The sequence below is a fragment of the Schistocerca serialis genome, chromosome 5, assembly GCF_023864345.2.
Source record: "Schistocerca serialis cubense isolate TAMUIC-IGC-003099 chromosome 5, iqSchSeri2.2, whole genome shotgun sequence".
Classification (NCBI taxonomy): Eukaryota; Metazoa; Arthropoda; class Insecta; order Orthoptera; family Acrididae; genus Schistocerca; species Schistocerca serialis.
Genome location: NC_064642.1, coordinates 90,635,839 through 90,707,927, shown reverse-complemented (window position 1 = coordinate 90,707,927; position 72,089 = coordinate 90,635,839).

Below are 72,089 nucleotides of genomic sequence, written 5' to 3'. Positions count from 1 at the left end.
ATAAGTGTATGGGCGCTTCCTCTTTACATAAACAACGATCAATGGACAATATTGCAGTTTCAAAAGGACAGCGATAATTTCGTTTTTACAAGTCTTGCACAACATTATTCGTGAATTGGATACTGAGTTACCATGACGAAGGATGGGTCGTGCATCAGCTGGCATAGCTCCCACGTTCACCAGGCCTGACAACATTTGAGTTTTATCTGCAGAGTTGTATCAAGGCCACTGCTTTCACATCTCCACTTCTCCACAACGTCTCTGACTTACAAAGACGTATCAGGGCAGTTGTGACTGACAACTGACATAATGCATACACTTTTGAGGTGAGTATGGGCCGAATTGTACTATAGACTGGACGTGTGCTGTGTGACTAACGATTCACACACTGTGAAAGACACAAAAGACGTCTTGAGTTGCTGTTTGTATGCATATAATTCATGTAATAACTTGGCTCAATACAAATATATTGTACAATCACTTGCGATGTGTATAGATTGTTTCGAATACCACGTATTGTGCTAAAAGGAAGTGCATGTTTATAGGACGCCTGTACCGAGATCAGATCTTCAAGGCAGCACTGCAGTACTCGAGGTAAATCTTCGCATTCGGACGCAATTGCTGGACACCTCCACACTGCTCAGGCCCCAGCAGGGATGTTTACTATTGAGACGGTGGACACGGCGCAAACACAGGCCGTAATTTGGCTGCAATTTCCATTGTAAGGTAACAGCACTCCAAAAAAAGAGCGCTGACACGCACTTCAGCTTCTTAAGTCCCGATCGCAAGTCACAATTAAAACTAATAGTTATCCGTCCAACGGGTCACGCGTCCACTTTGCTCAACCTTTCCCTCCTTCCGCCCGGCCCGCGCAGATACGCACACGCTAACGAGCGGACGCGGATTTTTAAAGCCTTTTTGTTCGCTCGCGGGTATTTTTCACCGCGGCCAGCGCGCGCGCACCGATGTCTGCTTTGCATATCTGCGGCGTGTCTTATTAAGAGAACAGCGCTCCCGAGGTACGCCGGGGCTTTATCTGGCCGGCTTCGTACGCGCGGCCGGTCACCGCGGCCGCGCCACCAGCATTAATTCCGCAATCGGCCGGACTTATCGCCGACTGTCGCTTAGCGAGATGATTAATGGCACGTCAGGGGGCAGTAATTACAGACATACGTTGTTAAAGATAAAAACGCTCGGCCCACGGGGCGTTACGTCACGGCGAGGCGCAGCGACCAGATGGCTCGCTGGATGGCCGCTTCGCGGATATCATCATTAGCGCCCGGCACAAAAAGAGTTTCTCCAGCAGCGGGTGAACATCAGTGACCACAAAAGGCTCTCCACGTAGGTGGCCTGCAGTAACGACGCGTAACTCCCATGGACCATTCAGAACAAGCTTACTCAACTTTTTATCCACTTCATTATCAGTTACCATATTAAATGAGGTACAACAACCATCTTCTTGTTCTCTTCCTCAACTCTTCGGGGAGCGAATCTCTCCTCGTTGTGAGCTGACACGGATTCCACGAACAGCGATCTTGGGAAACACAGATTTCTCTGATCGTCCATGAGACGGACAAGGCAGCATTATCAAAACGGGTGTCATGTCCGGAACCATAAGGTCACAATGGAGGCAGGCAGTATCAGGCGTCCCCCAGGGTTCGGTATTAGGTCCTATATTCTATTCATTGCCCTAAATGATGCGTCGTCAGTTATGTCCTGCTGAAAATACCTCATATACGCTGATGAGCTCCAGTTGCATCTAAGTGCAAAACCAAAAATTCTGAAGACAACTATCGAGAAGCTCAATACCGACCTATGTGTACTATCAAAATGGGCGCAGGATATAGGGTTAAAGCTCAACCCAAGCGGTACTGGTGGGTCATTCTAGGCCTATCAGCCCGAAACTCGGAAATCTGTACTATCTTTAACCCTAAATGGAAAACATTTCAACTTCCCACCTTCAGCTAAAAGTCTAGCAGTAATAATAGATGAAACTCTAAATTGGACTGCTCACTTAACTGTAATGCCCGAGAAGGCATCAGAATCTCTTCCTCGAGGTCGAGTCTCGGTCCGGCACACAGTTTTAATCTGCCAGGAACTTTCAGAATCTCCTCATGGCTTACAAAGTATAAAAAGCTCTTCCCTCTTGACCTGGAAATGGAGCTTGTACAAACATTTATACATCCAGAATGAGATTTTCACTCTGCAGCGGAGTGTGCACTGATATGAAACTTCCTGGCAGATTAAAACTGTGTGCCCGACTGAGACTCGAACTCGGGACCTTTGCCTTTCGCGGGCAAGTGCTCTACCAACTGAGCTACCGAAGCACGACTCACGCCCGGTACTCACAGCTTTACTTCTGCCAGTACCTCGTCTCCTACCTTCCAAACTTTACAGAAGCTCTCCTGCGAACCTTGCAGAACTAGCACGCGCAGGAGAGCTTCTGTAAAGTTTGGAAGGTAGGAGACGAGGTACTGGCAGAAGTAAAGCTGTGAGTACCGGGCGTGAGTCGTGCTTCGGTAGCTCAGTTGGTAGAGCACTTGCCCGCGAAAGGCAAAGGTCCCGAGTTCGAGTCTCAGTCGGGCACACAGTTTTAATCTGCCAGGAAGTTTCATTTATACATCCAACTATCGATTACAGCAATACTCTCCTCCAAGGACTTTCTCAGGATAGCTCCTCGCTCCTGGAACTGATTATGAAAGCCTGTGTTCGTTATATCTGTGATGTACGACTCTTTGATCGCATTTAACCATCATATGCGCAGCTATCTGCTGCCTGCAGACAAGCGCAGAGATTTTCAGAACCTCCGTCTTCTCTACTGTATTCCTGAGAGGTCCGGACAAGAGCAGAGGGTGGGATTGCTTGTCATTGGGAGCTCCAATGTTAGGCGGGTGATGGAGCCCCTTGGGGATATGGCAGCTAAGGACGGGAAGGAAGCCAATGTGCACTCCGTGTGGGTACCGGGGGGAGTCATCCAAGATGTGGAAAGGGTCCTTCCTGATGCAATGAAGGGTACAGGGTGCAGCCAACTGAAGGTTGTGGCTCATGTCGGCACTAATTATGTGTGTCGCTATGGATCGGAAGAAATTCTCTCTGGTTTCCGGTGGCTATCTGAGTTGGTGAAGACTGCCAGTCTTGGTAGTGAGATGAAGGCAGAGCTCACCACCTACAGCAACGTCGACAGGACCGATTGCGGACCTTTGGTATAGAGCCGAGTAGAGGGTCTGGATCAGAGGCTCAGACGGTTCTGCGACCGTGTAGGCTGCAGATTCCTCGACTTGCGCCATAGAATGGTGGGGTTTCGGGTTCCGCTAAATAGGTCAGGTATCCACTACACTGGCGTGGACTGGACGGTTTTCTAAGTTAGGCAGTCTTGGGAAAGATCAAAAAGGGCCCCAGACTCAAAGGGTACAGGGCATAGAAACGACGAGAATCGACCAAGCAACAGTCAGTATTGTAGTTGTAAATTGTCGTAGCTGTGGTGGAAAAGTACCAGAGCTTCAAGTGCTGATAGAAAGCACTGACGCTGAAATCGTTATAGGAACAGAAACCTGGCTAAAGCCGGAGACAAATTCTGCCGAAATTTCTACAGAGGCGCAAACCGTGTTCAGAAAGGATAGGTTAAATAAAGTAGGTGGTGGTGTGTTTGTGTCTGTTGGTAGTAGTTTATCTTGTAGTGAAGTTAAAATAGATAGTTCCTGCGAGTTACTATAGGTAGAGGTTATACTCAACACCCATACCAAAATAATAATTGGCTCCTTCTGCCTATTCCCCAACTCAGATGATATAACAGCTGAACGGTTCAAAGAAAACTTGAATCTCATTACAAATAAGCAACCCACTCATACAGTTATAATTGGTGGAGACTTCAATCTACCCTCGATCTCAATCTGGATTATGAATCACCTTGAAGAAAATGAGTTATTTATACATATCCAACATGGATTCAGAAATTATCGTTCTTGTGCAACTCTTTATTTCCATGGAGTAATGAGTGTTGTCGACAAGGGATCTCAGGTCGATTTCATATTCCTAGATTTGAGCATGATAGGGGGTATTGTGAGTGGAAGAGAACAGTAAACGTTTAAAGGTAAGATACTTACTTAATAATGAAACAACAGATATGACTTTGCTCTCATTCCTATATTGGTATTAAGGAATTCCGCGTATTTTGTATGAGACTTGCTGTAATTCTCGAACAACAGTTAAGAGATAAGGTACCGTTTCATATAGTCTAAAATTAGAAACCGTAAGTATTTGCTCATAGATGCGCAATTGAATTCTTTAACTCGATTATTCGAACGTAAAACTCTGCCTATTGCTCTAAATTCTTTTTTCTTTTATATCCCCTATTTTTATTACTCTTAATTGGGCCTCTATCCTCTACTCCTACTCTAACTGGGCAGAACAGCTACACACTTTTTACGAAGGTATTTGTCTTATACATTACAACAGTATTGCCAGACTGCCTTTCTGTGACATCTGTTTTCTATTGACAATACGCACGTGACGAAATTTTGTGACATAAGTTTTTGTAGGATTAATGTGAAAGGAATCGCGTTTCGGCGTCCCCCCGTTTCTTGACTTCCGATGGTGTATAACGAAGTTCTTCGCTGTCAGCTACAGGATTAAATACCAAGTTACCAAGCATCCGGCACTCCTCAGGGATTTTACATCTAGCATATTGACCTGTATCCTACCATTTTAAATGCGTCGAGTTTCTTCCCTTTTACATCTGTGCTATTCTCGTTACATTTCCCTCGTATGTCGAAATTGTGGTGTAGTAGTGCCTTCTCTTTCACTAACCAACTTTTGTATTTGATGAATTTTGCCTCGGCATCGCTATATAATGCAAATAGCTATGCTTGTTAAAAATTATCAGGGTGTCTACTTTCTCATTTGCAGCACTTTGCACTTCTGCCGCAGCATGAACTTTTTCATGCACACCATTGTTACGGAATGTAAATGCGAACTACAGGAATTAAACTCATACTTGAAAGACGATACAGGTAGGAACAGAGGTTACATTCACAAACACAAAAAACGTTATTTACACCCCTTTCGAAGTCACTTACTTGTACACTACGTGAACAAAAGTATCCGGACACCTGGCTGAAAATGACTTACAATTTCGTGGCGCCTTCCATCGGTAACGCTGGAATTCAGCATGGTGTCGGCCCACCATTAGCCTTAATGACACCTCCCACTCTCGCAGGTATACGTTCAGTCAGGTGCTGAAAGGTTTCTTGGGAAATGGCAGCCAATTCTTGACGGAGTGCTGCACTGAGGAGAGGTATCGATGTCGGTCGGTGAGGCCTGACACGAAGTCAGGGTTCCAAAATATGCCAAAGGTGTTCTATAGTATTCAGGTTAGGACTCTGTGTAGGCCAGTCCATTACAGGGATGTTATTGTCGTGTAACCTCTCCGCCACAGGCCGTGCATTATGAACAGGCGCTCGATAGTGTTGAAAGATGCAATCGCCATCCCCGAATTGCTCTTCAACAGCGGAAAGCGAGAAGGTGCTTTAAACATCAATGTAGGCTTGTGCTGTGATAGTGCACGGCAAAACAACAAGGTGTGCAAGCCACCTCAATGAAAAACACCACCACCTCCGAATTTTATTGTTGGCGCTACACACGCTGGCAGATGACGTACACTGGGCATTAGCCATACCCACACCCTGCCATCGGATCGCCACGTTGTGTACCGTGATTCGTCACTCCACACAACGTTTTTCCACTGTTCAGTTGTCCAATGTTTACGCTCCTTACACCAAGAGAGACGTCGTTTGGCATTTACCGGCGTGATGTGTGGCTTACGAGCAGCCGCCCCACCATGAAATGCAAGTTTTCTCACCTCCCGCCTAACTGTCATATTATTTGCAGTGGATCCTGATGCAGTTTAGATTTCCTGTGTGATGATCTGGACAGAGGTCTGCCTATTACACATTACGACCCTCTTCAACTGTCGGCGGTCTCTGTCAGTCAACAGACGAGGTCGGCATGTGCGCTTTTGTGCTGCACGTGTCCCTTCACGTTTCCACTTCACTATCATATCGGAAACAGTGGACCTAGGGATGTTTAGGAAATCTTGCGTACAGACGTACACCCAATCACCAGACCACGTTCGAAGTCCCTGAGCTCCGAGGAGCGCCCCTTTCTGCTCTCTCACGATGTCTAATGACTACTGAGGTCGCTGATATGGAGTTCGTGGCAGCAGGTGGCAGCACAATGCACCTAATATGAAAAACGTATGTTGTTGGGGGTGTCCAGATAATTTTGATCACATAGTGTATGTCTGTGCTCCACAAGCCATTGGCGGAGGGTATTCAAGAACATGAAATTATTCCTTGTCTGGAAGTGTTTGTGTGATTTTGCTGGAATAATAGAAGATTTGGAGATAGCGCAGTTGCATTTGAGGTCACATTGGTCGTTTCTAATAGAATTGGACAGTGAAGAATCAAATGAAAAGTCGGTACGTTAAACGCAGCGCTAATACTTTTGCTCGCAAATGACTGCAACATCAAAGAATTCAATAAACAGAGCATATGGTGTACATTTAAACTTATTTGATACCTCTATACTGTAGTGTCTTTCTGAACTGAATGTCGAACTGTAGTTGTATCTGTGTCTGGCCGAAGATTCTCGCACTTCGTAGTTATCAATTTGCTGTTTGGCAAGAAACGAAATGTGCTCCGTGATTACTGGTGTCACTGGAACAGAAAGAAAATAAAAATTTTGTTCCTGTGGGATCCACAGCTTCTAAGTGTTTACAGAAAGAATACAAAGTCTTTTGTAGGCTGTAATGTGCTTTATTAAAATCGTGGTATTAGCTACTTTCGGAAGTTGTCACGCTGTGGCACATGAGTATGTTACGATGGAGTACCACGTCTTGTTTTATGTGTGTGGCATAAAAGAATGTGATTATCACGATATGTAATACATCACATAGCAAATGAGCTTGATAATGGCTCACGGCCGAAATGAGCTAATAGCACGATTTTAATCAAGCACAATGCAGCCTACAACGGACTTTGTATTCTTTTAGTAAACAAAGAAAATAGTTTCCTATTTTGTACTCGCATGCACGTCAGATGTTATAAATTTATACAAAACAACTAGTGCTAAAACGGGGAAAGGGAATTTCAAAAGTCGAGTGTGATACGAACATGCATAAACGGGCCAGAAAATTCATTCTACTTTTTTCTCAGATATACTTCACTCATTATTTTCATATTCCTGAAAAAGAACACTATAAGGTGGAGTAGAAATCGAAAAATTAGACACTATATTAGCCAAGCCCTTGCAATACTTACAGTTGATAAATGCGACGTGCCTAAATAGTGGAAACATCTCCTCTACAAAGTTGACACCATTTCTGCGGATATGCTACTGCTAATGATCGAGATTATGTACAGATTATGCAAGTTGATATCAAAAAGTGCAATGGTACTGTCTACTTAGTCCATAGCAAATAACATTTTTACACATAATACTTAGCATCTGAGGTGATAAATTGCCTACCGGCAATTACTTATGACATGGAGGCACATGCGGCATATACGACAACGTATTTCTCTTAACAAGGCGTCAAAGTCAAGTTTTCAGAAAGATAGCCTGCTCTTCTGGTTGTCACATGCGTTGAATATTGGCACTACATCCGAGAACAGAGTGAAAGATCATCGATTTAGGGATTCAGAATTGCAAGTGTTGTGAGTTTCCTGCGGGATATATGCAGTAAACGTGGCATGTAGAATCAAAATTTTAATTTATGAATTTTATGTTACATTTTGCAGAATTGCAAAGCGAGGACAAGTCTCTCATCAATATATTGTTTAATCTGGAAGAGTTAGCACTACATTAAAATGTACTTAAAGATAGTCACTGTGCATACGTACACGTATGCAAACTCGCTGCATGGCCAACATCCGCTAAATTCTATTACGCTTAGAGGGGAGTGCAGTAGCTGCTATAGCACTTAGCAGCCCCATCAAACAAATCAGTAACAGCTTGCACTGTACGTGCCTGAGCATTGTCCTGCAAAATGATGGTCAGGTCCTGCACAAAGTGTCTTCGCTTCTGTCTCTATGCTCTTAATTTTTGGAACACAACCTACTACCAGCTTAGAGACACAAATGATGATACTTTCTGCAGATCCTGACCATCATTTTGCAGGACAATGCTCAAGCACGTACAATGTAAGCTGTTACTGATTTGTTTGACTGACGGGGCTGCTAAGTGCCATACCACCTACTGCACTCTCCTGACTTAAGACCTCGTGAGTTCAACTCTATTTCTAAACTGAAGGAAACACTTCATGGCACTCGCTTCAGAACTGCTACAAATTCGTCGGGCAATAGACCGCGCCGCTCGAACTGTCAACACAACTGGCACTGCTAAGAGTATCCTACGACTTCCACATTGCTGGCAACGGATTATACACAACGCTGGTGACTGCTTTGAAGGTCAGTAACACTTGTAAACACATATCTATTTTGTACGAGCTGTAAATAAATAGTTGCCAATATTAAAGTTCCAACCCTCGTATAACAAAAAGTAATCTAAGATAGAGTACATTACAAAATGATCTTGTCTAACATTTTGAAGTTTTAAAAACATTTTTCATTTTTTTAATAAAATCTTATAAAAACATAACAGAAATTTTATGTCATTACATGAGTTAATAAATATGTAATCAAGCCAGTTATATGGAATGTTCACACAGAAAATAGATCGACAACATAACTTATAGACGTTCACTTAAAGTGTAAATAAAAAGGACACAGGGACATTATATAAAGTATATGTCATAGTATTGCAGACATCACAAGGACGGTTGACTGGTGCATTCTTAAGCCACTATGCGCAAAACTCTTTATTGCACAGGGTGTTCATTTTAACTGAAGACAATGAAATATCTCGAAAACAACACATCGGATCAAAAAAAGTTGAAATTCCAATTTCCCTTTCTCGGAGGGCGACATGTAACAATACGACACTCGACCGGCCATCCGACTCCGCGAGTGGATGGCGGGGGACAACTTCGAAATTTTCAAATTTTATTGCAGATTACGATCTTACATCATCTACATACGTTCTGTCTGAAGAATTTTCTTAGTTTCGCCGCAGATGACGCTGTAATCGGAGGAATGGAAATGGGTACACAAGCGTAATTTACGACATGCTACTCAATGGCCCGTGAATACCCAATGGCACGTGGGACCCCACCTCCATGCTGCGAGGCTAGGACAGGGCAGCTTTTCATAGCCTCTCATTCGAAACCCCATTCGCCATGTTGTATTCCTTCGGCTTATCGTATAGGGGACTACCCGACGCGACACCGTGGCGAACTACGAAGTACCGTTACAAACAATACACTGTGACCGGAGCTCACGTATCGTGCAAACGTACAACAGATAACGGCTCTAAACATTATAAAACTTGTGCAGTGTTTACTGCCTGCACACCTTCCCATCATTTGGAGAAAAGATGTGAAGTGGGTGATGAATGATGCAGCCACAGAAGAAAAAAGTGAAATTATCTTGATTTACGAAGAATGTAGGAGAAATGTTGAGGCTGCTGTTGTATGCCGAGTTTCTTCCGAAAATAGCTCGCTCTCTGTCATTATTTTACATGGTTGTGAACGCCTTTATGTCTGATAGCAAGCGTACAGATCGACAAAAGGAAACGAAGAAACATTTTACAGAAGGAGCTAATGAAATAGCTGTACTAGTGGCAGTGCACCACAACCAATGGATAAGCGCCCGGCAATTACACGGCATTTCCGGTATGTTCGTAGGCAGTATTGTCACAATACTGCGTCGTAGGCGGTATTGTCACAATACTGCGTCGTCATAAGTATGACCTGCACCACGACTCACTGCATCGGGAACTTCATGGCTCCGATTTCCATAACCAGATGGTGTTTTGTGAATGTGGACGTCAACAAATGCAAATGACCCCACGTTCTTTCCCGTGGTGCTGTTTTTCAATGAGTCTACATTCACAAACCATGCTAGCGTTAACCGGCATAACATGCATTACTGGAGTGTAAACAATCCCCACTGGTTGGCGATGTCCTTGCTCGGTTAACGTATGGTGTGGCATCATGGGGAACGAAGTCATTGGTTAGTATTTTATATGCGGCACCCTGAATGGATGCAAATATCGAACATTTTGGAACATCAGTTACCGGTACTATTGCAGGATGTTGCCCTGGATGTCGACAACGTTTGTAGTTTCAGCACGAAGGTTGCCCAGTGTACTACGCAATTGAACGAGATAACCATGTCGGTGGATCGGCAGAGATAGCACAATTAATTGGCCTTCTAGGTAGCAGGATTTTTTTCTGTGGGGATATTTAAAAGTTAAGGTGTACCATCAAGTGCCAACAGGCCGTGAAGACATGGTCGACCGCATAAAAAACTCCTGGGTTGACATTCCTGCAGATATGCCTCTGTCCTGTGCATGGTCATTTGAAAATCGGATCACTAAGTGTATTGAAGTTGATGGTACTACGTTTAGCGTACGCCGCGATCCACGGCCACGTGGCGGGTCGAGTAGTCGCTGTTCGATATGTCGGAGGAATAAAACTCTGCGAATGGGATTTACAATTAGATGTTATGAAACTCTGGCCTGTCTTACCCTCGCAGCGTGGAGTTGGGGTCCCACGTGCCACTGAATATTCAAGACGGATGAGTAGCATCTACCCATTTCCATTCCTCCGATTGTGGCGCCATCTGTGGTGAAACGAAGAATATGCTTATGACAAAACGTATGTAGATTTTGCCATAGAATCGTTATCTGCAATAAAAAATGGGGATTCCCATTAAAGATTTAAAAGTTGCCCCGTGTCACCCATGCATGGGCTTCAGTGGGAGTGTGGTATCATTGGATGTCTCCCACTGAGAGAAACAAATTTGAGTTCATAAGTGTTTTTGGTCCGATGTGTAGTTTTCGAGATATTTTAATGTTTTCAGTTAAAATGAACAGACTGTATACCACCAACACTAATGCAGGAAAATTATGTAGTTACCACGTAAACCAATGCTCGATGTCTAGGTGTAGTTTAACGACAATGTAGATACTGACAGGGAATATTCAACTGTTCCACTGTTAACTACGATGCCCAAATCATAATAGAATGCACAGTGCAATGTATGTATGTAGATCGTTACGGGACATCCTCCTCTAGCATTACTTTTCCTCAACAGTAGTAGCCGATAGCGGTAACGTTTTTCGAATTTTGGACAAGTCAGTATTATCTCAGCTGTTTTTCTGAAAAATTTCATATAATTTTTTAAACGATGTTATATTTCAAGCTAAAATTTATGAAAAGGAATAACTTTATTTTCGCTGTTACAATCGATATGTACTAGCTCTGAACGTACAGTTAATTTTTTTTACAAACATTTAAAATTAATATTTATTTGGGACACCTAAAATTTCTATTATGAATTATGCAATCTAGTACTGCTTATTACGTTTATATCTGGATTCATTTATGAAATAATAATTGAACCTAATAGAAATTCATTTGTCGAGAAAAATCGTAAACCCTTTGGGATATTGTTATTACCGCAGAGTGAGGTAGTTGTAAGCATGCCGCTGATGTGATCTGGCGTATTTTTGTATTTTAGGCGAACAATGTAATTTCGGCTTTGTTAATGCAAAAAATTTGAAAGACAGTGTTATATAGCAAAATGTGGCATACTAAATTAACGTAAAAACAAAAATTCTGCAACGACATTCTTCGAAATTATTTTGATCAATTGAACCATAAGAACCTAAAATGTGAGAATTACAGCTTCAAGAATCAGACCGCTAGACATGAAGAACTGGAGCCAACTGCGCAAGGAAAGATAAGTAAAAAGTTTGTTGTAAATCTTGCTCCTTTCCAATCTTCCGAAAAGACTTTACTGTAGTGGACAGTAGCAAAAACAAAAACAAAGATGGAGGGGGTAGATTACGAAGCGTAGAAAATGTATAAAATATATCGAAATCAAGTTTAACAAAACTAATTCGAGATTTAGTTGATAAGAATACCAAAAACATGACGAAAATACATATAATGTACCGGTATGCGGTAACAAATGGAATCAACTGACTTACTACACACAGTTCACAATATTATAAGCCATAAACAGTACAGCACGAAGTCTAGGTGCTAGCATTGTCCTCGACGTCTTGGTGTGTTGTAACAAAGCCGTTTTAAGTAGGCTGTTTAGGTTTTCTTATTGGTAACGCCACGTAGCGCTCTGTATGAAAATCACTGGCTGTGCTGTGTGCAGTCTGTGGCTAGTTTGCATTGTTGTCTGCCATTGTAGTGTTGGGCAGCTGGATGTTAACAGAGCGTAGCGTTGCGCAGTTGGAGGTGAGCCACCAGCAGTGGTGGATGTGGGGAGAGAGACGGCAGAATCTTGAGAGCGGACGATCTGGACGTGTGTCCATCAGAGACAGTAAATTTGTAATATTGGATATCATGGACTGATATATATATTATGACTTTTGAACATTATTAAGGTAAATACATTGTTTGTTCTCTATCAAAATCTTTCATTTGCGAACTATGCCTATCAGTAGTTAGTGCCTTCAGTAGTTTGAATCTTTTATTTATCTGGCAGTAGTGGCGCTCGCTGTATTGCAGTAGTTCGAGTAACGAAGATTTTTGTGAGGTAAGTGATTTGTGAAACGTGTAGGTTAATGTTAGTCAGGGCCATTCTTCAGCAGGGATTTTTGAAAGTCAGATTGCGTTGCGCCAAAAATATTGTGTGTTAGTTTAAGCACAGTCATGTATAATTTTTCTAAGGGGACGTTTCACATGTCGACCCTTAGCCAAGGATACCTCACAGGAATCTTCTGATTTTTCTTCTTGTAGTTTGTGTAATTAGTGTAGCTATTGTTTATTGCTAGTGCTTAATCATAGAGAGAATTTCCTTTGTAGTTGTAGTTTTTCATTGTTGTACAGTAAAACAGTTGTGGCATGCATGTAGATTTGCACCAAGTATTTCGCAGCTGCGGTTGCAATTAACTAGATATTATTTTCAGTGCTATGTTAATGTGTTTTCTTATTTTGCTCTTCAAATTGTGCTTTTATGTGTTATCGTGTGAAATATTGTGACAATAATGGCGTGCGAAAAACGTAATACTAGGCTCCAAAGTAAACTGAGAAATGACAGTAATTGTGCATGGAGAAATGGAGCGGGCTCCAAATAATAATGTAGACAGTGAAACAATTAGTGAACAGGGAAGCATTATCGATTGATCGGTCGGCAACAGCTCGCCTCAGGAATCCGAAATGACAGGACACAATCTTGCAAATACTATAGATTCAGGTCTTGCGTCCTCACCGTTTTCTCAAATTAGTCAAGACACATTTTCTGCTTTTCAAAATGCGAGTATTCCCGGTTCAAATGCACTACCGAATATCACCGAGGAATATGTTTCAGACACCAGTGCATTGTTATTACAGTAAATGCAACATATGGGACAAAGGTTACAAAAGTTAGACACAACGCTTGAACAAAATCAGAAACAAATGGGACAAAATCTTCAAAAGTTGGACACAATGGAACAAAATCTTCAAAAGTTAGACACAATGGAACAAAATCTTCAAAAGTTACACGCAATGGAACAAAATCTTCAAAAGTTAGACACCACGCTTGAACAAACACGTGAAGATTTAACTACTGAGTTACATAAAATCGAATCGAAATGTCAAAAAGTCTGTAATGACGTAAAAACAAAAATTTGTGAGCATTTCCAACCTATTTCTTTGCGGCATGAAAACACATTACAGAATCACGAAGCAGCCATAAAAGAACTGCAAACTATTGTTCATGAAAATCATGAGACCTTGCAAGCTAAAATTGACTCAGTTGCATCTACCGATTCGGTTACGCAACTTGCAAAAACTCAGGAAGACTTAAAGGACACAGTAGATACGATTTCAACACAAATGGACACTCTGAAACTTGGTTCAGAAAAACACACTGAGGAAATAAGTTCACTATCGGAGAAAGTAGCCGAACTTTCGGATCAGTTCACTAACTTATCTATGAGGGTAGATGATGATCTGAATGACACAAAACCTGTAACCTTCACTGACACAGAAGAGTATGAACAAATTAAGAAATTCAAACAAAATCAGAATCAAATTAATACGCGATACAAAAGAGAAATCTGGGAAGTACAAGATCAGTTGGCACAAGTAATACAAGAATTACATATTTCAGAGGACACTCGCGCTCCAACAGGAGAAGAGGGACTTAGAAATACGGAAAAGCCACAAAATAATAACACAGGGCATTGCGGAAATTATGAAAGAAATTGGCAAGGTGCACCGAATTTTGAGATGGAACCGCCGACACGACGTAACAATGACCGATGTGCGACTCGCCGACACGATGATTTTGACTATAAGCTGTTCATTACTACACGTAAATTCAAAACATTTAAGAATTCTGGCAACGACATTCATCCACAAGTGTGGCTTCATCAATTCTCTCATTGTTTTCCTCTCAACTGGTCCTTAGGGCATAGATTAGAATTTGTGTGTGGCTACTTAGAAAATGAACCAGCTGTGAGAATGCGATCGGTCATTCACGATTGCCACAGTGAAGGAGAATTTTATCATGCCTTCCTCTCAACATATTGGTCTCAAGCCACACAAGACCGAGTAAAACATAGCATCATAATGATGAAACATTTCGAACAATCTGAATTTTCCAGTCTTGTGAAATATTTTGAAGACATGTTGCATAAGAATCAGTATCTTTCAAACCCATACAGCCCCTCAGAACTCATCCGCAATTGCTTAATCAAATTGCCTGAATATTTAAGACATATTATTTTGGCAGGACGTGGCAAAGACGAAATTGAAGCTTTTCAGGGACTCTTACAAGAATTGGAAATAGACACTGACAATCGCAGGACGCGAAAACAGGAACACAACAATTACAGGTGACATGCGTCATAATTCCGCGATGAAAGAAATGATAACTGGACACGACAAGGCTATTCTTACAACGCAATCTGAGTTTCAAAAATCCCTACAAAAGAATGGCACTGACTAACATTAACCTACACGTTTCACAAATCACTTACCTCACAAAAATCTTCGTTACTCGAACTACTGCAATACAGCGAGCGCCACTACTGCCAGATAAATAAAAGATTCAAACTACTGAAGGCACTAACTACTGATAGGCATAGTTAGCAAATGAAAGATTTTGATAGAGAACAAACAATGTATTTACCTTAATAGTGTTCAAAAGTCATAATATATATATCAGTCCATGATATCCAATATTACAAATTTACTGTCTCTGATGGACACACGTCCAGATCGTCCACTATCAAGATTCTGCCGTCTCTCTCCCCACATCCACCACTGCTGGCGGCTCACCTCCAACTGCGCAACGCTACGCTCTGTTAACATCCAGCTGCCCAACACTACAATGGCAGACAACAATGCAAACTAGCCACAGACTGCACACAGCACAGCCAGTGATTTTCATACAGAGCGCTACGTGGCGTTACCAATAAGAAAACCTAAACAGCCTACTTACACCGTAAAGAAAGAAGGGGACGAATAGCAAAGACCCGAGAAATTGCAATGTAGAGATATTAATACAAAACGTAAGTAACAGACATTAACGTATATGCAGATAGTATAGCATCGTAGAATCCTGGTAGCTCGATGTCTAAGTGCAATGTACACAGAGTCATTAGCACTAGGCAGCAGTGGAGTATACTAACCAACATTCAAGAAAGGTAGTAGGAGTAATTCGCTAAATTACAGGCCCATATCGTTAACGTCCATATGCAGCAGGATTTTAGAACATATATTGTGTTCGAACATTATGAATTACCTCGAAGGTAACGGTCTATTGACATACAGTCAACATGATCTTAGAAAACATCGTTCCTGGGGAACACAACTAGCTCTTTATTCACATGAAGTGCTGAATTCTATTGACCAGGGATTTCAGATCGCTTTCGTTTCCTGGATTCCCGGAAGGCTTTGACACTGTACCACACAGGCGGCTCGTAGTGAAATTGCGTGCTTATATAATATCGTCTCAGTTATGTGACTGGATTTGTGATTTCCTTTCAGAGAGGTCACAGTTCGTAGTAATCGACGGAAAGTCATCGAGTAAAACAGAAGTGATTTCAGGCTTTCCCCAAGGTAGTTTAATAAGCCCTTTGCTGTTGCCTTATCTATATAAACGACATGGGAGACAATCTGAGCAGCCGTCTTCGGTTATTTGCAGATGACGCAGTCATTTATCGACTAATAAAGTCATCAGAAGATCAAAACAAACTGAAAAACGATCTAGAAAAAATATCTGAATAGTGAGAAAAGTGGCAGTTGACCTTCAATAAGGGAAATTGTGAGGTCATCCACGTGAGTACTAAAAGGAACTCGTTAAACTTTGGTTACACGATAAATCAGTCTAATCTAAAAGCTGTAAATTCAACTAAATACCTAGGTATTACAATTACGAACAACGTAAATTGGAAATAACACATAGAAAATGTTATGGGGAAGGCTAGCCAAAGGCTGCGTTTTACTGGCAGAACACTTAGAAAATGTAACAGACCTATTAAGGAGACTGCCTACACTACGCTTGTCCGTCCTCTTTTAGAATACTGCTGCGCGGTGTGGGATCCTTACCAAATAGGACTGACGGAGTATATCGAAAAGTTCACAGAAAGGCAGAACGTTTTGTGTTATGGCGAAATATCGGAGAGAGTGTCACAGAAATGATACAGGATTTGGGGTGGACACCATTAAAACAAAGGCGTTTTTCGTTGCGACGGAATCTTCTCACGAAATTCCAATCACCAACTTTCTCATCCGATTGCGAAAATATTTTGTTGGCACCGACTTACATAGGGAGGAACGATCACCACGATAAAATAGGGGAAATCAGAGCTCGCACGGAAAGATACAGGTGTTCATTCTTTCCACGTGCTGTACGAGATTGGAATAATAGAGAATTGTGAAGGTGGTTCAATGAACCCTCTGCCAGGCACTTAAATGTGATTTACAGAGTATCCATGTAGATGTAGATGTAGATGCAGTCATATCGTGTTTAAACTAAATATATCAAAACGAACACTTAACATTGTAACAAAATAAATAGTACACACTGAGTGTAAGTGCTGCATCGTATAATGCTTCAAGTCAACGTTAATGACAAATCATTAAAATGTTCTCTCTGTAATTGACGTAAACAACGAAAACGCTCCCTCTGATGAAAAGGCATAGAACAACACTGGATCTGTTGTACTGATGTACCCTGCTGCATACACAGTAGACTTCAAGCTGCACCGAGACCTCGTAATCTATTGTGATGGCTTATAATATTCTGAATTGTGTATATTAGCTAATTGATCTCACTTGTTGCCACATACCGGTATGTTATGACATGTGCATTCGTCATGTTTTTTTAGTATTCTTATCACCTGAATCTCGAATGAATTTAATGATGGCAATATATTCTCTACATTTCTCTTACGATTTGTGTATGGTAATTCAGAGTGGAACAGTTGAATGTTCCCTTTCGGTAGCTACATTCCTCACTTAAGTAGATCTAGTCATCGAGCATTAGTTTACTTAGTACCAAGTTTTCATGCTGCACTACTAGTGATTTATACACTACTGGCCATTAAAATTGCTACACCAAAAATAAATGCAGATGATAAACGGGTATTCATTGGACAAATATATTATACTAGAACTGACATGTGATTACATTTTCACGCAGTTTGGGTGCATAGATCCTGAGAAATCAGTACCCAGAACAACCACCTCTGACCGTAATAACGGCCTGGATACGCCTGGGCATTGAGTCAAACAGAGCTTGGATAGCATGTACAGGTACAGCCGCCCATGCAGCTTCAACACGATACCACAGTTCATCAAGAGTAATGAGTGGTGTATTGTGACGAGCCAGTTGCTCGGCCACCATTCACCAGACGTTTTCAAATGGTGAGAGATCTGGAGAATGTGCCGGCCAGGGCAGCAGTCGAACATTTTCTGTATCCAGGAAGGTCCGTACAGGACCTGTAACATGCGGTCATGCATTATCCTGCTGAAATGTAGGGTTTCGCAGGGATCGAATGAAGGGTAGAGCCACGGGTCTTAACACATCTGAAATGTAACGTCCACTGTTCAAAGTGCCGTCAATGTGAACAAGAGATGACCGAGACGTGTAACCAATGGCACCCCATACCATCAAGCCGGGTGATACACCAGTATGGCGGTGACGAATACACGCTTCCAATGTGCGTTCACCGCGATGTCGCCAAACACGGATGCCACCATCATGATGCTGTAAACAGAACCTGGATTCATCCGAAAAAAATGACGTTTTGCCATTCGTGCACCTAGGTTCGTCGTCGAGTACACCATCGCAGGCGCTCCTGTCTGTGATGCAGCGCCAAGGGTAACCGCAGCCATGGTGTCCGAGCTGATAGTCCTTGCTGCTGCAAAAGTCGTCGAACTGTTCGTGCAGATGGTTGTTGTCTTGCAAACGTCCCCATCTGTTGATTCAGCGATCGAGACGTGGCTGCACGATCCGTTACAGCCATGCGGATAAGATGCCTGTCATCCCGACTGCTAGTGATACTAGGCCGTTGGGATCCAGCACGGCGTCCCGTATTACCCTCCTGAACCCACCGATTCCATATTCTCCTAACAGTCATTGGATCTCGACCAACGCGAGCAGCAATGTCGCGATACGATAAACCGCAATCGCGATAGGCTACAATCCGACCCCAATCAAAGTTGGAAACTTGATGGTACGCATTTCTCCTCCTTACACGAGGCATCACAACAACGTTTCACCAGGCAACGCCAGTCAACTGCTGTATGTGTATAAGAAATCGGTTGGAAACTTTCCTCATATCTGCACGTTGTAGGTGTTGCCACCGGCGCCAACCTTGCGTGAATGCTCTAAAAAGCTAATCATTTGCATATCACAGCATCTTCTTCCTGTCGGTTAAATTTCGCGTCTGTAACACGTCATCTTCGTGGTGTAGCAATTTTAATGGCCAGTAGTGTAATAAAGGGACTGCATATGGTGGTTTAAGAATAGACCAGTTAATTGTCATTGTGTTGGCTGCAATCACACCTCTACAGCTTCAAAAAGAAGTTTTTTTATAAAAAGGCAAGATGCGATCCTCGTTTCAGGAAAGAAGGGTGGGGAAAATACCTGCAACTACTTTTGCGAACCAAGGAGAAATCAGTGCGACTGTAGTGGCGTGATGCTGGCGAGGCACCCTTAGCGACACACATACGGAACTAACCAGCAGAGACTGTCGCAGGCCGGCAAGCGGCAGTCGGCTCCCTCCTGGGACGGGCCGCCATTCGTTCCGGCATCGTGGCTGACGTCAGCAGCCCTGCGCGCTGCTGGACGACACGCACGCCCCGCCCCCGTCCAGGGGCCTTCACACTTCATTCACACCGGCCGTGTCGCAATCCAGCTGTACCGTTGTAACAGGCTGGCGAGCTCCGGGCTACGCAGGGTTCACGCTCATGTAAATTTGGCGCCGCGTGCAGAGACGACAACCTTTACAAGTACTGGAGCCAGGAGAATGTATTCGGCAGAATTGTCTTGTTTCCCGTAGTAAATTACTCTTGCAGCTATTTCAAGATAGTAACGGAGTGCGCTCGAGCATTTGAATACGCCTTCTGCATGAGTGGCAGAGCTTCCGAGACAGATAGGTACTTGGAAAAAGCAAATTACGACTTCTACTGGGAGATATGGAAAGAGTAAAACAGTTGCGCAGTATCGATAACTGTGCACTTTGCTACAGAACAAAACTTTCATTCTGAAATCAACACCAAATCTGTTAAGAACTGTAGAAATATACAGTACATATTAGTGAATATTAATATTCCACCACTGAAGGTGTTTGAGGTAGTGGTGCAGACTCTTCAAGGCTGGTGGCACATATGTGCATCATAAAAACGAGAGAGGAAGTCATTCACATATGACTGGTGCACTTGGGCAACATGTTGACGAAATTGTGGTGCGGGACATCGTTTCAAAATATCTGATTATTTTGAAGATACGCGTCAGATTTGAAGGAGAAGCATCTGTAACATTCAATACGCAGGTATAAATACTGTATAACAGTGGTTACAAAATTTAAAGAATGCGATTGGGCTTGATATACTTCCAGAGGTACCTTATAGACGGAAGAGGAATTTCTGAACAGATTCGCGACTGAGGACGAGACCTGCGTTCAACACATGAACTGTGAAACTAACAGTCTAGTGGATGCCCACTCATTCTCCCGGTAATCCCAAAACAATCAAGCAAATTCTGTCAAACAGCAAAATAATGGTTTTTGGGATAAGACTTGAATTTTGATACAGGATTTCATGAGAGTAACGCGTGAGAATACCTTGACATCACAGGTATCTTTTTCTTGATGCAATATTTTACCAACAGCCGTATGTATTGTAGAAATTAATTTCATGAAATTCTTATGTGCTACCAGTTTCGGCACTACACTGATGCCATCTTCAGGCCCCACACGTCATAGCCGTAAAATCGCTATACGCGGAAGGAGCTATATAACTGGATCCGTGAATCAAATCGCTATTCAACAGCTCTTGATGGCCAGGCGACGCAGGTTTGTTGTGACACACTTAAAAATCTCCGAAGCTCAGTCCAAAACAAACAGCACAGGTTGATTGCCGAAGGGTTCATCCTCCTTCGCAACGCATGACTCCACACTGCGAATTGAACGAAGGGAGAATTTATACTTAGTCCGGACTCCGCACCAACCTGGCAGATTACTTAGCACTCCAAAACCGGCGATGGGCTCAAAGATACTATCAACAACTGGCTTCAGTGGCAGGAGGCACCATTCTTTGATGAAGCGATAGAGAAGCTGGTGTCACGTTACAGGATACATTTGAATTCGGGTACCGACTGTGTGGAGAAGTAATGTCAATGTCTAAGTACGGATTGCATATAGATAAAATTTTATCTATTTATTTAATTGTTTAACAGCCAACGGAGGCTAATTTATTAATAGCTGTCTTACGTAAGCGGAACAGAGACGAATGGGGATACAGTCTAGCGACGATACGGACCGGAAATGGAGAAATCCACTGAAGTAAGCGACTTTGACGAAGGGCAAATTATCACGATCTGTGCCTGTGAACGACTATGCCAGAGACAGTGAAGATGGTCGGCTGTTCGCTTGCTACGGTTGTGAGCTTCTAAGGAAGACTGAAGAACGGTGAAACCATGAACAGGCGATATCGGGTTGGACGTCACGTTCCACCATGGTACCTGCAGGTCGTAATCTTGCGTGCTCTGTAAAGCAGGGTCTGTGGCAGATCTCACTAAGCGTACAATACGGGCATGGAAGAGTGCTCCGGAGAACAAGGACGGAGTGGGCACCAATCTGCGGTTCTCTGCTGATGATACTGTGGTGTACGGTAAGGTGTCGATGTTGAGTGACTATAGGAATATACAAGATGACTTAGATAAAATTTCTAGTCGGTGTGATAAATGTCACGTAGCTAAATACGGAAAAATGTAAGTTAATGCGGATAAGCGGGAAAAAGAAACCTATAATATTCGGAGACAGCGTTATTAGTGTACTGCCTGACACAGTCACTTTGTTTAAATATCTGGGCGTAACGTTGCAAAGCGTTATGAAATAGAACGTGTATGTGACGACTGCGGTAGGAAAGGCGAATGGTGCAGTTCCGTAATCAGAAGAATTGTAGGAAAATGTGGTTCATGTGTAAAGGAGATACAATGTAGGACGCTGGTGAGACCTATTCTTGAATATTGTTCGAGTGTTTGGGATCCATACGAAGTCGGATTGAAGGAGGACATCGAAGCAATTCAGAGCCGGGCTGCCAGATTTGTTACCAGTAGGTTCTAACAACACGGAAGTGCTACAGAGGGCCGGCCGCTGTGGCCGAGTGGTTCTAGGTGCTTCAGTCCGGAATCGCGAGGTTGCTACAGTCGCAGTTTCGAATCCTGCCTCGGGCATGGATGTGTGTGATGTCATTAGGTTAGTTAGGTTTAAGTAGTTCTATGTCTAGGGGACTGATGACCTCAGATGTTAAGTCCCATAGTGCTTAGAGCCATTTGAACCATTTTTTGTTCCAGAGGTGCTTGAGGAACTCAAATGGGAATCGCTGGTGGGAAGGTGACGTTATTTTCGAGGAACACTATTCAGAAAATTTACTGACCCGGCTTTTGAAGTTGATTGCCGAATTATTCTAATGTCGTCAACATACATTGCGCATAAGGACTACGAAGATAAGACACGAGAAATTAGTGCTCACATAGAGGCATATAGATAGTCATTTTCCCCTCGCTCTGTTTGCGAGTGGAACACGAAAGGAAATGACTAGTAGTGGTGCTGGGTTCCTCGACAACACACAGTGTGGTGACTTGAGGAGTATCTATGTGGATGTAGATGTAGAGCACCGTTCAGCGTACATCGTTGAACATAGGACTGCGCAGCAGGAAATCCCTAGGTGTTCCCGTGCTGACACAACGATATCGTCAATTATGATTATAGTAGACACGGAATCGTCGAGACTAGATCAATGGCTGCTTGCATGAACCACGTTTCTTCTTACATCAGGTCGATGGTCGTGTCCGGATACGCCGTCATCCAGGCCAACGAGTGCTCGGAACAAACATCGTGCCGCGGACACAGTATTATGTTATAGGGGACATAGTATTGTGCTATGGTGGACATTCACCTGCGCTTGCATGGGACCTGTGCTAGTAACAGAGGGCACCATAGCAGTTCAAGACAAAAGTATATCTAGCAAAACCTAGGTCCGCCAAAAGGTTCAACAGAAATGCGATTTAAAAAACAACGTTCTCGCACAACTATAACAGCGTGCAGCGTGGCCAAGAGCAGGCAGCATGAACTCTGCGCTGCGCTGGAGTTGTCCCATTAACTCTGTGAAATGAGACAATGCCATAGGGAACGGATAGGAAGACTCGCCGATGTTCGAATCGCGTTCGCGCCAATTATTTTTTATTTTATCTTCAGCTGAAGCATTAAACTGTATCCAGTTTACAACACCACAGTGCGTTATCTTGAGTATTTCGTTCTGTTATAGTTACCTTTATTTAAACATTAAGACATAACACGAATTCCTCACATACGTAAACAACCACTTTGTTTCGTCCATTACAAAAACAAGGCCAACAGAAAATAACAGTGGATACAGCGACGTCGTCTTTATCCAATGAGGTACAAAAAAACACAGTAGGTAGGCTACACTAGATTGCACATTGCGCTGCGCGCAATAATTCCTTTCTGTACCTTCGACGTCCAGGCTTATCTTCACTAAGCTGGAACGTGCACGTACGAGCAACGTTCGCTTTACAGAAGATATTCAAAGCGACCACCTTGTTTTTGCAAACACTTCCCCACTCGCAGGATCATACTTTGCAGGATCCTATGCAACACACCTGCATCCACCACTATCGAAGTGGTTTGCACATGAGCTATTAGGTCGTTTACGTTTATGGGTGCAGCAGTATGAACTTGCTCCTTTAAGTGGCCCCACGAGTAAAAATCTAGTGGTTTACATTCTGGCAAACGTGGAGGCCACACCTTTGGACCTCCACGACCGTTCCATTTTCCTGAAAACGCTTCATTTAAGTACTTACGCACATTAATTCCGAAGTGTGACAATGCTTCATCAGGTTGGAACGGTAACTGTCGCCGAACACCAAGTGGAACGTCTTCTAATTGCGTCAGGCAAAGCAACACAAAGAAACGTACGACACAAGGGTGCATTGAATTTTCGCGGCGATAGATAAGGGCCCAAAAGCACTCCTCTCACAATTCCAGGGTGCCTGAAAGGCACATTTACGGGCGACATGTTGGTTCTGTTACGACCAATGATGACAGTTGCGGAGGTTGAAAATATCTCCTCGAGTGAAGCTATATTCTTCAGTCCATGTCACGTTATTTCTAAAACGTTCGTTATCTTCCTCTTAGTGCAAAAGTCATTCACGAAACTGTACTCGTCGAATGTGCTCTTCTAGCCGCTGATGTTGAAATAATGTGCAATATTTCAACAATCAGTTTTTGAGATTGAGATTGAGATTGAGCCATGGATGGGGGAATAGGGAGTATCCGAGCCACATCAGGGTTACATGAGGGCAAATATACATTTACATATTGTGTCCGCTGCAGAAGATCTAAGGGTCGTAAACCATGATCGAGGAGCCCAGCTCATAGCTTGGACAGAAGGCCCGGCAGTTGAAGTCAATCGTCCGTCGCAGATCACTTGCAAAATCGAGTCCTAAGCATTGGATCTACGAGCAATGGAGCAGCGCTGTCCGCAGGAAGCCTCACACCTATAGCCATGCAGCTTGAGCTTCGGATGTTAAACCAGCTACCAGAAGCTTCAGCGTAGGCGGTACTCCACGCCAATGACTCCTTCACCTCAACATCGCTACGATGAATGATTAAGAGATCGTCTGCATCAGCAGTGCAGCTGAAGACATGGCCACCGAGAGACATCCCTGACAGGCATTGACGGAGGCTGCAGAGCCATGGGTCCATGACGAAAGCATACAACAGTGCAGAGAGTGGGCAGCCTTGACACGAAGAAAAAGGGTCAAGATGGGAGGAGTGAGATGGCCATTCCAGAATACTTGGAACGTAGCTCCACGAAGTAAACGGATTATGACGTCGACGGTAGTATCATGGTATCCCATACTGTGGAGTTTGGTATACGTGATACACATACTGGGCTATCCATTTAAGCTGTGCAGCCAACAGCAGGGTAAAGATCTTTGTGTCACTGTTGAGCAACGTCAAGGGGCAATAATCCATGTCCATAAGGTACAGTGAGGCTTGTAGTTGGGAATGAGGTGACCATTAAGGAAACCTTTTGGGATATGCACGAGAGGCGGTATAGGGATCTGACAAAGTTCCGTTCACACCGACGCCATAAGGGGACAAAATGTCTTATAAAACTCGAGTGGACGGCCGTTAGAGCCAGGTGGTTTGTTTGCAGAACCCAAGACTTCGGCAAGCAAATCCATCATTGCACCCCTAAGAACTGAGTCAAAGAAGAGTTGCGAGACTGTCACAATGTTGGCAGGGTGGTGACGTTGTACAGAGCATAGCATAATGTGTGTGGAAGCCAGACCATGTTTCACATTGGGTATTAAAGTGCCACCTATCATGAGCCGTAAGAACAATAATCAGTGCTCCAACAGTGCCGAAATTTCACTATCACACGATACATAGTAGACGCCCCTGTGCTAACCTGTCATGTGTGTGCACCCTGACCATAGCTTGTTCAAGGTGTTGGCGAGAGAGTTATTTGGGCTGTACCTTGGCACTATTCACCATCGCCCAGCACTCTGGTGAATATGGCATCATAGTGCATTCCTGGAGAATAGAGAAATAGAAATCCTAGGTTCGTCGCCACTATGCCACAACCTCCCATTCATAAACAATCAATGCCTTGGGGAGGGCAGGCTTTGCACAGAGTATCCATATGATGTGTGCATCATGGTCAGGGAACACAACAGCAGAAAAGAGGAAATCAGGACAGCTTCATGATCAACAACCATTGGGTCAGGATAGACAGCTTGCATCTGCTGATGTCCATCAACCGCTGGTACTGCCTCCAGCAGCAGTGTAGGAGAGACAGGCAAAACGTCCATTGCATTGTCGAGAGGAGTCGACGCCAATGCTGTCTGATTCAGAGAGGGCACAGCAGCCTGTCATGCCATAGATGCATAACACAGAGGTAGCACATTGGGCGCCACAGGGAGAGCGACATCTCCGATCAGTGTCTGAACAGCCTATGTCAGTGACATTCAGAATGGACATGGCCTTCCTGGCTACAACCTGAATGAGTGCACAGCTGGCCAATGAGCATAACGACAGCCATGCAGCTGGCAGTAGTTCTAATACGTATATTCAGAAACAAGGCACACATTAGTAAAATTTTGAAATCCAATCAGTTAAGCTTACAATTCTAACAAAATAAATTTATTCAGTTGACATTTTAGAAATTCAAAATGAGTGATATCAGAAATCATTTAATACATAAGATACTAAGTTTTTCAGCTCAAAAATTTTCCGTTAGTATTCTGTATTGTGAATCGTAAGTTAAATTCTTTTTACAATACATAGTCATATAAGCTAAAGTATTATTAGGAACTTTATCGTTAAAAGTAGCATACAACTGCATCATTGTTTTCTGTGTAGTTAAAACATTCATTCTTCGATTCATATTTATGACATAGATCCAATAAGTTTCTATAAAGTCGAACAGACTTACGTTGCAGTCACTGAGTAGTTGTTTCACTCTCTTAAAATCTCGGAAATCATTCTAAGCTTTTGAAACGTTATTTGATAGAACTAGATTCAATAATTCTCAAAGACAAACTTCATTCCCTATTTTTCTTATGATATTTTGTAATTTAACATGATCAAATAAAGAATAATCAATTAGCTAATTATTTTTTGGTTCATTTGGAAAACAACAAAAATAAAGTAAGGCATATCAGATTCTGCAGAATTATAATAATTAGTGATATGTAGTTAAAAATTTCTCTTTCCACTTGAAGCTGATATCTCTATTTTTTGGGGGTTCAAAGAATGATATGAGAATTTTAGTATTCTTTAGTCTTTCTTGTTCTATTTCAAGCTAATATTCAGATATATTTAACAGCATTAACACGAATTTCCGTCGATTGTATGACAATTGTACATTCTTTTGGAAGTGTTTTATTTCAACTCCAGCATCATTTTTAGCATACCATGAAAGAACAGAATCTCTAGAACTTGAACTTCAAATAACAATTACTGTTAAATCTCCTTCCCAAATAATTTTTGTAAAATCTTCAAAAAATCCACTGAATAATTCTAACAGATAAAGTACTTCATCATTCTTACATTTTATTTTTCTGTTATTAAGAATATATCAATCTGTAATTAATTCATTGACAAACGATGAAGTTAACCAAGTAAGAGCTGATGAAGAAGAAAATGGATGTTATATTCTAGACAAAATATTATTTCTTTTTTAATTGTGAGAATTTCAAACAGTTTTGGTAATTTTCTATCAAATGTTGGATAATCTGCACTATCAGTGAAATTCATGTAAAGTTGTGCATGATTGGGATGAATCCACTCCATCCCCAATATTTATATTTATATCTGTGACCTTGTTAGGATAATTTAAATTATTGTTACTTTTGTCATTCAGTGGGAATGAGTAAAACCGATAGCTTTCAACTTCATTCGTTTATAAAGGATACAATTTATTGAGACATTTTTAAAATAACTTTCACAGTTACATAATTAAAATCAACCAAATTATCACTTTCATCAGTTACAGTAACTCTTAAATTCTGTATAGTATCAAAAGTTGGAACATTTATAGGATAATGTGGTTCAAAATTATTAGTCCTCTAAATACTGTATTTGTTTTAAATGAAACAATAATATAGTTTCTCCATGAAAAAATCAGTATATTTAAGAAACATTCCATCAACTTGATTAATTCAAATGGAATAATTTAAGGAACTTTTTCCCTTAGTCGGAATAATTTTATTACTAAAGCCCAAAATTTGCCTATTACTATCTTTTTTATTCATGTATCATTTTACATTGCTCTCAAAGTTACTCTATTGAAAATTTGTGTTTCTTTAATGTGTATGTTAGATTTTTAGATTTAATATATTTTTCTAAATTTTTTAAACTATATTGTCCAACAGGAATTTCTATTGTTTCTCCACTGACATATACATTATTGTTTTTGGATGTAACATTTATAATTTAAAAAGTTGAATACAAACCAACTACTGGTAGATTTTTATAAGTATCTCTTATAGCAACTGTCAACCTTTTTTGAGAACAGATAAACTATTGCTTAATTGAAGTAATATGAACATTTGTTACTAATAAAAATTACATAAGTAAACGACAGATTGGGCACCAAAAATAAGAATTCCTGAGAAGAAATCGAAAAATAAACACAGTAAGTTTTTAACAAATTCTGTTTAATGTTTGATGATGTGGAAAAAGATATTAATATCGATAATTCTATTTTAGCTTATGGTTGATTGCATTGGAATGAAATTAGTCATTTGTATGTTTATTTTAAAAGTTTAGAGCAAACTAAATATCAAGAATTTTTGAAAAGGTATGAAAAAATTGAAAATAAGTGCAATGAGAAAATAGCTAATTTTATTGAAAATAGCGATAAAATTATTCCATTAGATGAATGTGAAGATAATTCGGTTATTTTCTTTCAAAACTACATTCTTGGACATCAATTTGCAATTAAAGATACTTTGCTACAGGAAGACATAAAGGAATAGATTATTTTTATTTATCTCAAACATGCTCAAAAGACTGTTAGATGTAATCACAATTTCTTAGATATTTTATGACAGGATGACATAAATAAAAACTATATTTATCACGAATTTGTTGGAGGAAATTTCAAATTTGTTGATTTTTAAAGAAATGTATAGCAAATGTTGGAATAATGATGAGTTCATTTTCATTATGATAGATATGATGGGCAAAATTAATAATGGTAAGTACAGGTAAAAGATGAATTATATTTTGAAAACATAAATGGAGAACAAGAACATTGAACATAAATGATGAATAAGAACATTGAACATAAACATTGAAAATTAAATGGGCATGCAAAATATAAATGTTTATTGTTTTTTATTCTTAATAAATGTTTGTGAAATTGAGCAGAGAGTTTCTTAAAATGCTAATACAAAAGTAAAAGTACAATTATAATTTTTAAAATGAAAAATACAACCAAGAATGGAGTATGAGAAATATAAAGATCATCAACCCACTATTGATGCAATTGAATAAGTTAAGCAAGGAATTGAAGGAGTAGGCATCATTGTGTTAAAAACAATTGAAGAAAACTTAGAAATTGAAAAAGCCAGTTCAATATCATCAAAATTATAGATAACAATTTCAAAAAATACAACCAGTTACACAGTATGAGAGTCCACAATGTGACTGTACTTAAATGAACCAGAAATACAAGATTTATGGAGAATTATAGAGAAGAGATTGAGGATGACAAACAGTTCAAAGACAAAGTCATTGAAGAAATAAATTTAAGTGAAAGAATGTTGAAATATGTCAATCATAGTGAAAAAACTTTTGGATTAAGACCTGTTGATGGGTTTAAGCATATAGGTAATTTATCAATAGAATTTGATAGGGATGAATTAATATTTGTTGGGAAGGAATATGAGGGAACAGATGGTTTAATGAATCTGTCAACTAAAAAACAAATACTCTGGAAGATTTTGATAAAAAGTTTAATCACGACGATTTAATAAATTATGCTTGAACTTAATTGAAAACAAGCACTGCATATATTGAAAAGAATCCAAAAAAAATAAAACATGTAACGAAAATAAGTATAGCCATTTGATAAAAGTAATTCTTGAAACATATTTTCCATTGCTACAGAAAGAAAACTTGCTGATTTATTAGATACAAATATCTGAAAAATACTATGATAGGAAAATAAAAAAACATTCATAAAAACCAATCGAATATGTTTTTTATCAATGATATTAGAGATTAAATTAACAGATTAGCAATATTTCATGGTGGAGAATTAGTTGGAAATTAAAATTGTTGTAATAAATAAGTTACAATAACAAAAATGTTAATAAATAAATTTAGAGATTTCATCAGCAACAATCCAAAAGGAATTCCATCCTTGATGAAACTTTCGAGTAATGTCCCTCAGGCGCTTTAACTAACAAATTGACTTATCAAATAATATTTCCTGGTTATTAGTATTGTGATTCTAGAACAAAATTAGAAGTAAGGTTATCTAGAGATGATAAAGTAATTTATATTAAACAAAGCTTTTCAAAAATATAATACTATCTAAAGGAGTTAAAACAAATTGGGAAAAGATACAAAGCTGATAAAGGACTTCAGTTAAGTGCAAAAGAAAGAATGTGTGCTGAGGATTCATCATTTGGTGAAAAATTAGTGTCAACATTAGTTAGAAGAAAAATGTAAGATAAACGAAAATTAGGAATTGATTCTGAATTACATGAAAGCTGGTTGAGTGTATAATTCTCTATTAAATTTTCTATCATATAAATTAATAACTTCAGCAATGATCATACTTTCCTATCTGGTGGCATGGCTAAACCAAAAACCTTAAAATTAAACTAAATAATAAACAGTTAAATAGTGTCGATAATATTTTAACTGAAACACAAAACAAATAGAGATAAACAACTGATGGAATTGCTTATAATATTAGGTATTCATGCTGTGAAAAAAATGGTTGAATATCTAATGAAAAAGAAAGAACATTCCAGACTAATGACAAATGAAGGAGGATTTCTACAAACGTTACTAGCAACATTAGGAGCAATCGGTTTATTAGCTGGTGGTGTATCTTCTATTTTAGCATCTGTTCAGATTAAACAAAAAGTTGACAAAGAATTAGAAGAAAAGCATAACCTAATTTAGCAATGGAGATGAAAGGAACTGGAATGAAAAAGTAAAAAATTGTCGCAGTAGCAATTGTGTATCCTAATGCATTAAGTAATTTTGCTACAGAAAAACTTGTTAAAGAATTAAAAATTAAACTCTTTTGTGGTGTACTCATGACTCATGAATCGGTTATTTGTTGAAGACAATAAGAATGTGGGATTTTTAATTTACATATCTCTGATAATGTTGGTATCAATGGATTTGTTATTGTGAAAATAAAGATTGGAAATTTGAATTGATTTGTTTCCTAGAAATATACCGAAATAATTAGCAAATTATTTAGGAAAAAGCGACTTATATTGTAATGCTGAAAGAATACAGAATTTTAAGGAGTTTATTTGCCATACTTTGTTTATTTGTATTAAAACTACTACCATATATTTACAAATTTAAAAAATTTTAATTTTAGTATATGGGGAAACTTTTGGATAAACTAAAATATGAAGAATTAATGTTGGCTACTAGGCACTTAAGTTAGCGACTTATTCAGAGAGTAGAATCAAATATTAATAAAGACTTACATTCATTAGAATCGATTCTTAAGGAACGTATGGATTCAAATGTTAATAAGTAATGAAATTCATTAGTATCAAGTCTTCATGAACAAGCAGCATGTTAATAAACGATTAATTTCAATAGACTCAAGTCTTAATGAACAAGTGGAAGCAAATGTTAATAAACAATTAAATTGATTACAGTCAACTCTTAATGACAAAGTAAAATCAGATGTCAATAAACAATAGAATCATCTCTTAATGTACAAGTAAAGCCAAGTGTTTATAAGCGATTAAATTTATTGTAATGAAATGTTAACAAAAATAGATCAAGAAATAGAAAATGTTATTTAAACACTTTCAAAAAGAATTAGGTAAGCCTTTCAAAGCAACAAGACTCACATTTCTTTTTAAAATAGAAGATTAGTAGAAGTGAGTGATCCAATTACAGGTTATGATTTTGTTACTATATTCTAACACAGTTCAATAATTTTGTGAATATAACACATTTTAACAAAAACATTAATCTGTTGTATAAAACTAATCTAAATAATTGCTTTACAAAAAGAGAGAGTGGAAAAGTTTTTTTTTATTAGTTCTGAAAGGCAGTTTTAACAGCACATCAAAGTCAATTTAGCGATTTTCATAAAAGGATGTGTGACAAATTGAGACTAAAATTACAATTTACTAGCGGTGATGAAATATTTAAATGCATATTCGAGTATAATATAAAAATCGAGTGATCGATTTTATCTGCATGCAATATAAATCTTAAACTCATTCCTCCTGACTCTGAAACAGAGATAACAGGGAATTATGTCTTTGAGAAGTCTAATTTTGTATCAAAAACAAATTTTGCATCAATCACAATTCTATAATTCATCACTCAAAATGAAAATGATGGATAAAATATTCATGTATGTTAATCAATCTGTTAAAAATGTTCCTGTTTCAGGTGAGTTACTCATGTTTGAGGAAATGATTTAAGAATCAAATGATGATGATTTAATTGAAAGATAATTACTTAATGTTTAATCTATATATATGGAGAATCACTCAATCCTTCACAACTACCACATATGGGTTTTAAAGATGAGAAACTTACTGAAACCTATAATCCTCATAGAACAACACCAAAACACGGAAGACAAAGAATTTAAGGTCTCTGTTCAATTCGTAAAACTAACAAGAGCAAATTCGTTTAAAAAAGTTTGTAGTAAATGGTCTAAATATTTGGGAAAAATCATAAATAAGCTATATAATCTCTAGGTATTGACGATTTAAGGTAAACGGTTTTATTCGAAATGGATTCAGGTAATTTAAATGGAGTGTCAAAAATACATAAAGGTTGTAAATATTTATTCACTACTTTTACTGATGTATTTTCAAAATTTGCTTGGACTATTAAAATTAGAGATGAGACAGACAATAATATTGTTGATACTTTTGAAAAACCATTGAGATTGAGAAAAACCAAACAAATTGCAAACAGATAACGGAAAAGGAGTTAAATAAAGATTTTCAAGAACTTGCGAAAAAATTATAGCAATTTTCGCTTTTCAACTTTCAATTAAAAACATGCATCGTTAAAATATTTAATAGAAAATTGAAAGGAAAAAATTGTAAAAAATTTGCTCTTAATGGCAACTACAAATGTTTCTATTTAGTTAAAAATCTAATTGATGAAGATGTGAGTAAAGGAAAAGAAAAATATGTTAGTGAAAACTATTTGTTTAACATATTTTGTCAGATAGTAACGCCAGATACAAAATCGGTGTTAAAGTAAGATTAAGCAAATAAAAAGGAATCTTTGCTAAAGGATACATAGCTAATAGATCAGTGGAAATATTTGAAACTGAAGATAATATTCATTCTAATCAAATCATAGGTAAATTAAGAGGTTTAGACAAAGGCGAAGTGAAAGGAAATTTTTGTGAACAATAAGTATTGAAAACATTATCCAGCCATCTATCTTGCTGAAAAATTTTGAGAAATAAAGGTGCTAAGGTATATGTTAAATGGTTGGGATTCGATAATTCATATACCATGTGTATAGATACAAATAATACAGTGGAACTCTTCACTGAAAATGTAAACACATTTGGTATTAAATACAATACTCATTCCAGTAACTTTTTGTTAAAGATAGTAAAGTGTATTTTGATATTAGAACAAAAGTTAATGAAAGTTGTTTGAGGTCACTTCTTCTTGACAATTTTAAATTTGAGTTGTTTGAATCAGATAGCTTTTATTATTATGTATTGTATGGCCTTCATTGGACCACTCAAGTCAAAAATACAAAGTTGTAAACAAGTTGTTACACAGGGATACAATTTCGCTCAACAATAACTTAATATGATATTTAGGTAATATAATTATTAGAGTCTATTCTTATATGAAAGGTGTTTTGCTCTTCTGTCTGCTCAATATTTCTTCATTCTTTCAGATATTTTCTTTCTTTCATCATCTGAGACCACTCTTCCTATACTTCTTTTATTGATTTTCATTCATAGTCTGGTTTGCGGGTCTTGGAGTATTCTGGTTTTCTGTGTCTTGTTTTTTAGGTCATCTACTGTAATTTGGAGTTCTTTTATATATTCCTTAATATCTCTGATCCATTTAATGTCGCTTTTGCCATTCCACAATTTTTATTTTTTTACTAATTCTGTTTTCTGGAGTTCTCATCAGATGTCCAAAGATTGAGATGCATTTCTTCCTGATTGTGCTCATGAGTGGTTCTATTTTCTTATATACTGTTTCATTTGATGCTATTCTCCAATCTCCATTAATTTTATACTGTTTATTTATGCATGTCCCAATTATTCTTCTTTCTATTTTTAGTATTCTGTCAATTTCTGCTGTAATAGTTGTTTTGAAGATAGTTTCAGATGCATACATTATTTCTGGTTGTGTAACTGTTTTATAGTGCTTTAATTTTGCATCTATAGATAGGCTTCTTTTGTTGTATGTAGTTTTGGTAATGTAATTTGCGTAGTTCAGTTTTTTTATTCTATTCTGCCATGTTGATTTCTCATTTAGATTGTATCTTATTATTTCGCCTAAATATTTAATTTTATCAACAATTTTTATTTCCTGTTCTCCTATTCTTTTTGTTTGCCAAGTGGTGGATCAGTTAGCATAATCTCCATTTTTTCAAATGATATTCTAAGGCTCTGCTATTTCTTGTAGTGATTTCACTTGTTGCCTGGTTTCTTGAACGGTGTTGGCTAGGAGAGCAAGATCATCAGCGAATCCCAAGCACTTTAAGCTAATATCATCTTTTGCACTTCCAATTCTTATCATCTTTGGATTGTCCTTGTACCATTCTCTCATTATGTATTCCAGTGCACAGTTGAACAGTAATGGTGATAGGCAAGTCACCTTGTCTTAAGCCGGTTTTTATGAGGAATGGTTCCAAAATTTCTCCTCTAAACTTTACTTTTGATTTGGTGTTGGTTAGAGTGAGTTGTATTATTTTAATTAGTTTTGGATGGAGTCCTAGATTTCATAAAATTTTTAATACTGAAAGTCTGTGGAGCCAGTCATATGCCTTCTTAAAATCTACAAATGTTATTGCCACAGGTTTGTTCCATTTCTTGTAGCATGCCATAATCAATTTTAAACTAATTATCTGCTCTGCACAGCTTCTCCATGGTCTGAAACCTCCCTGATATTCCTCTAACTCCTGTTCTAATTGCTCCTTGATTCTTTCATATAGGATCTTGGATAGAATTTTGTATGTGCAATTTAGGAGAGAGATTCCTCTGTAGTTGTCTCGGTTGCTCTTATCTCCCTTTTTGTGTAGTGGGTGGATGATAGCTGTGGTACAATGTTCAGGGAATCGTTCTGTTACCCAAATTTCTGTTAGAGCCATGTGTAAGGAGGTCTTGACTGTGTCACTTGCATATTTCCACATTTCAACAAAAACCTGATCTTCTCCACATGTCTTACAATTTTTTTGCTCTTTAAGAATTTTTTCTACTTCTTGGAAAGTTGGAGGGTCTACTTTGTTAGGTTTGGTTTTCATTGGGGTTTTTATATTGATTTGTAAGGGTTCTTTGGGTCCCTCACAATTCAGAAGTTTGTTAAATGCTTTTATCATGATTTCTGCATTTTCCTTGTTACTGTGTGTCATTCTTCCATCTTCATTTCTCAGTATTAGTGTAGGGACCTCATATTGTTGTAGTTGTTTCCCAAAGATTTTATAGTAGTTCCTGGAGTTGGTTTTATGATAATTACCTTCTGCAGAGTTTATAATATCTTTATGGAATCCTCTCTTGATTCTTCTAATATTTTGTGTGAATTTTTTTCTCTCATTTTTTAGGTTGATGTAATTTTTTCAGTTTTATGTGTTTGAAACTTTAACCATGCTTGGTGTCTATCTTCATGGAATTTGTGACATTCTCCTGTCCACCATGCATATTTCCTTCATGGGTTCAAGGGAGCTAGATTCTCTGCTTCTTTTTTAAGATTAGGCACTAGTTGTTCAAGATCATCTATTAATTTGATGGTTTGTGTTATTTGTTGGTATTTATTATTTTTAATTAGCTGATGTGGGTCAAACCTCCTTTTTATTTTATTAGTTTTTCTGGTCCTCTTCTTTAACAGAGTGAATTTGATTTTAATTTTAACTGTATAATGGTCTGAGCCTGTGTCTACTCCTCTCAGTACTTTAACGTTGTGGATCTCCTTATGAAAATTTTTGTCCATAGTAGCTGCCACTCCCCCTTCCTCCAGCCTGGATTTTTTTCATGTTTTAAGTTTACTTGGCTTCCTCTTAAAGTATGTTGATTTAGATATAAGGTTGTGCTCTGTGCAGAGTTCTACAAGTCTTTGACTATTTTTGTTCGTAAATATATGTGGACTCCATTTTCCAATTGTATCTTTGTATTTCCTTACTTTTCCTAACTGAGCATTGAAATCTCCCAATAAGACTTTTACATTCTTTTTATTTACTCTGTTCACAGTTTGTTCTAGAAGGTCCCTAAATTTATCTACCTTTACCTTTGTTTTTGTTAGACATTTTTTTCATTTGTTGGGGCATGAGCATTTATTATTGTATAGGTTTTATTCATTGTTTTAAAGCTTAGAGTCCAATTCTTGGTGATACTGCTTGGAAATTCGTTACTGAATCTATTATTTATGTGTTTACTAAAACCCTGTTCCAAACTGGGGACATTGTTTCATTGCCCTCGGTCCTGGTTTCCCATTATAAATGCTGTATCCTTGTGATTCAAATGGGTCCTCTGTGGTGTTTCTCATTTCTTGGATCCCTGTTATTAAAACTTTTTGTTTATTTAGTTCATCTATAAGCTCCTTGAGTTTTCCAGTCCGGAGTAGTGAGTTTTTGTTGTGTGTTGCTATATAATTTATCTGCTCATGTTTAATCTTCTTTTTGTGTTTTAGTGTGCATTTTGATGGTTGCAGATGCTCCGATTTGTTGCTTTCTTCTAGTTGACTACCCACCGAATCTGTTGTAGCCTTTTCCTGCCTTTTTGAGCAGAACAGTGGAATTTTTTTCCTAAAAGACCTTTCCATTTTTGACTTTCGAAGGCTGTCGACCTTAGTTGGAGCAAGCTCCGATTTACGGCTATGGTTGTTAACTGCAGAGGGTGTCTTTCGTCTGCAAGAGCTTTTTATTTCACTCAAGTCCGCTGGTAACCCAGTGAGGATTTCCCTATCCGCCACCTGGGACACGCCATGTAGGAGTATCACCTCTCCTCCTACTGTGACAGCATAGCTTTAATGAGTTTCATTTATAAGATATTACTTAAAATTAGATATGATAAAAGGTAGTTTGAGTTGCACATTTATTTCACATTTGTGAAGCACCATTACCAGTATACATTATGGGCAGATTATAACCACAGTTACAATATTTTATATAACAACTCAAAGTACATGGTGGATGTTTTTCATACTTAATAATATAAGTTTCCACAGGATTTGTTTACAAGTGATAACACCTTATTAAAAAAGCGTTCGAAATTGGCATGAATTGAAAAAGGAACCCCCATTGAATTATTATAACCCTTAAGTTTAATTTTTCACCTCTTTTAGGGATATTTATATTTACTTCTTTACTTTCATTACAATCGTTTGCATGATTATCTAATTTTTCATGTGAATGAAGAAATCTTAAACATATATCACAAGTACGAATTTTTTTATATGTTTGGTTAATTGTGATCTAATTCATCTGGATACATCATTTATCCGACTATAATGAGAATTATTTTCATCTCAGATTAGAAGAAGATTAAAGGTTTTCCCTGTTTATTTTTCATTTGGTAAAGAGGTTATACAATAAATTTTTCATCTTAGGCATAAAAGTTACTGCAAATATTTTGGTTACCTGTTAACTGCATGGGGAAATAAATTTTTTTCTTTTTCAGAAATCACATCTAGATCTAACACAATATTTTTATATTTATTAACCGTTTCCACATGATCTTTTGCTAGATATAATGCTGATTTTACTGTATACAGAAAAATGTTTGATCATTCTTTTTAACATTACTTTGTTTTGTTAAATCGACATAAGGAGAACCAAAAAACGTAATGTGTCTATTAACACACAAGTCTAACTATTTGCAGCAAGTAAATGCAAACCAGATTTTTCTTTTTATTTCTACAATTTCTATCAATAGTTCATTTGTTCATCTCTGGTACTGATCTTCTAAATGTATTGTTCTTAATTAAACATCATTATTTGCATTAAAATTAAATTCTTGTATTTCTATTTGCCTCTTAAAATTACAATAAAACTTTACATTAATTTTAGTCAATCTCCTTTCTATCGAAATATCCTTAAACTTGGCGATTACTTCTTCTTTAATTTGATTAAAAATTTCTTGTGGTTCTACAATATTGTAAGTATTATTAATATAATAAGTTTTTAGATTGAGAAGCTGTAGTTTTTCTAGTAATTAGTTTTGTTGATTTAAAAAATCCGTATCATGTAGTCATGTAGAAAGTTATAACCTGTAAATATTTTCTGGAATTTTTTGTTCAATTGCTTGATACTTACCCACAAGAAGCTTCTGAAAATGAGTCTCAGTTGCTTAAATATCATTATTTTCACAATAACATCGATTAATCATTGTTTATTAAGTTTAAAATATTGTCTTCCCTTTTTTTACTTTACAAATTTGACAAAGCACTTTTCTAGTTTGTTCCTCAGTTTATTTTTGTTATATTTTTCAAAAAAATTAGTGAGATCTAGTGTACCTAAAGTCTAATAGCTTTTTTTTTAGAAAAATTTCATACATCAGAACAATTCTTTCAGACTTTTTCTTTACAGTAATTTTGTAAATCTTGTAATCTGTATAATATTTCTTTGTTGTAATAAAGTTTTTGTTTCATATCTGTAAGTAAGAAAATGTAATATATATATTTTTTTAAATAAGAAAGCACAATTTGGTGGATCTTATTAAAAGGGAAAAATTTATTACATTTGTTATTTTTTAAATAAAAAGAAATATTCTTTCTTTGGAATAGAAAGACGAGATTTGAAAGAGGTTATTCATAAGGAATTCTTTATTTTTTAAATAAAATGACATTTTCTATCGTTGGGATAGAGAAATTTTTACAAGAGCATTTTCTGGTCCAGAACATCCATATTAGAATTACTGCAGGCAATTAACAAGTTGCCAGTTTTTTCTGTCGGGCACCATTGAGGACACAGTAGGTATCGGATGTCTTCCATGTATCAGTAGCGTGACTGACAATGCTGCCATAAGGTTTAAAGGCGGTCACTACAACGTCCGACGTTATCTCAAACGGGAGTTCGAAAACCCTCAACGTTCAAAGGCAAAAAGCAGTGTGACCAAACAGGATAGCCCCTATATGGCCGTCAGAGTATTGGAATTTGAGATCGTTAGCATGGCGTCGCACAGGGTCGTCGCACACCCATTCATTCGCCAGCTTTATGCACACAACGGTGATAAGGATCGAAAAATGAATTATGAAAACATCTTGCGGCAGAAGATGCATTTCCTCCCATAGAAACTGTTCAACTTCATACGCTTTTGGTCGTGCTTTCGAAAACAAACCGACATGGGCTGGTAGTACGGGGTGGTGCAAGTTCCTCTGGGCATTCCGATGCGCTGCACGATGTGACAGTGCTGCCAACTCCTTCTTTCCATACATGTTTTTTTCAAAATGCACCCGATCTGATTTTTCTAGATAAATTTTTATCTTGAATCTGGATAAGGGATCACAGCTGACCTCCCAGTGCGGCATTTTTTCTTCAGCCTGTATATCTTATAGAAAATGTAACTATGTTATTTAAGGTTTCATATAGTGGCCCTTTGGTCCTAGCAGCAGGTGATAGTAAATTGCTCCAACGTCACGCCGATATTGTAGCAGACAACTAATTTATGCTGCATATCCTCCACATCCTGTAGTACACGAAGAGAAGGAATCGTTCTTCTCTGGAAGTGAAATAAATCATGAACGGCGAAGCAGTGACGACATAACAAGTAATCTAGCACAGACTGCCAGAACAATCTTCGCAAAAAGCCATCTCCTGCTACGAAACGTTGCGCCTGGATTGAGTTAGAGAGAATGTACTCCAGAGCACATACCACCAGTTCGGCAGCAGGTTTGTTCGCTTACAGAACACAGACAGTGTTGTTGTAACATTGCTGTTGGACACATTCGCTGACATTTTATTAATCTGAAACCTGTCAGGCCCATCGCGAGAACCCGCAAGCGGTCCATCAGCAGCTGCCTAACATGTGGTCTAACATGTGGACCCCCTGCAGTGACGTTGACTGAAGTTTCCACACATTAGTTCTTTCTCTCAGTTTGTTCCTAAACATGTTCTCAGTAACCCCTCAAAGTTTGTAGCTATCGCTTTATTACAACAAAGAAATATTCTCAAGGTAAATGCCTTGTCAGTGCAACAACTCTTTCCTGTCATTTACTGGCCATTCCACTTCCATGTAATTTTCACATCCTATCCTCTTCTCGATGTCACCTTCTTCCTTTCTTTCCCAGCACTTTAACTTTAAGGTTGTTAATGACGACCATGTTGTGTCTGATGACGAAAACCTTTATTTTTCTCTTTTCCTTTTCCTTAATAATCGTCTCTCCTCGTTGATTTTCCCTTAAGACTTTCGGTTTGGTTTTGCTTTCCGTTCAGCACGTTCTTGTTTTTTTCCACCACATTCACATTTCAGTAGCCTTAATTCGATTTCTTTCCAGTTTACCCAGAATACAACACACTGTATACAATAACGTATTCTGGATGCTGGGTACAAAGCCTACACCGAAATTAAGAGGTTTTTGAATGCACCTTGCCACATTTCACTCTCCTGTACACAGGAAAGTCAATGCACCAAGAAAGTCTGTAGACTGAAGTGAAGAAAGGGAATGAAAAGATATTAATAAATACATGAAATTGAGAACAATGTTTTGTAAGATAGCATAAAAACAAACACTGGCCTTGAAGGCCCAAAGGCACCGACCGGCCGGCGTGTCATCCTCAGCCCTTAGGCGGATGTACATGTGGTCAGCGCACCGCTCTCCCTGCTGTTGTCAGTTTTCGTAATCGGAGCTGCTGCTTCTCAGTCAAGTACCCCCTCAATTGGCCCCACAAGAGCCGACTGCACCCAGCTCTGCAAACAGCACTCGGAAGAGACGGACAGTGACCCATCCAAGTGCTAGCCAAATCAGACAGCGCCTAACTTCGGTGATCTGACGGGAACCGGTGTTACCACTGAGACAAGGCCGTTGGCTTGTAAGGTAGCACGGTAACAAAATTTTTTATTTCGTGCTAAAATGTTAAACGTTAGTATTTATGAAAACAAACGTTATGAAGGCAAAATAAAAGTTGTGTACTAATCATAGCTGCAGAAAGCCTGGCCAGAAACCGTTAATAGTGGTCCTCTCTTCAGTAGCCAGAATCTGGTCTTAAAATGCAAACTGAACTGGAAAGTGCTGGGACAGTCTTTGATTCTACGGAGTCACATTCGGCCTATGATCTTTCAGGCAAGCGCATTACTTGATACTACGTTAGGGTTTGCCGATACCACACATATACCTCAGGAGTGCAAATTCCAAAGGCATCGGTGAAACCTATTGTTCTGCCCCTCCACAGGTCTTGTGAAGATGGAGCATCAAAGGCGCTGGAAAATTACTCCCTGCGCTATTGAATGGAGAAAGACCACCATAATCTCTCACACCTTCTCATGGTCTCTATGCGAGAGATACGATAGAGGCAATAGAACTGATGCACAACTTTCGTCTGCTATGGGTTCGATCGATTTATTGTACAGGATTTGGAGAGAGAACAACGTCAGTATTCTTGTAAAAATTAAAGTTCCCTAAGTATGCCTGCTACATTTCCTATGGACTACACAGGTCTTCTCAACGAGTCTGAGTTCCTTTGGCAGTTACTGTCATGCCCACTAAACATGAATACCAAGCGTTCCACCAGTACTTCAGAACATTTCGCGTCTGGTATTTTATTTGCTTCGGAAATGCGCTGCGATTTCGCTGCATTCTTTCAAGAAATCTATGTCCTCCAGTCTCCTTCCCTGCGACTGATTTCAAATGTTTATTACGTATCAGTAAACACTGACCCCTGATTCTTTCAAGAATCGAAGCCCCATGAATAAAATCTCCAGAACAATTGGTAGTACAGCAATATAAATTTACAGGTGGATACTGCCTACGAATGTAGTTAATAGTAAGGAAGAAGGAAGTAATAATTATAACTCCAAGCTTGATGCTGCACTTTTACTGCACGAATAACGAAAATGTTTTTCACTGCATAATCATTTTATGTATGGGGGGGGGGGGGGGGGTCAGCGAGAAAAAGTCACATAAGGTTTTGATATTAATATTATAAGTAATGTTTTTTGGAGGTCGCTAAGTCATGTTAATCTCAAATACTGGTTGAATTCAACACAACACAATATCAGTTACGCTGCCTCAAAACACATACACGGTTTCTGACCGTGGTACTCTAGTTATTGTGTTAAACCTTGAACGATTAAAGCTCGCGATGAGTATATCACGACGGCATTTTAAATTGTTAAATTCGGTCAACAATTGTATGAAATATTGGCTGTCAAGTTCTTGTCGCCCCTGGAAGCCGTTAGGTAGGCAACAAGCAACTGACTTTTTTCCTCGGTGAGCTGTTTTGTAATTTGCATCGAAGTGTTTATTTATTTTTTTTTTCCTTTAGTTTATTGGCTTTCAGTCCGTACCCATTGAGCCACCTCAATAGTGTAACGTCAGTTATGAAGATACGAACATAAGGACAACGTAACACTCTGTCTCCGGAAGGGAATCGAACCTTGGCCCTTTCGCTTTGCAATCCGCCGTGCTGACCACGCACCTGCCAAGGGGAACTTTGGAGTGTTGAGAGCAACTTTATTCCAGCATGTGATGAAACCAACGTACTACTAGAATCATGCCAAGCACAACAAAATTTGGATCGAGGGCATCCATGATGAGAAAGACTGCTTCAGCTGTATCATAAATATTTATTTAAGATCCAATTAATTTCGCGGCGTTAGAGCCACATCTTCAGGGATTATTTATTTTATGACCCTGTTTCGGTTAAATGTAGATGAACTTTACACGAAACTATATAGGAGAATTATGCACTCGTATTTATTTCCTAATTTACTTCAAATACTAAGAAGTAGAAGATCCAGCATTCTTTGTACAGTTGTGATAGTAATGTTCAACCTTCAAAAGGTCTGTAGTCCAATTTAAACTATGGCAGAATGCAGGGAACGTCATCCCGATACAGTATATCAAGAATAAGGATATAGTTGTGATCAGGTGGATGTGAAAGAGTGAAACAAATGATTTGTGCAGGTGATGAAAGATACGTTCGCACTGGTAAGGTAAAATACATATCATAAAGCAGAGCTTGTATGATTGTACGATAGGTAACGTAGGTATAGTCTAGATAAAATGCTGCTTACAAAACAGATCTTCATCTACACACATCAAAAAAGTTTTGCGTCACCCCGGTTCCCAGATCTCTTGAAGATAGCCGTTGACTATGGGTACTGTATCACAGACACAGTCACTTTGACTGTTCAAAGATGTCACTAAGCCCGCCCAAAGATGTAAACAACCATGCGTGAGCAGCGCCTATTAGACGGAGGGGGTCCGACAGTCGATCAGTTCCAGTCATTCCACAAGGAAGGAGGTACACGGCTTGTGTTGTCTGTATTTCAACCATGCCTAGACGTTCAATACCGTTAGATCGCGTCCGCATTGTTACTTTGTACCAGGAAGGGTTCTCAACAAGGGAAGTGTCCAGGCGTCTCGAAGTGAACCAAAGCGATGTTCTTCGGACATGGAGGAGATACAGAGACACAGGAACTGTCGATGACATCCCTCGCTCAGGCCACCCTAGGGCTCCTAATGCAGTGGATGACCGCTACCTACTGATTATGGCTCGGAGGAATCCTGACAGCAACGCCACCATGTTGAATAATGCTTTTCGTGCAGCCACAAGACGTCGTGTTACGACTCAAAATGTGCACAAAAGGCTGCATGATGATCAACTTCACTCCCGACCTCCATCTTTGCAACCGCGACACCATGCAGCGCGGTACAGATGGGCCCAACAACATGCCGAATGGACCGCTCAGGATTGGCATCACCTTCTCTTCACTGATGAGTGTCGCATATGCCTTCAACCAGATAATCGTTGGAGACGCGTTTGGAGGCAACCTGGTCAGGTTGAACGCCTTAGACACACTGTCCAGCGAGTGCAGCAAGGTGGAGGTTCCCTGCTGTTTTGGGGTGGCATTATGTGGGATCTCATACGCCGCTGGTGGTCATGGATGCGCCGTAGCAGCTGTACGATCCGTGAATGCTATCCTCCGGGCGATAGTGCAACCATATCGACAGCATATTGGGGAGGCATTCGTCTTCATGGACGACAATTCGGGCGCCCATCGTGCACATCTTGTGAATGACTTCCTTCAGGATAACGACATCGCTCGACTAGAGTGGCCAGCATGTTCTCCAGATATAACCCTATGGTACATGCCTGGGATGGATTGAAAAGGGCTGTTTATGGACGACGTGACCAACTGACCACTCTGAGAGATCCACACCGAATCGCCGTTGCGGAGTGGGGCAATCTGGACCAACAGTGCCTTGATGAACTTGTGGATAGTATGCCACGACAAATATAGGCATGCATCAATGCAATGGTATGTGCTACTGGGTATTAGAGGTACCAGTGTGTACAGTAATCTGGACCACCACCTCTGAAGGTCTCGCTCTATGGTGGTGCAACTTGCACTGTGTGGTTTTCATGAGCAATAAAAAGGATGGAAATGATGTTCATGTTGGTCTCTATTCCAATTTTCTGTGCAGGTTCCAGAACTCTGGGAACCGAGGTAATGCAATACTTTTTTTGATGTGTGGACTCCATAAAGAGAAAATTATATATATATGTATATATATAACTTAACATCGTCGTGACAACTGAGGCACGTTGTGACGAACTGAGCTGTCCTGCGCCCGAAGCCCCGATACGGAAAACGGGCACATGCGCTTAAGAGCGTAAGCCGCGAGAGGCAATATGGGAACAAAAGCGTAAGCAGTGGAAGAGAAAGTTCGGTAACATCTTCACAAGTAATTTTACTTGTGAAAGGTAGAAGAACTTAAAAAACAATTGTTATTTTATTTTCGAAAGGAGGGACATAACTGTGCTTAGAGGAAAAGAACTGTAAAATTATGCTAGAGGGATGAACTATGCAGTCGTACCAAAACTAGTACCGAAAGAAGATATTATTGAATCAGTTTAGGCTTCGGTTGGTCATCTACCTCAACCAGAGGGAGAGAAGATTCGGCAAGAAACAGTACGAGTCTTGGCTCACGCAAAGCCGCCGATGCACAACATCAGTAAGGAGCTGAAGACGAACCCTCAGATAGTGGCAATACAGGAGGGTAAGGAAAATGCCACAGTAGTGTTGGACACAGTAGATTGTGACAAGCAGATGGAAGTTCTTCTGAGTGAACTCATTTAAGTTAAACTTAAGGGGGATCCGACGGCCAAGATAATGAAATCGACGCAAGCGCTGCTGAAGCAAACTAGGATGATATTTGACATGGCCCGAAGACCCATTCCACAAGTTCCACTGGCACCAAGAATATATGGTTTACCAAAGTTCCACAAAGAAGCCTTTCCTTTACGACCGATAGTGAGTAGTATTAACTCACCGACCTACAAACTGGCAAAAGAATTGGCTCCGAATCTTAGACATCTAGTGAGTCACACAGGTTCATACTTCAAGGACTCCACCCATTTTTGAAAGAAAAACATGCGTCGGGTATGGATCTGATGGTCAGTTTCGAAGTGATGTCTTTATTCATGAATGTACCCGTGACGGACACCATGAACATCTTAGAGGAACGTATGGCACCTGATATCTGCGAGCTAGTGCACTATTGTTTGACGACAACCTACTTCAGGTTGAAAGGGGATTTCTATGAGCAGACGGACGGTATAGCTGTGGGTTCCCCTCTATCGCCTGTCGCAGCAGACATTTTTATGCAAGCGTTCGAAGAAGCACTACTCCAGTCCGCACCATTACGCCCAGGCTGGCTAAGGTCCATCGACGACACCTTTGTCATCTGGCCACGCGGAGAAGTAGAGCTTCAGAACTTTCACCAACATCTCAATTAGCAGCAAAGCAAAATTAACTTTGTCATGGAGATGGAAAAGAACCGGGCATTTCCTTTTCTCGATGTGGAAGTTTACAGTAAGCCGGATGGGAAGCTTCGACACAGAGTTTGTAGCAAGCCCACCAACACAGACAGGTACCTGCATGCATCGTCCCACCACCATCCCATGCAGAAGAAATCGGCCCTGCAAGGTTTAAGTAAGAGAGCCTACGCGATGAGCGATGAACACAAGCTCAAAGCTGAACTACAGAACCTCAGGTCCATTTTTGAAGCTAATGGCTACGACATGAGGATGATACACAGAACCATGGGGCCGAAGGAGGAGGGCAATACGGAAATGCAGAATGAAGCACGGAACACAGTCCTGCTACCATACGTACAAAGGGTTACTGAACGTCTCTGAAAAATTATCCGTAGGACAGGTATTAAGCCGATTTTTCGTAGCAACAACAAAATTAAAGACGTTCTGGGCTCGACGAAAGATACAATAGACAGGTTCCATGCCACCTGAGTTTATGAAATCGGGTGCGAATGTGGACTGGTGTATGTCGGCGAGACTGGGCGTCCAATAAGCACAAGGCTATCTGAGCACGAGAGATGTGTCCGTCTCAAACAATACAACAAATCAGCGGTGGCAGAACACCAGGAACAGTGCAGGAAGAAGACCGAATTTCGAGAGGCCCGTGTACTGGCAAAACAGCCATTTAGTTTGAAGAGGAAGATCAGAGAGGCTGTAGAAATAGCCAAGCGACCCGACAACATGAATAGAGAAGGCGGGTACCGATTGTCAGTGTCTTGGCTGGCAGCAGTGACAGCTTTGCGGAAGGACAGCTGTCGCAAAGCAACAGGCTCGCGGTAGGCCACAGCGGCGAAAGGTAGACAGTGTGTTGACGCTCCCTAGTCGATACTAGGCAGTTAGTCAACAACGCTACGCTGCTGTAGCAGCGCAATCTCCTATTCGCCGATTTCTACCAATGGCAAGCAATGAACGAAACTCCAATGGAAAACACTTATTTTCACCAATGACAACACGCAATGAAAAGAACACCTAATACCCATCCTCCTCACCCCCATACCCAATGACAGCACTCCTCTGTAGTATATAAGTAATCAAAGTAGCGCCCATTCAGCAGTTAGCAATACACCCTGAGGAAGGCGTATTGCAATAGTCGCCGAAACGTAGAAATTTTATAGTTGACAGTACGGTCCCAAGCTCAGAATAATTTTATTTATAATTATTTTACTTTTGGACTATAAACTTTTATTCAAAAGCGTGGGCTGGCAATGGATTTGCCACTGTCATACTGCCTGACAAATATTTTTAGGTCCGTTCTAGGTGTGATGTAATAACACGATTTTCACCTAAACCCAACAGAGGCGTATGGTGCAGATGTGCTATTGTACAAGGCACTAAAGAAGACTGCTGCAGTTTTGTAGATAAAATAAACGGTTTACGTGACAACATCCGTTTGTTGATCAAGTGTCGATGGGAAAATTCCTAGCAGATTAAAACTGTGTGCCGGACCGAGACTCGAACTCGGGACCTTTGCCTTACCCAAGAACGACTCACGCCCCATCCTCACAGCTCTACTTCTGCCAGTACGTCGTCTCCTACCGTCCAAACTTTACAGAAGGTCTCCTGCGAAACTTGCAGAACTAGCACTCCTGAAAGAAAGAAAATTGCGGAGACATGGCTTAACCACAGCCTGGCGGATGTTTCCAGAATGAGATTTTTCACTGATATAATATTTATAACCAATTTTGGTATTTAGGTGCAGTTAATGTTACCCTGTGTGAGGATTTAAGAATATTGACCTAGTAATACCTAATGGTTTTAGCATATTGAACCTAATATCAGTGTTACTTAAGGACACAGAAAGTGACAGATCCAGTTTAGAAAATGTTTTAGCTAATCAGGTTTGCTCAAATGAAATAGAATACGGTCACCAGCCTAATTAGGTTTAGAAATGTGAAACATTTCTGTTAAACAAACAGTAAATAGTTTTGATGGGAAAAACACAATCTATACTTCTTTCTCGTAGAAGTGCAACGAACCCTTTTACAAGCAGACAAGTAGTATGGTGGACATAACGAGTTGCAATAGGAAATGCAAATTCTCACAAACACAATTGACACTTTAGCACTCATCAACAGTAAATACTTTACCAAACATAAGTTATTTCATCAACAATGAAAGTGTAAATCAATGTTAAACTAAAATTGGACATGGGTGTAGTCCCATTTCATTAAATACTTTCTAAACAGTACAAATTTAACTAAAATTCACTTGCAGTAAGATTTACGCATTCCTTAATAAGCAATGTTGTAACTGTTTTCATGAATAAGGGCATTCACAGAAACTTTACCTTCAGTAAGAAAAACAGTAAGTGGGGCTCACAAGCTGACATTACACTTCTCATCACACGATGTGCACAAAACTCAACATTTACTTATAATGCAGTTAGTATATCCATTAATCCAGCAAATTTATGCATTTTGAGCAACTTAGAACGGGGAACCCTTTTTCTTGACCATCTCCATAAAACAATCCAAACACACTTTTATGAACAAAATAAAGAAAACAAACGTTGGAAACACTCTTTCACAACTTTCACTCACCTTGTATGATTTTTATGACAGTTAATCCACAAGATCCTTTCAACAGGATTTTCGAATATGATTTTATAATCGTTTACTTATAACTAACCTCAATATCGTGTTACCTATTTGTCATCAGCACAAACAGTAATATTTTCAGACAGAATTAAATCGGTTAATTCTTGTAACACTGTCAGTTTGAACTAATGAAATTCAATTACTGGGGAGGCTTTGATAAAAGCAACATTTACTTCCTCCCTCAACTCCAATAAAATCCACAGTAATTTTAGGCAACTTTTTAGTACTCAGGTTTAAGCAAAAGTAATTATACACTTGTTTTTTCACCAGTTCTCATAATCAGGGTACTCGGAAATCACTGTTTAAGAGGAGTGGATCCTAAGAGGTATCATGATAGGAAACAAATCAAGGTTCGTACACAAGTTTAACATGCGTTACCTTACATTTGCACATACTTTAGTAAATGTGCTGATCCATACACTTTACAAAGATCTGACTTCTCCTCTCTGCTGAAGTGATTGTGCAATGTTGATGGCGAGTACATACGAACAGGTGGACTTCCCGCTGTAAGTAATTTGCTCTATTATTATGTTCTTCGAGATGATCATCAACTTTTATGGTATTTTCCAGCAACAGAGCAATCTATTAGAGCCATTCATCCACCCGAGGATTTTCCATAATATCTCCAACCACTGAAAGCCTCACTCGGTACCTGTGCAATGCACCTTCCAATTACTAGCTGCCGACTGTACGGTTGCTAGTCTCCAACTGACTATAGGTTTCGACCATTTCCTTGGCACCAACCATGTTTTGCGCGCGCTAACTCACTTTCGTTTCAGAGGGGACGCACACCAAGTTTTCATTTATACAATTCAAAAGTCCTAAGTGTGAATCAGTACATACATAGTTGTATATTCATACTTTTTACATAATCCTTTCATTCACACATATTAGTAAATCAACAAAAAATATAATTAAAGTCATCCTTCTCTAAATGATGGAAAGTGTTCTAACGGTGAAGAGAAAACATAGTGCAAATCTTTCTACATCTTTACAGCATATCAAAGATTACATATCGAAGAAAACGTACTTTATTTAAAGCATAATTAATCATAAAAAATAACTGGATCTTAACTATGGTGTTACAGGCTTTGTCATATATTGTTACTCCACTAAACAATGCATAGAGGTAATAACAAACTGTTCAAATTCACCTATGTGGTAAAAATTCTTCCACCATTGGGGTTTGAGCAGATTACATTTTCGTCACACGTATTAAGGAGGGTACCTCCTGACCAATAAAAAACCGAACTATGGTGTGACCTTGTGTATTAGCAGGTGGTCAATGGCCTTCATCTTGCTCTAGTAATATCCCTGCTTTTGCCGAAAGCAAGCTTTCGATATGTGATAAATGTCGAGTAAGGAAAGGAAGAAGGAACGAGCGTACGTTTGGTCTGCTGGTCAAGAAGCAAGGTTCCAGATGTCAACAGGAGCACGGAGTCCAGTTCTAGTGGAGAAGCTGAGTGGACACCTCCAGAGCAGCGTCTGGGCATGTGCTCGACGCCTGTGCCGTGTCTACCTGAGCGTGGGAATACGAGGCCAAGTGGGTGGCTGTGCAACGGGCGAAGGAAGTTTTGGGCCGCGACCAAAGGAAGACTGATGTACCAGTTACCACTTGGAACAGCGCCTGTTCATCCAGAAGGAACTGAATTTGGTGAGCACGTTTAAGAACTGTGGCTGCTGGTGTGCACTTGTGCCACGGATCCAACATTAACATTCAGTGCAGTCTTTTTAGTGCTACTTGCCAGAACTTCACTCCCTATAGTTCTGCAGTCGTTTTCTTACTTGAATGTTTGCTATTGGCGCCGATAGATTTGAAAAGAGTTGATTATGCATTGTCTGGTATTAAATCTCTTCCGCCTGTGGATTTTACCTTCTAATCACGCATCAGAATGACATGTTATTTGCCTTACGTTTAATTTGGCCATTTACTCACTTTAGAAGTAGGTTGTATGGAGAGAATAGATTTGAGTGGTACAACTGGTGTGCTCTTGCTCTGTGAGAGCATCCAGTTTTAAGATTTTTATTATATGAGTATTGTAACTTGTCCTAGGCGATGCAGTACCTTTGCTTAATTTATTTGGTTAAGCTGCACTGTTTCTTGCCAGTTGGCCCCCACACTGTTTTACACTTGTATCAGGTTTACCTGGTCTTTGTTTCTTATTCAATCGTTAGTATATATTGGCGTCAAGTACAAGCATGGTTGTTTTAACTTATTCTTATTCCTGGGGATCAAATTATTTACTAGTATTGCAAAAGGTTAGTTTAAATACGTTCTTGGGTATGGTCAATGCGATGTGTAATCCTGTGAAACTTTGAAGAGCCATCCACTTTTGTGAACTGGTTATTATGTGTTTGTTAAAGGCATTCTATTTATATGTTTTAGAAGTCCGGTGTCCTGTAGAGCACCATGTCCTGCTCTATGTACTGCTGCCAGGTAAGAGTTCTGCCTCATTCGATTGATTGTAAAGAGAAGCTAATTGGACACACGCTGGCATTTACAATTGCACTGTAAAATTTTGGGCTATCAGTAGTGTTTTGTTACTTAATGAGCACAATGTTTGTTTATTTAAATCCAATTGTTATTGTGCGAATGATGTTTATTTGGTGGCCTAACTCTTCTACTCCACACCTACCTCTCTGGCCTTTTCAATGGTTGTAGAGTGTGGTTCCCTGGGAGCTGGGCAAGTTGACAATTTCAGTTACGCATCATTCATCACTATCTTTTTTTAAAAGTCTGAAAAATTTATTTACTTTTTTAATATTTGCAGGCAGAGTCTATTTATTGTTTTGTATTTATTAAGTGTACTATTGTGTGGTATGCAACTAAGAGGTGTTCTGAGGCTCATATATTTAAAGAAGGAGCAGTTGCAGTACGAGCTCTGGATTCTTGGCCAGTTGGGAGAGGGAACCACTGTTGAGCTGTGCGCGTGGCAGCACGTGGCAGTTCCATGTCTGCTGAAAGTCATCGTGGGCAGAGTTGGTGAGGTGAGTGCTGTCCCACCTGTCTGTACCGCCTCTCTCTCTCTCTCTCGAGTGTACAGGAAAAATATTCAGTTCTTGGAAAGCAGTAACCCGTCCCGTGTGCAGATATATCGAGTACAAGTGATAATTAGCCTTTGGTGTAACCATTTTCAAGAACTAAAAGTAGTTAATACTAACCAGGAAGAGGCTGTCATAGTAAATGAATTGCAGAATGGAATTATGGAATTACAAATGAAGTTGAATGCCTTTGAGTGGGGCATCATTTCATTTGGCGACGAGCAGGAGGTCGTCCTCTCTCATGAGAATATGGGTGAGGTTAACATTTGGATGAGAGAGAGTGTTAGTGGGTGCATAGGGCTCCACATTTGCAAGTTACCCATCCAATATTGACAACATTCCGTGGTGTTGATAATCTCTCAGCTGACAATGCTCAAGAAACAGTCAGAGTTTTGTGGTTTTCTGTTGCCTTGGAACACTAACTCGATGTTCTGAAGATTGAGCACTCATTAATTTTTCGAATTTTGTACCAGTGCTCGTAGTTGTTTGAGTCAAATGATTAGTGTCATCTTGTGTGATTATGGCGCATGGGGGGAATTACAAGAACGGACTGCCAACTATGATCCAAGGTATGACTTGATTAGCCAGCAACTGTTTCGTATGCAGGGGCGTACTGGGACTTTGGCAGAGTATATAAAACAAATTCGAACTGTTTGTTTGACTCTGAAGGTTCGGCTCATGGATGGTGTTGTAGAACAACAATGCAATGGGATGACCCTTCACGAGTATTATTTTTTGAGAAACTTGTAACCTTTGCTGATTTGGATAACGTAGTCGCCAGTATAGAAAGCATAAGATTTTCTGATGGAAGACGTGATCGCAGAGATCCCTCTGGTATGGTTGAGCGTGCAATACAAGTTGTTTGTGAACTTAATGAGAGTGCTACCTCGGCCAGAGGAGCTTGTTACCACTACGGTGGGTTTGCACATTTTGCACGTGATGCCATTCAAGCTGACACCAAGAGCAAATCGAACAGCGTCTATCTGAAGTCCTGCCGGTACATTTTGGAAAGGTGAAGGTGGTAACAAGATGAAGACTTCCCTTTGTGTTTGCGCTGCTCAACCGAGAACTTGTTTGTGCCTCATTGGATTCTGGGAACAGTGTCACCATTCTCGATCATACCTGATATTTTATAAATCATGACATATGCAAGCTTTCTTCATTGCAAGGTGTGAGTCAGGACCGCCATCCCATGAATGGTGGGTTCTTACCATTAGTTGGTTGGATAAGAGGCTGTTATAACTGAGGACTTGTCGTGACCAATGAGGTTAATCGTGACTCAGGGAGTAAGTACAGAACTATTGGTGGGATGTGACTTTGTTCAGGTTACTGTACTGGTTATTGATTACGCTGGTAGTCAATTTTATTTTAAGTTCCATCTTGATAAGTTGTGTAAGTTCTGGGAACACAGTGCTGCTCAAGGCGTGTATAAAGTTCCCAGTGAGTCTACGGAATTTCAACTTGGCCATTCACGGCCCACTGATTCACAGCAACTATTCCGTGTGCTTAGGGGGTTTTATAATGTTTTGACTGATAAGTAATGAACAAAACAAATTATTGGATACAGTTGTCAGATCAGGTACCTCTGCACCAAGCACCAAGCCCCTTATCAGCTTCGCCACCTAAAATGAAGATGGTACTTCAGTTGAGCCACCAAATGTTACGTGTTGGGGTTCTCAGCTCACTTTATCCATCGCTGGTGTTCCTGGATCCCAAAACTAATCATTTGGAGTGTAGGCCAGTTGTGTATTACAGGGTCCTAAATCAAAAGTTCATTTGCTGGTTTGCCTGAGCTTGACGATGGAACATTATTAGAGCAGACTTCAGATGACCCATAAAATTGAATCCTTGAGATGTAGTTTCCATTATGAATTTCGGTGCCCAAGGTAGGCCGATACAAAATAAATTGTTATCCTATTTTGTGTTACCTTATGGGACCGTAAAAGTACTCACCGCAGTTAGCCTTCTAGTTGAGAACCACTTCACGAGTGAGAGGCACAGGGTACACTTAAGCCATGTTAAGACTTGTTCTAGGACTCTTTTTTTATGAGTTATCAGTCTTCTGACTGGTTTGATGCGCCCGCCACGAATTCCTCTCCAGTGTCAATCTCTTCATCTCAGAGTAGCACTTGCAACTTATACTTAAAATTTTGTAAATGACATCCCCGGTGTAAATTGATTTCAGAGGGGGAGATTTAGCTGTGTCGGTTCGTATCGCTATTGTTACTCAATAACGACTTCGTACATAGTGCCCGAGAAGGCGCTGGTGCTACGGTTGCAGGTTCTAATCCTGCCTCGGTCATAGATGTCTGTGTTGTCTTTAGGTTAGTTAGGTTTAAGTAGCTCTAAGTCTACGGGACTGATGACCTCAGGTGTTAAGTCCAATAGTGCTTAGAGACATTTTTTTTCTTCTTCGCTTTCTCTGAGGATAGCAATTTGATCGGTGAACGTTGTCAGACATTTCTCTGACCCTGAATTTTAAAACCACTCTTTCTTTTATTTCCTTCGCTGCATCTTCAACGTATATACTGAATAGTGAAGGCATTAGTGAAAAATAACCGTCCAGAATCGCATTTATCGCCGAATACAGTGAGACACCATTCATAAACAGCCTACGGTTTCTGGTCAGAGCACGAGTCCAAAGGCAGCCGTTCTGTGTTGACATGTTAATACCAGCTAACGCATGGGATGGTAATTCTTAGTCCTTCTGATTCTAATCTTTGACCGATGGTGTGCGATGACACAGCTCGTTGCTGGGAGACTATTACTTGTTCTTGGATGGCAGGTGTTACGATTTGCCCCGTGCACAATACGATACAGAGATTGTAAACAGGCAGAATATGGCTCTGGGATCGGCAACGCCTATATAAGACAACAAGTGTCTGGCACAATTGTTCGATCCGTTACTGCTGCTACAATGGCAGTTTATCAGGATTTAAGTGCGTTTGAACGTGGTCTTACAGTCGGCGCACGAGCGATGGGCACAGCATCTCCGAGGTAGTGAAGGAGTGGCGATTTCCCCGTACGACCATTTCATTAGTGTACCTTGAATATCAGGAATCCGGTAAAACATCAAATCTCCATCGCTACGGCTGGAAGAGGTTCCTGCAGGAACGGGACCAACGACGACTGAAGAGAATCCTTCAACACAACGGACGTGCAACCATTCCGCAAATTGCTGTAGATTTCAGTACTGCGCCATCAACAAGCGTCAGCGTGCGAACCATTAACGAAGCCGAAGGCCCACGCGTGTACCTTTCATGACCGCATGACACAAAGCTTTATGCATCGCCTGGATCCATTAACACCGACATTGGACTGGTGATGACTGGAAACATGTTTCCTGGTCGGACGAGTCTCGTTTCGAATTGTATCGAGCGGATGGAAGTGTGTGGGTATGGAGATAACCTCATGAATCCATGGATCCTGCATGTCAGAAGGGGACTGTTCAAGCTGGTGGAGGCTCTGCAATAGTATGGGGCGTGCGCAGCTGGAGTGGTATGGGACCTCTGACACTGCTCTGACAGGCGACACGTACGTAAGCATCCTGTCTGATCACCTGCATCCATTCATGCCCATTGTGCTTTCCGACGGACTCGGGCAATTCCAGCAGGACAATGCGACACCCCAGGCTACAGAGTGGCTCCAGGAACGCTCTTCTTTCCGCTGGCCAGCAAACTCCACAGCCATTAACTTTATTGAGCATATCTGCTATCTCTTGCAACGTGCTGTTCAGAACAGATCTCCAACCTCTCGTACTCTTATGGGTTTATGGACAGCCCTGCAGGATTCACGGTGTCAATTTCCTCCAGCACTACTTCAGACATTAGCCGAGTCCATGCCACGTCGCGCTGCGGAAGCTCTGCGTGCTCGCGGGGGGCCTACATGATATTAGGCAGGTGTACCAGTTTCTTTGGCTTTTCAGTGTATGCCATACAATGCCTAGTAACAACGCTAGAAACGAACTACACTCCTGGAAATGGAAAAAAGAACACATTGACACCGGTGTGTCAGACCCACCATACTTGCTCCGGACACTGCGAGAGGGCTGTACAAGCAATGATCACACGCACGGCACAGCGGACACACCAGGAACCGCGGTGTTGGCTGTCGAATGGCGCTAGCTGCGCAGCATTTGTGCACCGCCGCCGTCAGTGTCAGCCAGTTTGCCGTGGCATACGGAGCTCCATCGCAGTCTTTAACACTGGTAGCATGCCGCGACAGCGTGGACGTGAACCGTATGTGCAGTTGACGGACTTTGAGCGAGGGCGCATAGTGGGCATGCAGGAGGCCGGGTGGACGTACCGCCGAATTGCTCAACACGTGGGGCGTGAGGTCTCCACAGTACATCGATGTTGTCACCAGTGGTCGGCGGAAGGTGCACGTGCCCGTCGACCTGGGACCGGACCGCAGCGACGCACGGATGCACGCCAAGACCGTAGGATCCTACGCAGTGCCGTAGGGGACCGCACCGCCACTTCCCAGCAAATTAGGGACACTGTTGCTCCTGGGGTATCGGCGAGGACCATTCGCAACCGTCTCCATGAAGCTGGGCTACGGTCCCGCACACCGTTAGGCCGTCTTCCGCTCACGCCCCAACATCGTGCAGCCCGCCTCCAGTGGTGTCGCGACAGGCGTGAATGGAGGGACGAATGGAGACGTGTCGTCTTCAGCGATGAGAGTCGCTTCTGCCTTGGTGCCAATGATGGTCGTATGCGTGTTTGGCGCCGTGCAGGTGAGCGCCACAATCAGGACTGCATACGACCGAGGCACACAGGGCCAACACCCAGCATCATGGTGTGGGGAGCGATCTCCTACACTGGCCGTACACCACTGGTGATCGTCGAGGGGACACTGAATAGTGCACGGTACATCCAAACCGTCATCGAACCCATCGTTCTACCATTCCTAGACCGGCAAGGGAACTTGCTGTTCCAACAGGACAATGCACGTCCGCATGTATCCCGTGCCACCCAACGTGCTCTAGAAGGTGTAAGTCAACTACCCTGGCCAGCAAGATCTCCGGATCTGTCCCCCATTGAGCATGTTTGGGACTGGATGAAGCGTCGTCTCACGCGGTCTGCACGTCCAGCACGAACGCTGGTCCAACTGAGGCGCCAGGTGGAAATGGCATGGCAAGCCGTTCCACAGGACTACATCCAGCATCTCTACGATCGTCTCCATGGGAGAATAGCAGCCTGCATTGCTGCGAAAGGTGGATATACACTGTACTAGTGCCGACATTGTGCATGCTCTGTTGCCTGTGTCTATGTGCCTGTGGTTCTGTCAGTGTGATCATGTGATGTATCTGACCCCAGGAATGTGTCAATAAAGTTTCCCCTTCCTGGGACAATGAATTCACGGTGTTCTTATTTCAATTTCCAGGAGTGTAGTATGTTGGTCGTCCTATTCGTCATAGAGAATTGAAACTTTAATCACTTCATGGTGCGTGTACGAAGTTACATTCACTTCTGAAAATGTCCTCCACGTGCTTCAAATTCTTTTGTCAGGCACTGCAAGCACACTAAGATGACGAAGGTCAAGGAATACCTTTTAACATCGTCTCGGATATCCTTTTGCCCCACGTTGTGCAGCAACTCGACGTCGCACGGACTCAACAACTTGTTGAAAGTCTCCTTCAGAAGTAATGAGACATTCTGTGTCTATAGTCGTCCGTAATTGCGAAAGTGTTGCCGGTGCAGGATTTTGTGCACGATTTGACCTCTCGGTTATGTCCCATAAATGTACTATGGGATTCATGTTGGAAGATTTGGGTGGCTAAATCATTCGCTCGAATTTTCCAGAATGCTCTTCAGCCCAATAGTGAATAACTGTGACATGTTTGGGAACATGAAGTCCATGAATGACTGCAGATACTCTCCAGATAGCCAAATTAAACAATTTCCAGTCAATTATCGATTCATTTGGACCATAAGACCCAGTCTACTCCATGTCGACACAGCGCACAACATTGTGAAGCCACCACCGGCTTGCACAGTGCCTTGTGGATAAGTTAAGTCCGCGGCTTCGTGTGGCCTGCACCACACTCTTACCAATAAAGGTCATAACTCATCTGACCAGACCACGGTTTTCCAGTCGTCTAGAGTCCATCCGGTATAGTCTTGAGAAAAAGAGAGGCGCTGCAGACGACATCGTGCTGTTAGCAAAAGGACTCGCGTCGGTCGTCTGCTGCCATAGCCCAGATTTCGCCGTTGGTCGTACGTACTTTATTGATTTCATGCAGTGTTGCTTGTGTGTTAGCAATGACAACTTTATGCAGACGCCGCTGCTCTCTGACGTCAAGTGATGTGCGTAGGCCACTGCGTGGTCCGTGATGAGAGGTAATGCCTATAATTTGGTATTCTCGACACCTTCTTGACACTGTGGATCTCGGAATTCTGAATTCCCTAAAGTGTACTGAAATGGAATATCACATGCATCTAGCTCCAACTACCATTCAGCGTCCAGAGACTGTTAATTCCCGTCAGTGCGGCCATAACCACGTCGGAAACCTTTCCATATGAATCAGCTGAGTACAAATGACAGCTTCGGCAATGCACTGCCCTCTTATGTCTCACGTAAGCGATACCACTGCCGTCTATTTATGTGCATATCGCTTTCCCATGTCTTTTGTCAACTCAGTGTAGTGTCTCTAAGAATGTGAAAAACTTGTTCTTAATTTTAATTAGGACTGGTGTTACGTTCTTTCTTTTTAAGACGAACACGATTTTTGTGTCCATAAAAGTATCCTACTCGAGAGCTGGCAGGTACAATGCTCCGCGCAGCGGAAGCGGCAACACGGTAGTAGTCAACAATGCCAGTATAGCTCCAACGGGTGTCTTGTTGGCGAGAGCAGTCCAACGCACTAGCCGTCAAATGCCGACTGCTTTAACCCGGCGAGAATGTGGTAGGGTCAATTTGACCCTGCTCATTGTGTTTTGTTGGCAGTTCTTCGTTGAGCAGTAGCACATTGTTGAAATTCTCACTAACTATAATTTTTGAACTCCCTGCCCCATTTCGTGCACGCACTCAGTCAGCTGCCGTCCGTGGAAAGAGATAAACGAATGCAAACGATAAGAAGGTATTTTTTACCCTTCCACAGCCGTGAACTAGTATTTCTGTGCCATTTTTCAATTTACCTTTTTCCATGAATGTTTCGTGATTTTTGGTGCTTTTAATTAAAATGGAGAACGAAGAAAGGGAAGCTGATCGTATACGTCATTGGCTGGCGGAATCATCAGACAGTGAAACCGGCTTTACGACGGATGTCAGTGAAGATGAAGATTGTGTAAGTGAGTGGAGTGGCAGTAGTGGCAGTGAGCAAGGTGCAAGTGAAGGCAGTCACAAAGAAGATAACATATCACTAAATGACCTACAAACACTGCCCACATTGCTGTGTTAATATAATTAGTCGAGCGATCGGAAAATCAGGTACGCAGTTCATTTTATTTTGGTAAAGATAGATTCAAGTGGTGCAAAAATCCACCTCAACAACAAATTCTTACACTTTCTGAAAATATCATCAGGCAGGCACCTGGCGCGAGTTTAGTGGCAAGATTAGCAAAGACAGAGCTTGAATGCTGGAGTCTGTTTTGCAATGAAAATATGCTTATGCTTAGTATTATCTTGAAATACGCAAACTTGCAAATTGCAGAAAGCAAAGCAGCTTGTGAAGTAATTGTAAATCACTATTTTATGAAGGAAATGACCTTAAGCGAGCTGAAGGTTTCTATAGGCTTGTTGTACATTACTGGATTTTACCGATTTGGGTGACGAACACCATTGGCCTTTGTGCTTCAGACGGAACATGCGTTGAAATATTTCGGCTGACAATGACACGGCCACGTTTTCATTTTATTCAAAGCTGTTTTCTTTGACGATAAATCAGGATATAAAAAGAAATCAGAGATAGACATGTTTTATAATTCTATGTAAGGTGGTGTTGACGTTGCAGATGAGCTGTCAGTGACTTATGATGTAACCCACAACTCAAAAAAATGGCCTCAGACTGTCTTCTTCCCAGTACTGAGTATGGCCAGAATAAATGCTGCTGTTGTTTAGCTATCAAATAACAATAAAAACCAAAAGCGTCATAATTTCACAAAAACACCATACCGTATGCACGTCAGTAAACACTTGAGTGACCAACAAGAAATACCTCATCTGCCAAGCGTTTTGCATAAGAGAATCAGATAGTTTAGAGGAGAATCTTCACAAGTATCGACTACCAGGGTCCAAAGTGTACGAAAAAGATGCCAAGAGTGTCCCTACACTACAGATCGTAATGCGGCTCATGTCTGTGAAGGTTGTCATAAGTACATTTGTCAAAAACACATTGTTCCATTTTGCCAACAATGTGGTATGGCAAGAGATGATTAACACATTGTGTCAAAATTTTATTGTTCATTTTGTGCTCGAAGAAGATTTATCTCGTAAATAGTTAGCAAAAAATCTGAATTACTGATGAGAATGTATGGTTTTATAGATTTAAAAAATGTTAAAATTATTATTTTGTAGACTTTATGCAAAAATTAAGTAATAAAGAATTAGTACTGTTAATGGTGTTTACTTCTATGAAAATCCCTTAATTAATAAATAATTCATAAATTTAATTCCCATCTTTTGTTAAAAAGTGCCAATAAATACTTAAATCTATAAATAAAAAACAGGGTCAATATGACCTTCCACATCCTTGATGTACCCTTTTCGCACGACATCCTCGCTGGGTTAAATCGAGCTACAGGTAGTAAATCTGTTGATCTTCGTAGCGTCTTCACTATTAATGACCTGCAGAGATAATAGTGCCGGGACTGGCTGCCAGGTTTATTTACACAAGTAATAATTACACGTCCGGCGCAACCTGGTTTGTTGGTCGTTACTTATGATTAGCCTGCGAGAGGCGAGCGGACCTGCGAGTGGCATTTGGTGAAAGACGGGCGGCGCGCGTGCGACCGGCGATATGACGCATCGCCGTATTTGTCCCGTGGCGAGAAGAACGGCTCCCTTCACGCTGAGCTACGCTAATAAGGACCTGGGGAAAACCGCGCATGCGCCGTGGGCGGCGTGCAGTTTCATTTGCAGCAACGTATCGCCCGCTCGTAATTACCGAGGCAGCCAGTCCTGCCTAGGCCGTGACAGCGCTCACGCAATTGGTCGGCATACGCGCAGGCGCAAGCGGCAGCCAGCAGCGCATGCGCGCCACGCACGCAGCAGTGCGAAAGTCCCTTAACGGGGAACACCATGAAAAACACACACTACTTAAAAGATGCATCAAAGCCACAATTTTGAAGATACGGCAATGAAATTTTGTGCTATGCTTCACATAAAATTATTCACTTACTGTTAAGTTCAAACTTTGTATGGCATTTAAGAATTTTATTTTCAAGAATGGTGTATGTACAGTCGTGGACAAAACGAGCGAGACCCCTCGCCTTTTCGTTATGCTGATCTGCACAGCTTTAAAGTCTGCTACACAGCATAACAGGCAAGGCGACGAAGTGCTACCAACATACTATGCACAGGCGTGAAATTGACAAACTATCCGAACTTTGTCAGACTGTTTTCAATCATGTGTAAGACTATATTAATGCTGATTAGTGTGTTAAACACAACACGCAAATATAAGATATAACTGGAAGAAGAAACGCTAATTAGTATGAACTGTACTAATAAAAATTAATTTCGGTTTATCGAGATAACATATCTGTTTCAGTAAGGCAAAGTATCCCAGATCGCTACGAATTGGCAAAATATGATGCACATTCGGCCGCGAAACGGTCTGTGTCAACTTTCAGACGGGTCATACTGGTTTACCGTTGCTGACCTACCATGAAAGTGTCCAAATTTAGCTATGCGCAAAGATTCATAACGAAATTCAGTTAAAAATCATTCAATGCCACACGTAAGTCAATTCATTTATTGACAGAAGCGGAAAAAGTAAGCAGTAACAAATATGAAATTTTACAAGATTTTCATATTTACATCCACAGGGCGCTGGTACAGAATACAGGGAGCAATAGAACCAAGAAGACCTGGATTCGAGTCCTGGCTGCAGCACAAATTTTAATTCACTTCTTCGGCTTCCAACGTTATTGTAGATAAATCAGAGACTTACATGTCTCTGGGAAAATTTAATTTAAGATTCTAGAATACACATTTGAAAAGAAAGGGACACCTCTGAAAAGGACAAGCACAGAAGTTCGAAAGAAAAACATAAATACAAATAAGACTACTGCGAAGAAACGGCAAGTAACAGAAGAAATACTTCATTTGATCGATGAAAGAAGCAAGTACAAAACTTTTCACAGAAATTCAGGAATACAGAAACACAAGTCGCTCAAGAATGAAATAAATAGGAAGTTCAGGGAAGCAAAGACGAAATGGCTGCACGAAAAACGTGAAGAAATCGAAAACAAAACGATTGTCGGAAGGACAGACTCAGCACGTGGGAAAGTCAAAACAACCTTCGATGAAACTGAAAACAAGGGAGGTAACATTAGGAGTGTAACTGTGGGAAAACCGGAACGGAAGAGAATCGAAGCATTTCAGATGTGGTGCTACAGACAATATTTGAAAATAAAGTGGACTTATAAAGAAAGAAGTGAGGACGTTATGCGCAAAATCGGAAAGGTAGGACAATTGTTAAGACATCATGAAATAACTTTCTTGTTACTAGAGGGAGCTGTAGAGGGTAAAAACTGTAGAGTGAGGTTAGAAGCTAACATATAACAGGACGGAGGGAAATTCGTGGCGGGCCGCCTCAAACCAGTCAGAAGACTGATGACTGAAAAAACCATGGACAAAGACAAGATTTGAATGGATGTCAACACTTAAGCCTTCCTTCAGCATGACAGACCACTGGTAATATGTCGATTTCCTGGGCAACATTTGTAAGGTATTACTCACCACAGGTCTTCACACACGCTCATCACTTTGCATCAGAGGGTATGTGGACTTGTATATGTATAACACCTTTCGCCATTGGAGAAGTTGCCAGTTGACATGAGATCGGTAGAACTGAAAGCTAGCTGCAAGATGTTGTCGTGTCAAGAGGGGTACTCGAACAGTACATATGGGTCGTAAAATACTTTCTCATAGCCTGTTCATAACAGTCTGATAGGCCACAGCGGCTTCAGTGGCCCTTCTGAGGTCGTTTTGCAGTGCTCTGGTGATATCCGCGCGACGTCGCAACACAGAGATGGCTGGATATCGGTCGTCACGTGGGATTATAGTGCGTCGGTGACCTTGTCCAAATTTCCTTGTGTACTGACCTGTCTCTTTGTCGCATTTCCACAACCTATGAATGACAAATGGAGATATAGAGTGATTTCGTGGTGATGTCGCAAACTTTCAGGGATGATGGAGAATGGTAAATACATCAATCCGGGTAAAGGGGCATTGATCCGGGAACGACCGGGTCGAAAGTAATGACCAAAACTCGGTCTGACAGTGGTGTGCATGCACCTATACTGTTGCTGCTAAGATAGAAGAGTAGGTGACTTTCAGATATGGTAGTATGGACCAGAACATGAAAAAAAGTCGAGTGAACGTGGGATCTAAAGTGTATACCTTAAGAGCTATGAGCACCAGTTCATCTTCAATAGAGTCAAACACATCTACTCCAAGTTCTTTGGTTTCCATATTTTTTGGAGGAGGTAGTATGGACCATAACAAGAACATAATGTCCAGTAAATATGGGCTCTAAAATGTATACTTTAAGAGCTATGGCACTTGCTCAGTGTCGAAGAGATGCGTTACTTGTCTGATGTGAGGATCAGTAATGGATTCATCTCGCTTGACAGAAAACTAAGAATACGGACGAAGTAAAAAGTGATCCCTCGCAGAGTTTCTTGTAAAGGTCACTCATTTGCGCCAAGAGGCGATAAACGCCAAGAAACTGATGTTTCAAGTTTTGTTCTGTGTAAACTGAAGGTTGTTATACAAGTCACTCCAAGCTTCATGAGAGTTTTTGTGCAAGCATGAACAACGTCCTTCCAGCTCTACATATGCTTGAACTCGGAACATGACGTTTGACGGGAAACAGTGCAATACTTATCATACTATTAAGTAACTATGGTAATGGCTGAGCAAATTTCGACCTTGACCTGTGTCCTTACAATGAAGTAAGCTTGATCAAAGTAGATGAATTCAACGGGAGTGGGCAGGCAGTTTTCTACCTGTGCAGCAGTGTACAAGTCTTGACTCGCAGACTCAGATAATCAGAAGGAATTTCCTTAAACACAATAAAACTTTAAGGCAAGAGACAATAGAATTCACAGAACTGTTACAAGTCTTTATATACGAAACGGTAGGTTAACGATGGGCCGCAACACTTCAAGTACTTGACACTTTTATTAATTATCTGGAAAACAAAGTTCTAAAAGCCGCGCAAACGTTTATGGTAAAAATTGTTTATAATAAACATTATCTACATGACACTCTCCTGCTTGTTCATGGTACTGAAGAACATAGTGAGGAAACAGTGAAAAAGTTTAACTATTGAAAAAAGGTGGTTGACCTTAACATATGGAACGAAGCTGAGGGCAGTTTGCCATTTCTCGATTTGAATATTACAAGACAGGGTGATTATTACAGCTGTTTTTATAGAAAATCGGCGACTGGTCCTGTAGTTCTTAATCAGTCATGCCTTTACTGGCTTGTAAAGAGGATACTTTTCTCAACTTAGTGTGCAGGGTGATCAACGTGTCAATGACACAATTAAACATTATTAGGAAAGTAAAGGTTCGTAATGGTAACAAAGAAGATACCGTCAGCCAATTAACATGTAAGAATAAGAAGAAAGGAAAGGAAGAACGCGCTGAGAAGAAAACGGTGGACTCTGTGTCGTATAACGAGTCTCGAGAAACATAGTGAAAGTGGTGAAGCCTAGCAACGTCAAACTAAGCTTCGAGATATTGGCAACTATATGAGCAAATCTGAGAGACCGGTAAATATTTTCAGTCAGATACAAGGAACCCAAAGGCTCTTCATACAGAAGAATTCTGACTAGCTGGCAGTAGCTAACGATGCTTATACAGCAAGAGAGAATAGGGGAAGAATCAGAAATCTTGAACATGTAAAAGAAAGGGAGAAGTTCGACTTGCTGGAAGTATTATAAATAGCCATTCACCAAAATAAACAAAGTAATATGTTTAAGGTACAAACGATAGAGAAGGAACAAGATATTTTAGTTGCCTTGTTGGATTCGTTCTAAGGCAGATGCATAGTTATGAGTATTTAGTTCATTGATGATGTAATGGCTAGAGGCTGGCGATCGTAGGCGTCAGCATATCAGTAGCGTCTTCCGAAATGACGGAATGCACTGCGGTTCAGTCAGTAGCTACGCATATAGTGGTACATCGGGCAAAGTAGTTCACGAGAATGCCAGGCCACCAGAAGCAGCTTCATGTGAAAACTCTTAGAGCACTTTGGTTTCCCTTCACACGAATAAATCTTTCATCTTTAAAAAAAGATTTCCGTGGATGAAAACAGTAGTTTTCTCTTTTCTTCAATGTAGCACCTGAAATATCTACTGGTACTGTGTTATTTTATGGAGAGACGATACCACTGATTGATTTATTGATAATGGGCGAGGGATAGGCTGCACTTTTGTGACCTTACTATTAATTCTTCTTTATGCACTTTTGCGTCCTGTTGATGGATCCCCAATCTTAATTTCACTAAGTAACTAAATAATCCTGTGCGCTATTCGCAAATACGTGATGCGTGGACCTGTCACTGTTCCACTCTCGTCAGAAATACACATTTTACAGCTACTTCCCGCACCAGACTCTATCGTTTTTACTTTCCGATTGTTCATGTGGACAACTGTTAGCGACAGACGTCATATCGACTTGTTTCACTGATCACTGTGCCGTAGCTGTAACTTTAAATCATGTGCAGCAACCAGTAAAATTATATTGCCTCCCCTGGACGTTGAGCACATTTCTCTTATAGGATCCTTTCCTCAAGATTATCGTTCGAGAGGTTTGGGCCCGTAGCTTCCGTTCGCTGGATCGTTATTCTTCTATCATGGAATGGCGGTCAGAACATGTAAAATCATTTCTCCGGAAAGCGTTAATGCGTTACGGCGCCAAGAGGGCGAGGGATCACGGTTCGACCCAAGAATTTTACTATTCCGTCTTGCGCCAACTTTATGAAGGTTCCAGATAAGCTTCCTTAGGGATTGTGGATGTCCGTCACGTTAAGGCGATGCTTCTTCCGTTAAAGAGACAACAAATGGAAGGGCTCAGCGTGCGATCAAAAGCCGGCTACTGCGGCCGAGCGGTTCTAGGCGCTTCAGTCCAGAACCGCGCTGCTGCTACGATCGCAGGTTCTAATCCTGCATTGGGCATGGATGTATGTGATTTTCTTAGGTTAGTTAGGTTTAAGTAGTTCTAAGTCTAGGGGACTGATAACCTCACATGTTCAGTCCCATAGTGTTTAGAGCCATCTGAACCATTTTTTTGCCATCAAAATCTCGCTCATTCCTACAGACTGAACTGATCTCCTAACATCACCTTATTCGGTTGCGGACGCGCCGAAAAAGAGCATGTATCGCGCCCCTCACACACACCGATCCTCACGTACTGACGCCCCAAAGTGACATTTCGAGAGCGATCTATATTACTTTACAAATCTTAATAATATTCCCCTACTGGTACGATTGTCTCTGATGCATTTTTACTTCTCTCCTGGATTGCGTGGTTACTACAGCATTCTATGTAACTTTACTAACGATGATATATAACGCCTTATTGTTGGTTCACTATCGCAAAAACAGTCAGGATTCGACAGTAATTTTAACGGAGTAAATGAGTCCCCAAGTGATGACAAGGACGTGATTTGGTGAGAAGCAGACGATTTTAAAGTATTTGTTTCGTAAATGAAAACCACCTTTTCTGGCTGCACTGTATTTTATTTCTCCCAGACGCGTTTCGCCTATTCGCTATAAGGCATCATCAGCGGCATCTAGAACGATACCGTTTTGTTTTGATATGTGTTATTTGTAGGTCACACGACAGTTCACGTCTAGTTTTTTATGCAAATAAGTGATAACTTACAGTTCTTCGCGTTTCTGGTTGGCATCTGCGTTCCCTCTTATTTGGTCACATGCTGGAGGTCCCACTGCAGCTCTAATTATGGAAAAAAATTGGAAATTTGTGGTACGTTCTATGGGACCAAACTGCTGAGGTCATCGGTCCATAGGTTTACACACTACTTAATCTAACTTAAGCTAAAGACAAAACACATCCATGTCGGAGGGAGGACTCGAACCTCCGACGGGGGGAAGCCGCGTGAACCGTGGCAAGGCGTCTAAGACCGCACGGCTAAGCCCGCGCGGCTTCTAATTATGAAACATAAGCATTTTGTTACGATTAGAACCTTGTTCTTCCCACTTTTCATCTTGTTTGCCCTTATTGTTGTGATGCACTATAAGTCTTCTGTCACTAAGTAGAGATATTAGACCGAAAACTGTGATTTCAAGACGTAACTACTGTGTTACGTGGTTGTCAACATATACGTGAACAAACCAAAGAGGATGAGACACATGGTGAAATCACAGTAGTTAGTCATGAAATCAGTTTTAGATTAAGTACCTATAATTAGTGACAGAAGATTGATAGTGCGTCACAACAATAAGATAAAAAAAGATGAAAAATTAGAAGAAAAAAGTTCGAAACATAAAACATGCTTATGTTTCGTGAATACAGCTGTAGTGTGATCTCCAGCAAGCGACCAGAATAAACGCAGAAGCCAACCAAAAATGCGAAGAACTGTAAGAAATCACTTATTTACATAAAAAACGAGACGTTAACTGCTGTATAATTTAAAAATAACACATATCAAAACAAAACTATACCATTCTAGATCCCACTGATGATGCTTTAATGTGAAAAGGCAAAACGCGTCTGGGAGAATAAAATACAAAGCAGTAAAGCAAGAAAATACGCTTTATATTCACAAAAAAATATATATTTCTGTGCTTGTTGCGTTGAACGTCCACGCAAACAAACTCAATTTTAGTGTCAGACGAGGAACCACGGTCCAGTGGGTTTTATTTCATTTTCTGAGCCCCGAAAATGTCTTGTTAGCATTTGTAGTGTTTTAGTCGCAGAAGCTAAGAGTCGTCATCCTGATGATGAGAGCATTGTTACTCAAAACCTGTTGTATTGTTAAGAGTTATTAAATGCTACTAATAATTTCTGACAAAATATAACAACTTCTACCTCGCTTTCGACAAATATATAATATCGAAATTTTCATTTACGTTTGTATAGATTATTCAGTGCGTGTACATGTTCATAACATAAATTAAATCCAAGATCAGAGAGAGAGCAGAATCGGCCGGAAATTTTTAATCTGTTTATTGCAGATCGAGTTCAGCTACTGTGTAGCATATCTATGCTGCTATGTGAATACAAGAACATAATGAGAATTAGGCATAAACATAAAATCACAACCAGATAACAAATACATCAGATTGTAAACCGCAAATTTACATACGAATTATACCCAAGTCAGTATGACTTACCGTAAATGTAACAGCACCTGGTACCACTTGACATTACGGATAACAAACGTCAATAAAACTAAGCTTGCTGCTTACTTTTCCATGCAGCTAATCTCAGTACATGATGTCAGTAGTAACTACATTTTTTAATTATGCAAAAACTTAAATGTAATAGCCTTACATAAAACTGCAATGGCATCATAAACTAATAAAATAAATTCAGTAATTATGTTAAAATTTGAAGAAAGACTCCACTTGTTGGTGGCGCAAGTTAAAATACGAGTGACGTTTGTTTTTTTATTTAAAACCTCAACCAATGCTAATATTTAAAACACGGGTTATACGTTATGGATACATATCACACGCTGAATCGTAATTCTCTCTTCGAAGCTGGCTTACATTATGAAAAGTAACTCGTACCGGGTGTTCGGAAAATACCGGTATATACACTCCTGGAAATTGAAATAAGAACACCGTGAATTCATTGTCCCAGGAAGGGGAAACTTTATTGACACATTCCTGGGGTCAGATACATCACATGATCACACTGACAGAACCACAGGCACATAGACACAGGCAACAGAGCATGCACAATGTCGGCACTAGTACAGTGTATATCCACCTTTCGCAGCAATGCAGGCTGCTATTCTCCCATGGAGACGATCGTAGAGATGCTGGATGTAGTCCTGTGGAACGGCTTGCCATGCCATTTCCACCTGGCGCCTCAGTTGGACCAGCGTTCGTGCTGGACGTGCAGACCGCGTGAGACGACGCTTCATCCAGTCCCAAACATGCTCAATGGGGGACAGATCCGGAGATCTTGCTGGCCAGGGTAGTTGACTTACACCTTCTAGAGCACGTTGGGTGGCACGGGATACATGCGGACGTGCATTGTCCTGTTGGAACAGCAAGTTCCCTTGCCGGTCTAGGAATGGTAGAACGATGGGTTCGATGACGGTTTGGATGTACCGTGCACTATTCAGTGTCCCCTCGACGATCACCAGTGGTGTACGGCCAGTGTAGGAGATCGCTCCCCACACCATGATGCCGGGTGTTGGCCCTGTGTGCCTCGGTCGTATGCAGTCCTGATTGTGGCGCTCACCTGCACGGCGCCAAACACGCATACGACCATCATTGGCACCAAGGCAGAAGCGACTCTCATCGCTGAAGACGACACGTCTCCATTCGTCCCTCCATTCACGCCTGTCGCGACACCACTGGAGGCGGGCTGCACGATGTTGGGGCGTGAGCGGAAGACGGCCTAACGGTGTGCGGGACCGTAGCCCAGCTTCATGGAGACGGTTGCGAATGGTCCTCGCCGATACCCCAGGAGCAACAGTGTCCCTAATTTGCTGGGAAGTGGCGATGCGGTCCCCTACGGCACTGCGTAGGATCCTACGGTCTTGGCGTGCATCCGTGCGTCACTGCGGTCCGGTCCCAGGTCGACGGGCACGTGCACCTTCCGCCGACCACTGGCGACAACATCGATGTACTGTGGAGACCTCACGCCCCACGTGTTGAGCAATTCGGCGGTACGTCCACCCGGCCTTCCGCATGCCCACTATACGCCCTCGCTCAAAGTCCGTCAACCGCACATACGGTTCACGTCCACGCTGTCGCGGCATGCTACCAGTGTTAAAGACTGCGATGGAGCTCCGTATGCCACGGCAAACTGGCTGACACTGACGGCGGCGGTGCACAAATGCTGCGCAGCTAGCGCCATTCGACGGCCAACACCGCGGTTGCTGGTGTGTCCGCTGTGCCGTGCGTGTGATCATTGCTTGTACAGCCCTCTCGCAGTGTCCGGAGCAAGTATGGTGGGTCTGGCACACCGGTGTCAATGTGTTCTTTTTTCCATTTCCAGGAGTGTATTTCTAGGATTTGTAGTGTAAAGTGAGTACATAATATTTTGAACAGGAAAAGTATCGTCTCCGTGCTACGACGGTTTCAGTTTAGATGTGTAACGCGTCTATACTGCTGAGGGAAAAGAGAAAAGTGTCAGAGTGGCTTGTCATCGTATGCAGTAGGGTAGACAGGACGACGTATACTGCGTCAGACGGTCACCAGATGTCATTTAACGTGTATGAAAGGTTTAATTTACGAGACTCCCGTAGAGACAAAGGAAGATCTGCCGGCACGAGTTCTGGCCCTTGCGTTAGAAACTGAAGAGGCACCAGATGGCACGGAAAGTGTGTACAACAACAAGAACATGCTTCGTAGGTACAATGTGTGCAACACCATTGGTGATCGTCACATCGAACCGCTATTGTAATGCATCAATACTGTTATGTACATACAATATGCTGGGTCCTTTTTTGTTTGGAATAATGTAAACACGTAATGTTTAAGTGTTAACAAGAAAAAAATGTCCTTAAATCATAAATGATTGTTTCGTTATATTTTCTTTCGAATTGTTGCCTAATAATTGTACTGCGTAACGCCTAATTCAGTTCCTCAAGGAAAAGTGGATGAGTTAAATATCTGAACTGAAACCGTCGTAGAACGGAAACGGCACGTTTCCGGACATGGGTTCCTAGTCAGAATACTATGTACTGGCTCCCCTCTGCTAGTCCTAGAAGTTTGTAACGGGAATTTCCGTCGTCAAGTAGCAACCAGAGAAGCAAGCTCAATTTAGCTGATGATTGTTATCTGTAATGTCAAGTGGTAGCATGTGCTATTATATTTACTATGAATCATCATGACTTCGATATAATTGGTAGGTAAGTTTTGTTGTTCACAAGCTGGTTTCAGATCATATTTTAATATCGGATTAGGAATTAAGTAGGAATTAAGATCCATGGAGAAGAAATAAAAACTTTGAGGTTCGCCGATGACATTGTAATTCTGTCAGAGACAGCAAAGGATCTGGAAGAGCAGTTGAACGGAATGGACAATGTCTTGAAAGGAGGATATAAGATGAACATCAACAAAAGCAAAACGAGGATAATGGAATGTACTCGAATTAAATCGGGTGATGGTGTGGGTATTAGATTAGGAAATGAGACGCTTAAAGTAGTAAATGAGTATTGCTATTTGGGGAGCAAAGTAACTGATGATGGTCGAAGGAGAGAGGATATAAAATGTAGACGCAATGGCAAGGAAAGCGTTTCTGAAGAAGAGAAATTTGTTAACATCGAGTATAGATTTAAGTGTCAGGAAGTCGTTTCTGAAAGTATTTGTATGGAGTGTAGCCATGTATGGAAGTGAAACGTGGACGATAAATAGTTTAACAAGAAGAGAATAGAAGCTTTCGAAATTTGGTGCTACAGAAGAATGCTGAAGATTGGATGGGTAGATCACGTAACTAATGAGGAGGTGTTGAATAGGATTGGGGAGAAGAGAAATTTGTGGCACAACTTGACTAGAAGAAGGGATCGGTTGGTAGGACATGTTCTGTGGCATCAAGAGATCACCAGTTTAGTACTGGAGGGCAGCGTGGAGGGTAAAAATCGTAGTGGGAGACCAAGAGATGACTACACTAAACAGATTCAGAAGGATGTAGTTTGCAGTAGGTACCAGGATACGAAGAAGCTTGCACAGGATAGAGTAGCATGGAGAGCTGCATCAAACCAGTCTCTGGACTGACGACCACAACAACAACAACATCGAATTCTCATCATGTACTTGTATTCATGTAACACTGAAGACAGCTACACAGTAGCTGAAATCGATCTGCAATAGACAGATTAAAAATTTACGAGCCATGCTGCCCTTCCTCCCATGTTGTATCTCATTAATACGGTCGCGGTGGACGCTATTTTTGATGGAAACAAATGTGCGTACTTTAAATAAGATGTTTTTTCGCACACGAAATGTATGCCTCCGTCTCAAGATCGGTTTAGGCCTTTAAGTGGCTGTCAGTTTGTGAAGAGTTGATTCGGTGGAGTTGTGACTGGGTGCAGTGCTTTTTATCATGAATATAATTATATGCATCCCCAGAATTTTCCAAAATGCAAGACAGGTTTAGCATATCGGCAGGTCAGACATGGTCACGTAGAAGGGAGTCATCCGTTCTTCTGAAGCTTTATTTGGATGCCACTCTGTATGATCTTGTCCGTAATATTTGGCACTAGGAGAGGCCCCCCTACGACACGCATTTCACTTTGATTCGTAGAGCACAGCTGGGG